This window comes from Triticum urartu, chromosome 2A (genome assembly GCF_056163025.1).
Source record: "Triticum urartu cultivar PI428250 chromosome 2A, HENAU_Tu73, whole genome shotgun sequence".
Classification (NCBI taxonomy): domain Eukaryota; kingdom Viridiplantae; phylum Streptophyta; class Magnoliopsida; order Poales; family Poaceae; genus Triticum; species Triticum urartu.
Window position 1 is genome coordinate 755,449,708 of NC_141874.1, and position 72,089 is coordinate 755,521,796.

General features: G+C 44.0%; 2 protein-coding genes and 2 long non-coding RNA genes across 4 annotated transcripts; 3 read left to right on the top strand and 1 right to left on the bottom strand.

Annotated features, from left to right (window-relative positions):
* Positions 1 to 17,921: 17,921 nt before the first annotated feature.
* On the bottom strand, positions 17,922 to 32,856 carry LOC147987841 (uncharacterized). Its single transcript, XM_087542520.1, has 8 exons — positions 32,799 to 32,856; positions 23,303 to 23,452; positions 19,012 to 19,678; positions 18,742 to 18,915; positions 18,535 to 18,649; positions 18,377 to 18,442; positions 18,152 to 18,259; positions 17,922 to 18,056 (listed from the first exon to the last, which is right to left on the bottom strand). Exons 1-8 carry the CDS (start codon positions 32,854 to 32,856, stop codon positions 17,922 to 17,924), a joined length of 1,473 nt encoding a protein of 490 aa, XP_087398646.1.
* A 19,055-nt stretch (positions 32,857 to 51,911) lies between these two features.
* Positions 51,912 to 53,635, top strand: LOC147987842 (uncharacterized). Its single transcript, XR_015615325.1, has 3 exons — positions 51,912 to 52,078; positions 52,225 to 52,352; positions 52,523 to 53,635. It is a non-coding gene; the product is annotated as an uncharacterized LOC147987842 (long non-coding RNA).
* Positions 53,636 to 54,459: 824 nt separating this feature from the next.
* LOC147987843 (uncharacterized) lies at positions 54,460 to 56,663 on the top strand. Its single transcript, XR_015615326.1, has 3 exons — positions 54,460 to 54,535; positions 55,434 to 55,524; positions 56,191 to 56,663. It is a non-coding gene; the product is annotated as an uncharacterized LOC147987843 (long non-coding RNA).
* Positions 56,664 to 62,809: 6,146 nt separating this feature from the next.
* On the top strand, positions 62,810 to 68,459 carry LOC125538442 (disease resistance protein Pik-2-like). Its single transcript, XM_087545488.1, has 5 exons — positions 62,810 to 63,069; positions 63,654 to 64,562; positions 64,767 to 66,393; positions 67,151 to 67,205; positions 67,927 to 68,459. The coding sequence occupies exons 2-5, from the start codon at positions 63,703 to 63,705 to the stop codon at positions 68,058 to 68,060; spliced, it is 2,676 nt and encodes an 891-aa protein (XP_087401614.1). The 5' UTR covers positions 62,810 to 63,069; positions 63,654 to 63,702; the 3' UTR covers positions 68,061 to 68,459.
* The last annotated feature ends 3,630 nt before the right edge of the window (positions 68,460 to 72,089 follow it).

Consider the following 72,089-nt stretch of genomic DNA (forward strand, 5'->3'; position numbering starts at 1 on the left):
AGAAAAAGCAGCAACAACTTAGAGCTGACCAAGACTTGCTAGCTGACAGATGGACTGAAGTCCTTGCGGCCGAAGAGTATGAACTCGAGCGCTCCTCCAAGAGCTACCCAAAATGCAGGCTGCTACCCCGATTAGAGGAGGAAGCACCCAAACCTACATCACCAGTGCATGATACGGCTGACCGGCCACCTCGTGGCCGCGACAGAGAGGCCTGTCGGCCCTCAACTCAAGCCGCGCCCCGGCACCGCTCAAAAAATACCAAGGCGCGGGGAAATGCGCCAGACCTGCGAGATATATTGGAGGATAACGCAAGGCAAACAAGATCGATCTACGTATCGCGTGGGCGCCCCACGACACGTGACGATAACCGTCACGCCGGATATGGAAACTCCGGCCGGGCCGAACACAGTAGACAAAGCTCATTTGAGCTACGTCATGATATAGCCCAATACAGAGGCGCCGCACACCCACTATGCTTCACAGATGAAGTGATGGATCATCAAATCCCTGAGGGTTTCAAACCCGTAAACATTGAATCATACGATGGCACAACAGATCCTGCGGTTTGGATCGAGGACTATCTCCTTCACATCCACATGGCCCGCGGTGATGATCTCCACGCCATCAAATACCTCCCACTCAAGCTTAAAGGACCAGCCCGGCACTGGCTTAACAGCTTGCCAGCAGAGTCAATTGGTTGTTGGGAAGACCTGGAAGCCGCATTCCTCGACAATTTCCAAGGCACATATGTGCGACCACCAGACGCCGATGACCTAAGCCACATAATTCAGCAGCCAGAGGAATCGGCCAAACAATTCTGGACACGGTTCCTAACCAAGAAAAATGAAATCGTCGACTGTCCGGATGCAGAGGCCCTTGCAGCCTTCAAACACAACATCCGCGATGAGTGGCTTTCCCGGCACCTAGGACAGGAAAAGTCGAAATCCATGGCAGCCCTCACAACACTCATGACCCGCTTTTGCGCGAGAGAGGATAGCTGGCTAGCTCGTAGTAACAACATGACCAAGAGCCCTGGTAATTCGGATACCAAGGACAGCAATGGCAAGTCGCGTCGCAACAAGCACAAGCGCCGCATTAACGGCGATAATGCTGAGGATACGGCAGTCAATGCCGGATTCAGAGGCTCTAAACCCGGTCAGCGGAAAAAGAAGTTCATATCTGATCTAGGTGTAATACCTAGTGCATCGGGTCCAATGAAAATCTTTTGTGACAATACTGGTGCAATTGCCTTGGCAAAGGAATCCAGATTTCACAAGAAAACCAAGCACATCAAGAGATGCTTCAATTCCATGCGCGACCAAGTGAAGGAGGGAGACATAGAGATTTGCAAGATACATACGGATCTGAATGTTGCAGACCCGTTGACTAAGCCTCTCTCACGAACAAAACATGATCAGCACCAAGACTCCATGGGTGTTAGAATCATTACTGTGTAATCTAGATTATTGACTCTAGTGCAAGTGGGAGACTGAAGGAAATATGCCCTAGAGGCAATAATAAAGTTGTTATTTATATTTCCTTATATCATGATAAATGTTTATTATTCATGCTAGAATTGTATTAACCGGAAACTTAGTACATGTGTGAATACATAGACAACCAGAATGTCACTAGTATGACTCTACTTTACTAGCTCGTTGAATCAAAGATGGTTAAGTTTCCTAACCATAGACATGAGTTGTCATTTGCTTAACGGGATCACATCATTAGAGAATGATGTGATTGACTTGAACCATTCCGTTAGCTTAGCATTTGATCGTTTAGTATATTGCTATTGCTTTCTTCATGACTTATACATGTTCCTATGACTATGAGATTATGTAACTCCCGAATACAGGAGGAACACTTTGTGTGCTACCAAATGTCACAACGTAACAGGGTGATTATAAAGGTGCTCTACAGGTGTCTCTGATGGTACTTGTTGAGTTGGCATAGATCAAGATTAGGATTTGTCACTCCGATTGTCGGAGAGGTATCTCTGGGCCCTCTCTGTACTGCACATCACTATAAGCCTTGCAGGCAATGCAACTAATGAGTTAGTTGCGGGATGATGTATTATGGAACGAGTAAAGAGACTTGTGGGTAACGAGATTGAACTAGGTATTGAGATACCGACGATCGAATCTCGGGCAAGTAACATACCGATGACAAAAGGAACAATGTATGTTGTTATGCGGTTTGACCAATAAAGAACTTCGTAGAATATGTATGAACCAATATGAGCATCCAGGTTCCGCTATTGGTTATTGACCGGAGATGAGTCTCAGTCATGTCTACATAGTTCTCGAACCCATAGGGTCCGCACGCTTAACGTTCGATGACGATCGGTATTATGAGTTTATGTGTTTTGATGTACCGAAGGTAGTTCGGACTCCCGGATATGATCACGGACAAGACGAGGAGTCACGAAATGGTCGAGACATAGAGATTGATATATTGGAAGCCAATATTTGGACATCGGAATAGTTCCGGGTGAATTCGGGAAATTACCGGAGTATCGGGAGGTTACCGGACCCCCCTGGTAAGTGTATGGGCCTTAATGGGCCATAGTGGAGAGAGGGAGAGAGGAGGCCAGGGCAGGCCGCGCGCCCCCTCCCACTCTGGTCCGAATTGGACAAGGGGGGGGCGGCACCCCCCTTTCCTTCCGCCCTCTCTCCCCCTTCCTTCTCTCCTAGTCCAACTAGGGAGGGGGGAATCCTACTCCCAGTAGGAGTAGGACTCCTCCAGGGCACGCCATAGGAGGCCGGCTGCTACCTCTTGAGCACTGCGTTGGATTTCCCCGAAGAGGAGAGGATGATGTAGTAAAGTAGCATAAGTATTTCCCTCATTTTTTGAGAACCAAGGTATCAATCCAGTAGGAGATCACGCACTAGTCCCTCGTACCTACACAAAATGATAGCTACTCTCAACCAACGCGGTTAGGGGTTGTCAATCCCTTCACGGTCACTTACGAGGGTGAGATCTTGATAGAGATGATAAATAATATTTTTGGTATTTTTGATATAGAGATGCAAAGTAAAAAGTAAAAGGCAAAGTAAAAAAAGCAAGTAATAAAGTAATGAAGATTGATATGATGAGAATAGACCCGGGGGCCACAGGTTTCACTAGTGGCTTCTCTCAAGAGCATAAGTATTCTACAGTGGGTGAACAAATTACTGTTGAGCAATTGATAGAAAAGTGAATAATTATGAGATTATCTAGGTATGATCATCTATATAGGCATCACGTCCAAAACAAGTAGATCGAAACGATTCTGCATCTACTACTATTACTCCACTCATCGACCGCTATCCAGCATGCATCTAGAGTATTAAGTAAAAATAGAGTAACGCCTTAAGCAAGATGACATGATGTAGAGGGATAAATTCATGCAATATGACAAAAACCCCATCTTGTTATCCTTGATGGCAACAATACAATACTTGCCTTGCAACCCTTTCTGTCACTGGGTAAGGACACCGCAAGATTGAACCCAAAGCTAAAAACTTCTCCCATTGCAAGAACTACCAATCAAGTTGGCCAAACCAAACGGATAATTCGAAGAGACTTGCAAAGATAACTCAATCATACATAAAAGAATTCAGAGAAGAATCAAATATTATTCATAGATAAGCTGGATCATAAACCCACAATTCATCGGTCTCAACAAACACACCGCAAAAAGAAGATTACATCAAATAGATCTCCACAAGAGAGGGGAGGACATTGTATTGAGATCCAAAAAGAGAGAAGAAGCCATCTAGCTACTAGCTATGGACTCGAAGGTCTGAAGTAAACTACTCACAATTCATCGGAGAGGCTATGGTGTTGATGTAGAAGCCCTCCATGGTAGATGCCCTCTCCGGCGGAGCTCCGGAACAGGCCCCAAGATGGGATCTCGCAGATACAGAAAGTTGCGGCGGTGGAATTAAGTTTTTGGCTCCGTATTTGATCTAACGGGGGTACGTAGATATATATAGTATGAAGGAGTACGTCGGTGGAGCAACAGGGGGCCCATGAGGCAGGGGGCGCGCCCAGGGGGGCGCGCCCTCCACCCTCGTGACCGCCTCTGGCACTTCTTGGAGTAGGGTCCAAGTCTCCTGGATCACGTTCGGTGAGAAAATCACGTTCCCGAAGGTTTCATTCTGTTTGGACTCCGTTTGATATTCTGTTTCTTCGAAATACTGAAATAGGCAAAAAACAGCAATTCTGGGATGGGCCTCCGATTAATAGGTTAGTCCCAAAAGTAATATGAAAGTGGAAAATAAAGCCCAATATAGTCCAAAACAGTAGATAAAGTAGCATGGAGCAATCAAAAACTATAGATACGTTGGAGACGTATCAAGCATCCCCAAGCTTAATTCCTGCTCGTCCTCGAGTAGGTAAATGATAAAAAAGAATTTTTGATGCGGAGTGGTACTTTGGCATAATTTCAATGTAAATCTTCTTAATTGTGACATGAATATTCAGATCCGAAAGATTCAAGACAAAAGTTCATATTGACATAAAAGTAATAATACTTCAAGCATACAAATTAAAGCAATCATGTCTTCTCAAAATAGCATGGTTAAAGAAAGTTATCCCTACAAAATCATATAGTCTGGCTATGCTCTATCTTCATCACACAAAGTATTTAATCATGCACAACCCCGATGACGAGCCAAGCAATTGTTTCATACTTTAGAAATCTCAAACTTTTTCAACTTTCACGCAATACATGAGCGTGAGCCATGGACATAGCACTATAGGTGGAATAGAATATTGGTTGTGGAGAAGACAAAAAGGAGAAGATAGTCTCACATCAACTAGGCGTATCAATGGGCTATGGAGATGCCCATCAATAGATATCAATGTGAGTGAGTAGGGATTGCAATGCAACGGATGCACTAGAGCTATAAGTATATGAAAGCTCAAAAAGAAACTAAGTGGGTGTGCATCCAACTTGCTTGGTCACGAAGACCTAGGGCACTTTTGAGGAAGCCCATCATTGGAATATACAAGCCAAGTTCTATAATGAAAAATTCCCACTAGTATATGAAAGTGACAACATATGAGACTCTCTATCATGAAGATCATGGTGCTACTTTGAAGCACAAGTGTGGAAAAAGGATAGTAGCATTGTCCCTTCTCTCTTTTTCTCTCATTTTTTTGGCCTTTCTCTTTTTTTCTTTTTCTTTTTTTATGGCCATTCCTTTTTTTATTTGGGCTTCTTTGGCCTCTTTTATTTTTCATAAAGTCCGGAGTCTCATCCCGACTTGTGGGGGAATCATAGTCTCCATCATCCTTTCCTCACTGGGACAATGCTCTAATAATGATGATCATCACACTTTTTTATTTTTCTTACAACTCAACAATTACAACTCGATACTTAGAACAAAATATGACTCTATATGAATGCCTCCGGTGGTGTACCGGGATATGCAATGAATCATGAGTGACATGTATGAAAATTATGAAGGTGGCCTTGCCACAAATACAATGTCAACTATATGTTCATGCAAAAAGCAATATGAAAAAAGTAATGCATGTCATATGAACGGAACGATGGAGAGTTACATGGAAATATATCTTGGAATGGCTATGGAAATGTCATGATAGGTAGGTATGGTGGCTGTTTTGAGGAATGTATATGGTAGGTGTATGATACCGGCGAAAAGTGTGCGGTATTAGAGGGGCTAGCAATGGTGGAAGGGTGAGAGTGCGTATAATCCATGGACTCAACATTAATCAAAAGAACTCATGCACTTGTTGCAAAAATTTAGAAGTCATCAAAAACCAAAGCACTAAACGCATACTCCTAGGGGGATAGATTGGTAGGAAAAGACCATCGCTCGTCCCCGACTGCCACTCATAAGGAAGACAATCAATAAATAAAATTGTGCTCCGACTTCATCACAAAGCGGTTCACCATACGTGCATGCTACGGGAATCACAAACTTCAACACAAGCATTCTTTAAATTCATAATCACCCCAACTAGCATTGCTTTGATATTATCACCTCCATATCTCAAAACAATTATCAAGCATCAAACTTATCTTAGTATTCAACGCGCTCAAAAGAAATTTTCACAAATCTTCAATACCAAGTATATAACATTAAGCAAATTACCATGCTATTAACAACTCTCAAAATAATCTAAGTGAAGCACGAGAGATCAATAGTTTCTTTAAAACAAATCCACATCCGTGCTCTAAAAGATCTAAGTGAAGCACTAGAGCAAACATTATTACGCTCAAAAGATATAAGTGAAGCACAATGAGCAAAACTATCAAGCTCAAAAGATATAAGTGAAGCACAATGAGCAAAACTATCAAGCTCAAAAGATATAAGTGAAGCACATAGAGTATTCTAGAACATTCCAAATCATGTATGGCTGTCTCAAAAGGTGTGTACAACAAGGATGATTGTGGAAAACTAACAAGTAAAGACACAAATAATACAAGACGCTCCAAGCAAAACACATGACATGTGGTGAATAAAAATATAGCTCCAAGTAAATTACCGATGGAAGTAGACGAAAGAGGGGATGCCTTCCGGGGCATCCCCAAGCTTTGACTTTTTGGTGTCCTTAGATTATCTTGGGGGTTCCATGGGCATCCCCAAGCTTAGGCTCTTGCCACTCTTTGTTCCATAATCCATCAAAAGAATTTACCCAAAACTTGAAAACTTCACAACACAAAACTCAATAGAAATCTCGTGAGCTCCGTTAGTGAAAGAAAACAAAAGACTACTTTAAGGTACTGTAATGAACTCATTATTTATTTATATTGGTGTTAAACCTACTATATTTCAACTTCCTTATGGTTTATAAACTAATTTATTAGCCATAGATGCATTGAAATAAGCAAACAACACACGAAAAATAGAATGTGTCAAAAACAGAACAGTCTGTAGCAATCTGTAACTAACGCAAACTTCTGGAACTCTAAAAATTCTACCAAAATAGGACGTACTGGAAAATTTGTTTATTGATCAGCAGCAAAAAGAATCAATGCAAAATCTCGTTCCTCTGATTTATCGAATTTTTTCTCGTGAGCGCAAAGTTTCTGTTTTTCAGCAGAATCAAATCAACTATCATCATAGCTTATCCTATAGGTTCTACTTGGCACACACACTAATTAAAACATAAAACCACATCTAAACAGAAAGTAGATGGATTATTTATTCCTAAACAGAAGCAAAAACAAAAAACACAAAATAAAATTGGGTTGCCTCCCAAAAAGCGCTATCGTTTAATGCCCCTAGCTAGGCATAAAAGCGAAGATAGATCTAAGTTTTGCCATCTTTGGTAGGCAATCCATAAGTGGCTCCCATGATAGATTCATATGGTAATTTTATTTTCTTTCTAGGGAAGTGTTCCATACCCTTTCTCAAGGGAAATTGGAATCTAATATTCCCTTCCTTCATATCAATAATCGCACCAATCGTTCTAAGGAAAGGTCTACCAAGAATAATAGGACATGAAGGATTGCAATCTATATCAAGAACGATAAAATCTACGGGCACATAATTCCTATTGGCAACAATAATAACATCATTAATTCTTCCCATAGGCTTTTTAATAGTGGAATCCGCAAGATGCAAGTTTAGAGAGCAATCTTCAAAGTCACAGGAATCTAGCAAATCACACAAAGTTTTGGGAATAGTGGAGACACTAGCACCCAAATCACACAAGGCATGAAACTCATAATCTTTAATTTTGATTTTGATAGTAGGTTCCCACTCATCATAGAGTTTTCTAGGGATAGAAACATTCAACTCAAGTTTTTCTTCATAAGATTGCATTAAGGCATCAACAATGTGTTCGGTAAAGGCTTTATTTTGACTGTAAGCATGAGGAGAATCTAGCACGGATTGCAACAAGGAAATACAACCAATAAAAGAGCAATTTTCATAATTAAATTCCTCGAGATCCAAAATAGTGGGTTTAGCAACATCAAGATTTTTATTTCTTTCAATCCCACTTTCATCAATTTCATAGTCAAGATCTAGAAACTCCGAATTCTTAGAACGCCTTATAGGTAAAGGAAGATCATATTCAGTTTCATTAAGATTCATATTGCAAAACAAAGATTTAATAGGGGACACATCAATAACTTTTAGATCTTCATCTTGATTTTCATAGGAATTGGAAGAACATGCTTTAATAAAGGCATCTTTGGAAGCACGCATCCTAGCGGTTCTTTCCTTGCACTCATCAATGGAAATTCTCATAGCTTTGAGAGACTCATTGATATCATGCTTAGGAGGAATAGATCTAAGCTTTAAAGAATCAACTTCAAGAGAAATCTATCAATGTTCCTAGCCAAATCATCAACTTTAAGCAATTTCTCTTCAAGCAAAGTATTAAAATTCTTTTGTGAATTCATAAACTCTTTAACACTACTCTCAAATTCAGAGGGCATCTTATTAAAATTTCCATAAGAGTTGTAGGAATTTCCATAATTATTAGAAGGATTACTAGGATAAGGCCTAGGATTAAAATTTCCTCTATACGCGTTATTTCCAAAACTATTCCTACCAAAAAAATTGACATCCAGAGATTCATTATTATTCTCAATCAAAGTAGATAAAGGCATATCATTGGGATCAAGAGAAGTATTTTTAGTAGCAAACATCTTCATAAGTTCATCCATCTTTTCACTCAAAACATTGATTTCTTCTATAGCATGCACTTTTTTACTAGAAGATCTTTCGGTATGCCATTGAGAATAATTAGCCATAATATTGTCAAGCAATTTTGTAGCATCCCTTAATGTAATTTCCATAAACGTGCCTCTCGCGGCCGAATCTAAAAGATTTCTAGAAGAAAAATTTAATCCTGCATAAAAATTTTGTATGATCATCCATAAATTTAAACCATGAGTAGGGCAATGGCGAAGCATCAATTTCATTCTTTCCGAAGATTGGGCAACATGCTCATGATCAAGTTGTTTAAAATTCATAATATCGTTCCTAAGAGTGATCATTTAGCGGGAGGAAAATACTTAGAGATAAAAGCATCTTTGCACTTGTTCCAAGAATCAATACTATTTTTAGGCAAAGACGAAAACCAAATTTTAGCACGATCTCTAAGTGAAAACATAAATAACTTCAATTTGACAATATTGTTATCCGTATCTTTCTTCTTTTGCATATCACACAAATCAACAAAATTGTTTAGATGAGTAGCGGCATCTTCACTAGGAAGGCCGGCGAATTGATCTTTCATAACAAGATTCAGCAAAGCGGTATTGATTTCATAAGACTCATCATTATTAAGAGGAGCAATCGAAGTACTAAGGAAATCATTATTACTGGTATTCGAGAAATCACACAACTTGGTATTATCTTGTGCCATGGCAACAAGTAATCCAACACACAAGCAACAAAAAGACAAACGAGAAAAAGGCAAAAGAGAAAGAGAGGAGGAGATTGCGAAAGAGAGGGCGAATAAAACGGCAAGGGTGAAGTGGGGGAGAGGAAAACGAGAGGCAAATAATGTAATGCGAGAGATAGGGATTGTGATGGGTACTTGGAATAGTTGACTTTTACGCAAACTCCCCGGCAACGGCACCAGAAATTCTTCTTGCTACCTCTTGAGCACTGCGTTGGATTTCCCCGAAGAGGAGAGGATGATGCAATAAAGTAGCATAAGTATTTCCCTCAGTTTTTGAGAACCAAGGTATCAATACAGTAGGAGATCATGCACGAGTCCCTCGTACCTACACAAAACGATAGCTACTCGCAACCAACGCGATTAGGGGTTGTCAATCCCTTCACGGTCACTTACGAGGGTGAGATCTTGATAGAGATGACAAATAATATTTTTGGTATTTTTGATATAGAGATGCAAAGTAAAAAGTAAAAGGCAAAGTAAAAACAAAGCAAGTAATAAAGTAATGAAGATTGATATGATGAGAATAGACCCGGGGGCCATAGGTTTCACTAGTGGCTTCTCTCAAGAGCATAAGTATTCTATGGTGGGTGAACAAATTACTGTTGAGCAATTGATAGAAAAGCGAATAATTATGAGATTATCTAGGTATGATCATCTATATAGGCATCACGTCCAAAACAAGTAGATCGAAACGATTCTGCATCTACTACTATTACTCCACTCATCGACCGCTATCCAGCATGCATCTAGAGTATTAAGTAAAAACAGAGTAATGCCTTAAGCAAGATGACATGATGTAGAGGGATAAATTCATGCAATATGACAAAAACCCCATCTTGTTATCCTTGATGGCAACAATACAATACGTGCCTTGCAACCCTTTCTGTCACTGGGTAAGGACACCGCAAGATTGAACCCAAAGCTAAACACTTCTGCCATTGCAAGAACTACCAATCTAGTTGGCCAAACCAAACGGATAATTCGAAGAGACTTGCAAAGATAACTCAATCATACATAAAAGAATTCAGAGAAGAATCAAATATTATTCATAGATAAGTTGGATCATAAACCCACAATTCATCGGTCTCAACAAACACACCACAAAAAGAAAATTACATCGAATAGATCTCCAAGAGAGGGGGAGAACATTGTATTGAGATCCAAAAAGAGAGAAGAAGCCATCTAGCTACTAGCTGTGGACCCGAAGGTCTGAAGTAAACTACTCACACTTCATCGAAGAGGCTATGGTGTTGATGTAGAAGCCCTCCGTGGTAGATGCCCTCTCCGGCGGAGCTCCGGAACACACCCCAAGATGGGATCTCGTGGATACAGAAAGTTGCGGCGGTGGAATTAGGTTTTTGTCTCCGTATTTGATCTGACGGGGGTACGTAGGTATATATAGGAGGAAGGAGTACGTTGGTGGAGCAAAAGGGGGCCCACGAGGCAGGGGGCGCGCCCGGGGGGGGCGCCCTCCACCCTCGTGACTGCCTCTGGCACTTCTTCGAGTAGGGTCGAAGTCTCCTGGATCACGTTCGGTGAGAAAATCACGTTCCCGAAGGTTTCATTCCGTTTGGACTCCGTTTGATATTCTGTTTCTTCGAAATACTGAAATAGGCAAAAAACAGCAATTCTGGGCTTGGCCTCCGGTTAATAGGTTAGTCCCAAAAGTAATATGAAAGTGGAAAATAAAGCCCAATATAGTCCAAAACAGTAGATAAAGTAGCATGGAGCAATCAAAAATTATAGATACGTTGGAGACGTATCACCGGCCCTCCCCCTCCTCCACTCCTTTATATACGGGGAGGGGGGCACCCCATAGACACAGAAGTTGATCATTGATCTATTAGCCGTGTGCGGTGCCCCCCTCCACCATAATCCACCTCGGTCATATCGCAGCGGTGCTTAGGCGAAGCCCTGCGTCGGTAGCTTCATCATCACTGTCATCACGCCGTCGTGTTGATGGAACTCTCCCTCGAAGCTCTACTAGATCGTGAGTCGTGGGACGTCACCGAGATGAACGTGTGCAGATCGCGGAGGTGGCGTACGTTCGGTACTAGGATCGGTCGATCATGAAGACGTATGACTACATCAACCACATTGTCATAATGCTTCCGCTTACGGTCTACGAGGGTTTGTGGACGACACTCTCCCCTCTCGTTGCTATGCATCACCATGATCTTGCGTGTGCGTAGGAATTTTTTTGAAATTACTACGTTCCTGAACAGATACAAGGCACACGATCAATCAAAAAGAGGGCAACAACTATAGTTTGTTCAGTAATTGCAGGTTTGTCTGCACTAGGAATCTTGTTCTCCATCGTCAAATGGAAAATGTGCAAGAAAGAGGAAGAACAACTCTTTGATAGCATACCTGGGACAGCAAAGTGTTTGTCCTTTCACGAGTTGAAGATAGCTACCAGCAACTTCTCTGTGAAGCTTGGAAGTGGTGGCTTTGGGTCAATCTTCGAACGAGAGATAGGCAGGGAAACAATCGCGGTCAAACGTTTCGAAAGTGTTGAGCAAGGAACCGAGGAGTTCTTAGCAGAGGTCATGACAATTAGGAGAATGCATCACCATAATCTTGTCAGGTTGATAAGATTTTGTACAGAGAAGTCGCACAGGCTTCTCGTCTACGAGTACCTGTGCAACAGTTCATTGGATAAATGGATCTTTCATGCATGTTCACTTTTCACTTTGTCTTCGAAAACCAGACGTAACATCATAATTGCCATCGCCAAGGGTTTGTCTTACCTCCATGAAGAATGCAAGGAAAAAATCGCCCACTTAGACATCAAGCCACAGAACATTCTCCTTGATGATAGGTTCAACGCAAAGCTCTCTGATTTTGGACTGTCCAAAATGATAAACAGAGATCAGAGCAAAATTATGACTCGGATGCGAGGCACCCGTGGATACCTACCTCATGAATGGCTTGGCTCAAAAATCACTGAGAAGCTTGATATCTACAGATTTGGCATTGTGGTGGTGGAAATCATTTGTGGCCGAGAGAATTTGGACGAATCATTTCCCGAGGAAAGCATCCTTTTGATAAGTCTGTGTTGACACCAGATTTTGGCACGACCAAGAACTTAATTAAGACGGCTTAAAATGGAGAAGTGCTCAAAGTAAGAAAGTTGCGCATCGTCAAAAGGAGAAATTTTGATGTTTGGGCCATCGCCTTCCGATCTCATCCCGAAGGCCGAAGTTGTGTTCGAAATACCGAGATTTTGTATTCAGAACACTATTCGGCTGATTACGCCCCCAAGACTGCCTCATATGGAAAAGTGATCTACATGGATTGTCTTCGTCTCGTGAAACGATTGATTTTGATATACAAATTGTTCTAATCCGAGTTCGTATGCAAAAGTTAGAACCATTCAAATGCAGCCCTGCCAGAAGGCTACATATGGCGCGCCCCACCAGACATGTGTCTGATAGGTGGCGCGAGTGACAGTCCGTTTTGTGGGAACGATTCGGCCCTGAAGATGGCCTCGAATCGAAAAACGTTCAACATGAAAGTTATTCGTCTCGTCGAAACGGTCAAGATTCCTTTTAGGCTCATTCCCATCCGAGATCGTTTACCACCTTACAAATTAACCGCAAGGTACAGCCAGTTTAAACCGGACAGTTTTGGAAAGTTCGGACAAAACAAATCCAAGTTTGACTAGGGTTTTGGACTTGATTCCAAGCCTTTTCCTTGCATGGGAAGTCCAGCCGCCTCTTATATACCTAAGGGGTGACGGCCGATTGAATAACAACACACAATCGCAAAACCCATCTACTTTTTACCCTAATTTTACATCTCTCCCTCGTTCTTTCTCTCTCGTTCTTCGTTCGTTCTTCGTGTTGAAGGGCAGCGATCCTCGAGGCTCTAGGGGCGGGCAAACTGACCTAGGGAAGCCCATAGCCGCCGTGCGTCCATACGGGGTCCCTCCCGGGCGCGTGGGGTTTCGGGTCCTGAAAAGCACCCGTCGGATTGCTTGTGTACCGCGCTTCCGGACGGGTCTCCTTCGACGTGAGCTGCTGCGGTGCATCACCCTCGGCGTTGGAGGTACACGGTGACGTGTTCATGTGCGAACACACTTTTTGGCGACTCCTCTGGGGACGAAAGGTCTAGAATCATCATCAACCATGTCTAATCTCCCCAAGCCCTCAGAAGTTGACGCCGATAACATCATTAAGCCTGATCTTGATGAACTATCAGATGAACATTGCCAAGCCTATGAAGCGCGCAAGAAGCAACGTGAAGAGGCTTTTAAGGTGCTCAAGAAGAAATGTGAGGAGGAGGATTTGGAAGCATTTCTTTCAAGTTTCAAGAAGGACCTTCAAGGCAACATCACTCCGGCTGGAAACGTCAATTTTCCTCCCCTCATCGATGAACAAGATGTAATCACTGTGAGTAAAGTTTTTTCTCCAGAGAAAGTGGCTGTGATTGAAAGTCTTGTTAGTAAGAGTAATGTGATGGCATACAATTCTTTTGTGGCTAGTGCTAATGCTCATAAAAATATTCCTCCATCATCTAGTGGTACTGTAGGTATATACGAAAACCCTAGTCCAATTTTACCTATTTCGTCGGTACCACCTATGCAACAACAATATAATATGCCGTTGAATTTTTAACCTACTCAAACCAACCAGATTGTGGCTGCACCTACATACCCTAATCCCATTATGAGTGTGCCCAATTCGGCGTCAACGCCGAATCACTTTGTCACACCACCCATAGGTGCAAGCATGTTTGATCTTCCACCGAATTTTGGTTCGGCGCCCATCCCACAAGTTGCACCAATAGCTAGTACTCAGGTTGTGCCTATGTCATTGCTACAAACATCTTCATCTACCTCGGATCCAATTTTAGCTAAATTAAGGTGGGATTTCCATCAGATGTTTCTAAAAACTTTCGAAACGAGCCGAAAGTAAAGAGTCGTGTGTACCAAAAGCCGTATCCTGAACACTTCGATGCAATTTCTTACCCTCATGGTTATAAGGTTCCTGATTTTGTTAAATTTAGTGGTGAGGGTACGAAAACAACTTGGGGGCATGTTAGTGAGTATCTAGCGCAGTTGGGTGAAGCAGGTTCCATAGAAGAATTGAAACTACGCTTGTTTCCATTATCTTTAACTGGTACCACATTTTCATGGTTTGCTGCTTTACCACATGGCTCAATTCTCTTATGGTCGCAATTAGAGCAAAAGTTTCATGATCACTTTTATAGCGGCGATAATGAGCTAAAGTTGTCACATCTTACATCGGTTAGGCAGAAACATGATGAATCGGTCACCGATTACATCAAGAGATTGAGAGATATAAAGAACATATGTTATAGCTTAGTGATAACTGAGAGAGACTTGGCGGATCTTGTTCTTAATGGTTTGAAAACTCACATTAAAGAGAGGTTAGAAAGTTATGAGTTTTTGAGCATTAATCAAGTCTTACAAAAAGCTTTGGCCCAAGAGAGTGGAAGTAAAGAGGTTCATAGGTCTACAACCTATCGTCCTAGAATGCATATGGTTGAACACAATGATGATAATTCGGACGATGAGGTTGATGTCTATACTATTGAATTTGTTTGGTCCTCAAAGGCCAAACCCTATATGTGCAATTCTCTTAAGGCGATTCGCAAGAATCGTGATGAGGAGGTGAGGTTTACTTTTGATATATCAAAGTGTGATAAAATATTCGATGCTCTCTTCCATGATAAGATGATTAGAATATCACACACCACACCGACGTTTGAGGACCTGAAACGGCGTGCTTATTACAAGTACCATAATTCATTTTCTCATGCTACTAACGATTGCAATGTTTTCAGACGACAGATACAATCGGCCATTAATGATGGATTATTGAATTTTGCTGAGATGCAAGTTGATAAACAGCCCTTCCCGATAAACACCATGGACTTGGAGCGAAAGAAAATGTTGATTCGGCCTAGCATAGCCGAATGTGCTAATAAAGATAATGTTGTTATTGGTGAACCCAGGAAAGGCAAGGAGGGCGAAAAAGTCTTGGGAAGAGAGGTTGTGCTTGATCACCATAAAAAATCCCGCACTCGGGGGGCAACCACAAGTACAAGAAGATACTCATGTTAAATTTATCAAGCCCAAGAATTCAGAAATTGGCAAGTGGAGAAAGAGTGAAGCTAAGCGCAAGTGAATCAAGCCAACTTTTGATATGTTGCTATCCAAATATGCAAGTCAAGCGGCCGGTTCTAGCTCTAATCGGCCATCACATTTGAAGCATTGAAGATCGCTTCCGGAGCAAGAGTTTCGATGCTATACAAGGCCATATGGGTCATGGGCGCCGACACCATGGATGTCACAACCCTCCTATGCGCCATATTACATGAGAGACTTCAATGGAGAATGGGGGCAGCCCCCGATGGCTCCTTATGCTTTCCATATGGGGTGGACAACACCTAGAAGGCCTGCTCGTGAGAGGCTTTATTATCCCACCCAAGGCCGTTTGAGTTATGGTGCTAATTGGCCAACAAAAAATTCTCCAAGTAAGGCCAATAAAAAAGTGTCGCGTGTTAAGTCACCTAATGCGGAAATTTCAGAATGCGACAAGCAAAAGGAGATAAAAAAGGCGGTTGTTGGTAATCTAGCTACTTCTAATGGTGATATTGTTATTGTTCAGCATGGTTCCATGGTTGATGATCATGAGGTAAGAACAAGCAAGGCCAAACCAAACGATCCCAAATATACTCAATCTATGTGGTGTCCTCCCAGTTTAACTAAGACCATGAAAAGGAGATTACAACGCATGAGGAACCACGAGAAGGTAGAACACCAAGAGGAGAGAGAAAGGGATGAATTGTTTAGTGAAATTCGGCGCATAGCACTCACAAAACAAGTGTGGAGGCCTAAACAAAAACAAAACACAGATGCTTCTACATTAGCTCCAGCAACACCTTCACCATCAAAAGAGGATGATGTGACCCCTATTGCATCGTCCACATCACCTGAAACATTCCCTTCAATTGAGGAATATTTAAGCCCAATATACACGTTGGGAGATGAAGATGAGATGGTGGATTACACTAGTAGAAAACAGGGCATTTGTCCCGGTTGGTGAGGCCCTTTTGTCCCGATTCATGAACCAGGACTAAAGGGTCGTTACTAATGCCTCCCCCCTTTAGTCCCGGTTCTAACACGAACCAGGACAGATGGGCCTCCACGTGGCCACTGCGAGCAGCCCAGGCAAGGAGGCCTTTGGTCCCGGTTGTTGACATGAACCGGGACCAAAAGGCTTCCACGTGTCAGCAGCTGGCTGGAGCTGAGGTTTTTCTTTTTTCTTTTTAAAAAAAGTGGCTGGTTTAGGGGTTTTGGGGGTTAATTTTAGTTTGTTATTAGCTAGCTAATAGAGAGAAGTGTCCTCTCTTATATCTTCGTCCTTGGTTTACCAACGCTACTGCTATGTTCATTTCACCCGCTGATATATAATAACTCATGCATGCTCGCATCATACATCATCATATATAATAACAAGTCTTACTAATCATGCATCATCATACAACTTCTACTCGTTATTAATAACAAGTCATACGATCATCATCCTCATAGTCATCGAACCCAACCCTACATAATTGTTCTTAGCACATGATCATCAATATCAGGTAGGACCTAAACACCCTTAAGGTAAAATAGCATAAAACAATATAGACCATGACTCTCCATTATGAAGAATGGAGATCATCCTGTCTCCAATTCTTGCGCTTCGCCTCCTTTTGCTTGCAAGAAGCTCCTTACGACTGTCCATACATTTTTTCCATTCTTTGATTGTCATGTCTCCACTTCTTTTAGAAATCCGGTATGGACAGTTGAGATTTGTAGGACGACCTGGTTGTATGTTCAAAACATCAAGGCGACCGTGCGTATACATTAGATGAGGCACACAATCATTCGGGATTATCTGTTTAAAAACATAGTGATAACTTCGTAGTTAGCAATGATGTACACTAGTAGAAAAGGGGGCATCAGTCCCGGTTGGTGAGGGCCTTTAGTCCCGGTTTTTGAACCAGGACTAAAGGGTCGTGACTAATGCCTCCCCCCTTCAGTCCCGGTTCTAACACGAACCGGGACAGATGTGCCTCCACGTGGCCGGTGCGCCGAGCCCAGGCAGGAGGGCCTTTGGTCCCGGTTGGTGGCACCAACCGGGACCAAAAGGCATCCACGCGTCAGCATTTCAGTGGCCGTGGTTTTTTGTTTTTTTTCAAGGGGGAGGGGGGTTTGGGGGTTTTGGGGGGGTTAATTTAGGTGTTTAATATATTGTGTTAGCTAGCTAATTAATAGAGAGAAGTGTCCTCTCTTATGTCCATGCTTGGTCGACGCTACGTACTGTACATAGAGAGGCCCTCGACACGCTAGCTAGTAAGAAAATGAAGGGAACCATTAAGTACAGAAGTTCTCATGCATACCGAGAGAAGTGATCGATCGACCTCTCCTTCTCCGAGAGATTGGTCGAACGACAAGTCTTTGTATTATCTATCCGACGCTACTGGCTACATACATATACAATATGTAAAATCTCTTACATACCCTAGCAATTGAAATCAATTTCCACATGATATTCTCTGGCTTTATTGATGACGTGGTCAAGAAAGAATCCCGCCAATTCCTCTTGAATTGCTTTCATGCGATCTTGTTCTAGGAGTTCATCCCACATCTGCCACTTCTATTTTGAAGAAGGGGGTTAATACATATATGAATGAAACTCAACAGAAATGATGGTGTAATAAATTGAAATTGTGAATATTATTGCTTACGCACTTCATATTGTCTTTTAGAGTAGCCCCGCTTATGTTTTAAAGTCGCGTTGTAGATGAACTCGCACACATAGTATCCACAGAAATCATTCCCTTGTTCCTGCCACAAGCACTTTACGAGAAATAGAGGTAAATCAAACTGATAATGAAGCATTATAAATGGCATTGATAAAGTACAGCTATAGAATCAACGGGAGATGCGCGCAACTAGCTAGCTAGTAGTACTTACTTTCGGGTATGTATATCGCAGCTCCTTCGGCAGTCTCGGAACTTCTGTGGTGTACTGTTTCCAAACCTTGCAAGACAAAGAAAATAAATATTATTACTTGAGATATCAAGAAATGAACAAAAAGTTGCCGATATGGTGCGATAAATGATCGATTGAACATACTTGTTGAGTATTTTAGTCATGTCCGCATAGGTTTGGGGATCTTTTCTTCTCGAGTCTAAGACGTTTACTACTCCCCGCTCAAGCTTAATCTCCAGAAGAACATAGTGGAATCTGCGCACGCATGCATAACTCATCAATTACATTACTATAACCTCGCTCGAGTAATAAGGGAAACCGAATATGCACACGACAGTAACACTCACTTGGAGTTGTAAGGAAAGAGTATTAAATCTTTGTTTTGATTTTTGATCAATGATTGTAGCAAGTTCTCCTCGGCCTCTGCGGGGTGCTTTTTAACCAGAAATTCATCTATGGTATTTGTGTTAATGAACCCAATATCATACATTTCTTGTTTTTTGCACTCGACGATCTTCAATCTGCATAATATAGTGAGGATAATTAATTATAAATACATGCAATGAAAGAGCCGAGCTATATATATGGAGAGACTTAATGACAGAAATAGTACTTACAGACAGTAGCAAAAGACCATTAGTTTATCGAGGGCCTTTTGATTGAAGAACACAAAGAACTCATCAAATGGAACAGTCAACAGATCATTTGCAACGAGGTCGTGCTCCTCTTTAATATTCAGATACAAAGCATTCGTTCCCCCAGACTCTCTGCAGGTTTTCATGTACCAATTATGGAATCTTCGCATCATAGTTGTCAGAGATTTTTCATCTTTGACGAGAGGCTTCCCGTACTCGTATTTGTGTTCGTCCACCTCCAAGAAATCAGGAAGTTGATCGTCAGGCAGGTAATCTGCAAGATTGCCATAACTGGCCACCATCCCCGGAGCATTAGACACATTGAGCGGGGGGCACGATTGATGTGCTTGTTCGCCGAGCTGGGCAATTTTTTTCCCCTCTGCTCGTTCTTTTAACGTTTTATCACTGACAGTACTTCCCGACCGCTGGGCTTCGAGATATGTCTGTTCAGTAATGCGCTGATAGTTGGTTCTCAGCGGAGACTTTGGTGGTTTCCTCAGGGCATCGATAGTGCGCTTTTCTTTCACCGGATCTACCTTCTCCTCCGTAGGTGGATGTCTCTTTGCTTTCACCCCTTCAAAGAAGTCCTTCACGTGGGCCCGCACGATCGTCTGGTTTTCCTCCTCGGTCCTCTCGTACGGTAACTTATCTAGAGGGTTGAGAGGTGCACCGTATCTGTATTGCCTCCCGCCTCTGCTGGCTGCTGTACTGCTAGACGCCGGAGCAGTCGGAGCGGCTGTGGCGCCTATCTTATTTCGTGCTTGCTTAGGCGGAGGAGAAGGACTACGACGCGCCGGAGCAGCCGGGGCGGCGGTGGGTCTCTTCCGCCCTTGCTGGCGAGGCGGAGGAGGAAGGTGCTGGCTGCTCGGGTGCGCCGGCGCAGGCGGAGAAGGAGGCGGAGTGCCATCACGCGCCGGAGAAGGAGGAGGCTGCTGGTTGCTCGGGCATGCCGGCGCAGGCGGAGAAGGAGGCGAGTGCCACCACGCGCCGGAGAAGGAGGAGGCTGCTGGCTGCACGGGCACGCGGGCGCAGGCGGAGAAGGAGGTGGAGTGCCGCCACACGTCGGAGAAGGAGGCCCAGTGCCCTGATCGACACTCGCGGGAGGAGGAGGCGGTGGAGGAGGCGGAGTGCCCTGACTCGCCGAAGGAGGAGGAGGAGGCGGAGGCGTCTAGTTCGGAAGGTTGATGAGCTCCTTCCGCCATAGGCATGGAGTCTTCAGAGCAGAACCCAGCCTAGTCTCCCCTTCACCGGTAGGGTAGTCAAGCTGGAGGTCCTCAAATCCCTCCGTTATTTCATCCACCATCACCCTGGCATATCCTTCTGGAATCGGCCGGCAGTGAAAAGTTGCGCCTTTTTCAGTAGGATAAACAGAGCCAACAGCCGCCTTGACCTTCAAATTCATCCATCGCGTCATAATGTGGCAATTTTGAGTCCCCGTGATAGCATCCATGGGATAGCTGGCAGGAGACGTCAAGACATGCTCCAGTTGAAGCAGCTCCGTGGAAGCCACATTGCTTCTCCGCTGAGATGGCGGGGTAGCTTCGGGGGAAGCTTCGGCAGGTCGTTTTTCGCGATCTGCTTCTCGTTCCTCTAGCCCCATTACCCTTTCGTGCAGCGCCTGCAGTTGGCTCTGCTCCAGTTTCTTCCTCCTCTCGTGGGTTTTGTAACCCCCTGCGTCCGGGAAACCAACCTTCCACGGAATGGAGCCTGGCATGCCTCGTGTCCGTCCAGGGTGCTCAGGATTCCCGAGGGCCATTGTGAGCTCGTCCTTCTCCCTGTTTGGAACAAACGTCCCTTGCTGATCTGCACGGATATACTGCCGAAGCCTTGTGACTGGTGTTTTTAGTTGCTCGTCCGTCCAACGGCACTCCCCTGTTACAGGGTCCAAGGTTCCACCAGCCCCGAAGAACCAAGTCCGGCAACGGTCTGGCCATCTCGTTGTCTCTGGTTCGATCCCTTTATCAAGCAGATCATTCTCAGCCTTGGACCACTTAGGCCGAGCTTGCAGGTAGCCACCTGACCCCGTGCAATGGTGAAACTTCTTCTTCGCAGCATTTTGCTTGTTTGTCGCCGACATCTTCTTACTCTTTTCCGATGTCGTGTAGGCCACAAATGCGGGCCAGTGATCTCTGATCTTCTCATATTTGCCGATGAATTCTGGTGTCTCTTATTTGGCGACAAACTTTTTCAGCTCTTTCCTCCACCTCCTGAATAGGCCTGCCATCTTCTTAAGAGCACAAGACTTGATTAATTGCTCTTTAACTGGCTTCTCCAGATCCTCCTCTGGCGGTAGGGTGAAATTTGCCTTCAGCTCAGTCCAAAGATCATCTTTCTGCATATCATTGACATAAGACACCTGAGGGTCTTCCTCCTTAGGCTTATACCATTGGTGGATGCTGATCGGGATCTTGTCCCTAACAAGAACCCCGCACTGAGCAACAAATGCATTCTTTGTCCGGATGGGTTCAATCGGTTCACCGTCGCGCGCGATTGCTGTGATCTCAAACTTTTCATCTGAGCTCGACTTTTTCTTCGGGCCTCATCTCCTTACCGAAGTTGTGCTCGATCCGGAGGGCTAGAAAAAGGGAGAAAGACGAGAGTTAATTAATATGTGTACATATACCAAAACAATGAATGCATCAATTAACTAGTCAGCACGTGCTTAACTAATATATATATACCTGGCCGGACTCGGTTCGGTCATCGGAGCAGTCAGCACGGCCTCCTTCTTGTACCTCCATTGGGTCATCACCGGAGTCATCATGAACATAGCCCTCTTCTTGTACCAGCATTAATGGGCCGGAGCCATCATGAACATAGCCCTCTTCTTCACCCAGTCCTTCCGGACGAACGACGTCGATGAAAAATGACGCAACGACATCAGTTCCTTCTGCGATTATCTCCCCCAACATCTCTCCTGTTGCTTCATCTCAGTAGTGCTCCATAGTTTCTGCAAATATTTACAACATGTCAATTATTATTCAAACATTCATGGTACAGATGGATATATATTAGTGGCAAACGTAGAACTAGCTAGCTAATGACAATAAGGAATCATGTTAATTAGTGGCCTCGACGCTGCTTCTCTAGGGTTTGGGGTGGCCTCGACACAACGCTTCAAGGGTTTGGGGTGGCCTCGATGACAACGCTCTTTTAACTTGGTAAATTTGGGTGGCCTCAAAAGAGTTTGTCGGGTAGGGGCGCAGCGGGAGGGGGTAGGAGACCAACATCGTTTTTTCTCTAGGGTTTGGGTGTCCTCGAGAGTTTTGATCGAGCGAGAGGGCCAAGGGGGGGTATATCGACAGAGGAGAAGATCGAAGAAAAAAGAAGAAGAAAAAAAAGAGCAGAAGAAGAAAGGAATAGAGGAGAAGAAGAAAAAATAGAAAAAATTCTATTTTTTCTTCTTCTCCTCTATTCCTTTCTTCTTCTCCTCTTCTTTTTCTTCTTTTTTCCTCTTCTTATTTTACTTTTTCCTCTACACTAAACTAAAATGCACTAACCTAAAACCTAATACTAACAACCTAAATAAAAATTAATACATATATTAAAAAACATATATATAAACAAAAAAATGCTTCAAGGGTTTGGGGTGGCCTCGACACAACGCTTCAAGGGTTTGGGGTGGCCTCGACGACAATGCTCTTTTAACTTGGTAAATTTGAGTGGCCTCAAGAGAGTTTGTCGGGTAGGGGCGCAACGGGAGGGGGTAGGAGACCAACATCGTTTTTTCTCTAGGGTTTGGGTGTCCTCGAGAGTTTTGGTCGAGCGAGAGGGCCGAGGGGGGGTATATTGACGACGACAGAGGAGAAGATCGAAGAAAAAAAGAAGAAAAAAAAGGAGAAGAAGAAAGGAATAGAGGAAAAGAAGAAAAAATAGAATATTTTCTATTTTTTCTTCTTCTCCTCTATTCCTTTCTTCTTCTCCTCTTCTTTTTCTTCTTTTTTCCTCTTCTTATTTTACTTTTTCCTCTACACTAAACTAAAATGCACTTACCTAAAACCTAATACTAACAACCTAAATAAAAAATTAATACATATATTAAAAAACATACATAAACAAAAAAATGCTATGAACATTATATTTAGGTTGTTAGTATATACACATACATAAACATACATATATACACATATACACAAAAAAATACACATACAAACGCATATATACACATATATACACATATACACACAAAAAATGCATATATACACATATATACAAAAAAATGCATGGCAGGGGCGGCGGCGCGGCGGCCACGCAGGTGCGCGGGACTGCTCACAGGGGGCGGCGGTGACGGCGAAGGCGACCAGCCTGACGGCGTCGGTGGCGGCGGCGACGGCAGGTGGAGCAGGGGCGTCGGGCGGCGACAGCGACGGCGACGAGGAGGAGCAGGGGGCATCGGGGGAGAAGTGGGGGATTTGGTCGAAAACTGCTAAGTGTTGTATATATATATATATATCAAGAGCATTGGTCCCGGTTCGTGGCACCAACCGGGACTAATACACCCTTTCGTCCCGGTTCGTGCCACCAACCGGGACCAAAGGCCTCTTTTTAGCAGCCCAAAGGGCGGGAAGCGGCGGCATTTGGTCCCGGTTGGTGCCACCAACCGGGACTAAAGGGTGGGCATTGGTCCCGGTTCGTGGCGAACCGGGACCAATGCCCCCCTTTAGTCCCGGTTGGTGTCACCAACCGGGACCAATGGTCGTGTGCTGGCACGGTGCGGCACGACAGTTTAGTCCCACCTCGCTAGCTGAGAGGGGCGCGCAGTGGTTTATAAGCCCCACTGCCGCACCCCTCTCGAGCTCCTCTCCACTTCAGGCTTATGGGCCTACTTACTACTGCTTTGCCTGATGGGCCTACTGGGCCTCCTGTGGGCCTGAATCCTGGCCCATGGTGGGTTTCTAGTCGTATTCAGGCCATGGGGGCCCAGTAGGAGGCACTTTTTTTTCTTTACTTATTGTTGCTATTTTTTTCCCAGTTTTTTTGTTTTGTTTTCTGCATTATTTATTTTCTTTTGTTTTTTTGCTTTATTTTTTAATTCTTTTTGCTTTTAGTTTTAGAAAAATTATAAACTTTCTGTTAGTGCCATTAGTTCTCAAATTTGAAAACATTTTTTTTGTTTTTTTGTTTTGTTTCTTGCTTTATTTATTATTATTTTGTTTCTACTTACAAAAAAATACTTATTGTTGCTATTTTTATTTTTTTTCCAGTTTTTTTGTTTTGCTTTCTGCATTATTTATTTTCTTTTGTTTTTTGCTTTATTTTTTTAAAAAAAATTGCTTTTAGTTTTAGAAAAATTATAAACTTTCTGTTAGTGCCATTAGTTTTCAAATTTGAATACACTTTTTTGTTTTCTTTTTTGCTTTATTTATTTTATTTTGTTTCTACTTACAACAAAATACTTATTGTTGCTATTTTTATTTTTTCCAGTTTTTTGTTTTGTTTTCTGCATTATTTATTTTCTTACGAGGGCCGAACCATAAGACATTAAAGCATTTCAAATGAACTCTGAAAAAGTTGAAAGTTGAAAGTTGGCATGGTATCATAATATCGTCTGTTACAAAGTTGGCATGGTATCATCATAATAGTTGCGGGAGAAAGTCTTCACTTTTTCTTCACTTGTGTCATTTGCTTATTGCACCGTAACCATGGATAATCTTCATCGTTTATCAGGATGCTGGGGTCAGCCTTGACTTTGAAGGGAGGAATTTCATGAAACTTTTCATAATCTTCAGACATGTCTGTCTTGCCCTCCACTCCCACGATGTCCCTTTTTCCTGAAAGAACTATGTGGCGCTTTGGCTCATCGTATGATGTATTCGCTTCCTTATCTTTTCTTTTCCTCGGTCTGGTAGACATGTCCTTCACATAGATAACTTGTGCCACATCATTGGCTAGAACGAACGATTCGTCAGTGTACCCAAGATTTTTCAGATCCACTATTGTCATTCCGTACTGTGGGTCTACCTGTACCCCGCCTCCTGACAGATTGACCCATTTGCACTTAAACAAAGGAACCTTAAAATCATGTCCGTAGTCAAGTTCCCATATGTCCACTATGTAACCATAATACGTGTCCTTTCCCCTCTCGGTTGTTGTATCAAAGCGGACACCGCTGTTTTGGTTGGTGCTCTTTTTATCTTGGTTAATCGTGTAAAATGTATTCCCATTTATCTTGTATCCTTTCCAAATTGTAACAGTCGAAGATGGTCCCCTGGACAACAAGTACAGCTCATCACAAACAGTGTTGTCACCTCTGAGACGTGTTTCCAACCAACTGCTGAAAGGCCTGATGTGTTCACATGTAATCCAGTCGTCGCACTGCTCCGGGTGTTTGGAGCGCAGACTGTTCTTGTGTTCATCGACATACGGGGTCACCAAGGTAGAGTTCTGTAGAACTGTGTAGCGTGCTTGAGACCAAGAATATCTGTCCCTGCATATTATTGAGTCCCTTCCAAGCGTGCCTTTTCCAGTCAGTCTCCCCTCATACCGCGATTTAGGGAGACCTATCTTCTTAAGGCCAGGAATGAAGTCAACACAAAACCCGATGACATCCTCTGTTTGATGGCCCATGGAGATGCTTCCTTCTGGCCTAGCATGGTTACGGACATATTTCTTTAGGACTCCCATGAACCTCTCAAAGGGGTACATATTGTGTAGAAATACGGGGCCCAGAATGACAATCTCGTCGACTAGATGAACTAGGACGTGCGTCATGATATTGAAGAAGGATGGTGGGAACACCAGCTCGAAACTGACAAGACATTGCACCACATCACTCCTTAGCCTTGGTATGATTTCTGGATCGATCACCTTCTGAGAGATTGCATTGAGGAATGCACATAGCTTCACAATGGCTAATCAGACGTTTTCGGTAGAAGCCCCCTCAATGCAACCGGAAGCAGTTGCGTCATAATCACGTGGCAGTCATGAGACTTTAGGTTCTAAAAGTTTTTCTCTGCCATATTTATTATTCTCTTTATATTCGACGAGAAGCCAGTCGGGACCTTCATACTAAGCAGGCATTCAAAGAAGATTTCCTTCTCTTCTTTGGTAAGGGCATAGCTGGCAGGACCTTCATACTGCTTTGGAGGCATGCCGTCTTTTTTGTGCAAACGTTGCAGGTCCTCCCGTGCCTCAGCTGTATCTTTTGTCTTTCCATACACGCCCAAGAAGCCTAGCAGGTTCACGCAAAGGTTCTTCGTCATGTGCATCACGTCAATTGAAGAGCGGACCTCTAGGTCTTTCCAGTAAGGTAGGTCCCAAAATATAGATTTCTTCTTCCACATGGGTGCGTGTCCCCCGGCGTCATTCAGAACAGCTAGTGCGCCGGGACCCTTTCCAAAGATTAGTGTAAATCATTGACCATAGCAAGTACGTGATCACCGATACACATGGCAGGCTTCTTCCGGTGATCTGCCTCGCCTTTGAAATGCTTGCCTTTCTTTCGACATTGATGGTTGGTCGGAAGAAATCGACGATGGCCCAGGTACACATTCTTCCTGCAGCTTCCCAGGTATATACTTTGGATGTCAAGTAAACAGTGCGTGCATGCATGGTATCCCTTGTTTGTCTGTCCTGAAAGGTTACTGAGAGCGGGCCAATCGTTGATGGTCACGAATAGCAACGCCTTTAGGTCAAATTCCTCCTGTTTGTGCTCATCCCACGTACGTACACTGTTTCCATTCCACAGCTGTAAAAGTTCTTCAACTAATGGCCTTAGGTACACATCAATGTCGTTGCCGGGTTGCTTAGGGCCTTGGATGAGAACTGGCATCATAATGAACTTCTGCTTCATGCACATCCAAGGAGGAAGGTTATACATACATAGAGTCACGGGCCAGGTGATGTGATTGCTGCTCTGCTCCTCGAAAGGATTAATGCCATCCGCGCTTAAAGCAAACCATACGTTCCTTGGGTCACGTGCAAACTCAGCGTAGTACTTTCTCTCGATTTTTCTCCACTGCGACCCATCAGCGGGTGCTCTCAACTTCCTGTCTTTCTTACGGTCCTCACTGTGCCATCGCATCAACTTGGAATGCTCTCCTTTTCTGAACAGACGTTTCAACCGTGGTATTATAGGAGCATACCACATCACCTTCGCAGGAACCATCTTCCTGGGGGGGTCACCATCAACATCACCAGGGTCATCTCGTCTGATCTTATACCGTAATGCACCGCATACCGGGCATGCGTTCAGATCCTTGTACGCACCACGGTAGAGGATGCAGTCATTAGGGCATGCATGTATCTTCTGCACCTCTAATCCTAGAGGGCATACGACCTTATTTGCTGCGTATGTACTGTCGGGCAATTCGTTATCCTTTGGAAGCTTCTTCTTCAATATTTTCAGTAGCTTCTCAAATCCTTTGTCTGGCACAGCATTCTCTGCCTTCCACTGCAGCAATTCCAGTATGGTACCAAGCTTTGTGTTGCCATCTTCGCAATTGGGGTACAACCCTTTTTTGTGATCCTCTAACATGCGATCGAACTTCAGCTTCTCCTTTTGACTTTCGCATTGCGTCCTTGCATCGACAATGACCCGGCGGAGATCATCATCATCGATCACATCGTCTGGTTCCTCTTGATCTTCAGCAGCTTTGCCCGTTGCAGCATCATCGTGCACATCGTCTGGTTCCTCTTGATGTTCAACATCACCGTATTCAGGGGGCACATAGTTGCCATCGTACTCTTCTTCTTCGCCGTCTTCCATCATAACCCCTATTTCTCCGTGCCTCGTCCAAACATTATAGTGTGGCATGAAACCCTTGCAAAGCAGGTGGGTGTGAAGGATTTTCCGGTCAGAGTAAGACTTCGTATTCCCACATATAGGGCATGGACAACACATAAAACCATTCTGCTTGTTTGCCTCGGCCACTTCGAGAAAATCATGCACGCCCTTAATGTACTCGGAGGTGCGTCTGTCACCGTACACCCATTGCCGGTTAATCTGCGTGCATTATATATAATTAAGTGTGTCAAAAATCATTACAGAACATCATGAATAGATAACTAAGTGACCAAATTAATAGAAGTTCATCATCACATTAAAACAAAAGTACATACATAGTTCTCATCTTCAAGCGAAAATCATTACAGAACAACATAAAGCTCTGCAGAGCATCTAAATTAATTAAACCATACATTGAAACTATGTAAAACATTTCAATTCTAAAACAAATGTGATCATAATCGCAACCAAGGTAACAACTGATCCAACGGCATAATGATACCAACCCTCGGTATGAATGGCATATTTTCTAATCTTTCTAATCTTCAAGCGCATTGCATCCATCTTGATCTTGTGATCATCGACGACATCCGCAACATGCAACTCCAATATCATCTTCTCCTCCTCAAGTTTTTTTATTTTTTTCTTCAAAAAATTGTTTTGTTCTTCAACTAAATTTAACCTCTCGACAATAGGGTCGGTTGGAATTTCCGGTTCAACAACCTCCTAGATAAATAAAATCTATGTCACGTTGGTCGGCATAATTTTCATAAACAATAAATGAACCAATAGTTATGAAAAGATAATATATACCACATCCGAATCATAGACAGGACAAGGGCCGACGGGGGCGGATACCAAAACCATCGCACTATATAAGATGCAATAATAAAAGTAAGAAAATAATACAAGTATCTATCTAAACATACAAGTAAGAATATTTTTCCTTTCAGAAAGAAGATAAGAACAAGAGGCTCACCACGGTGGTGCCGGCGATGAGATCGGCGCGGGTGATCGACGGCGGTGAAGACGGGTACGGGGCGTGATGGACCGCTAAACCTAGACAAATATTGAGGAAAATGGAGCTTGGAGGTCGAGCTTGGAGAGGAGAAAGCTTAAGTAGTGTGGCTCGGGCATTCCATCGAACACCTTGTGTGCATAGGAGGTGAGCTAGAGCACCACCAAGCCCTCTCCCCCTCGGCTGCCAGAAAAAACAGAGCAGTGTGCTCTGCTCTTACGCGAGGGGGTATATATAGGCACCTCATTGGTCCCGGTTGGTGGCGCGAACCGGGACTAAAGGGCAGCCTTTGGTCCCAGTTCGTGGCACCAACCGAGACCAATGGTGGTGGACCAGGAGCAAGGCCCATTGGTCCCGGTTTGTCCCACCAACCGGGACCAAAAGATCCAGACGAACCGGGACCAATGGCCCACGTGGCCCGACCGGCCCCCGGGGCTCACGAACCGGGTCCAATGCCACCATTGGTCCCGGTTCTGGATTGAACTGGGACTAATGGGCTGACCCGGCCTGGACCAATGCCCCCTTTTCTACTAGTGGTACTAGTTTTAGAAGTATTTAAAAAGATGCAGGGATGTCGTCATAGTAAAAAATCTTACCAGGGTATCTCCATGTTAGTTACCGTAGTTCAACACGTGCACTAGTGGCACGTATTGACCATAATGTTGAGGAGTTCGATTGTAGACATTGTAATTTTCAAGATCAGTACAAAATGCGATTAGATGATTTTTCTCCTTATAAGTTAATTCAGAGCCATCGGTGTAGTGGGTTTTGTCTACCATTTTCTGCACATTCTTTGAAGAATGAAAATAAGCTGTCAATGGAAACAAGCTGTCAACTATTTTGAAATAAACAATATAAATTACTTAATAACTATGTTAAGCTCACATGGGGGAAGAATTGGAGGTGTATCCACAAGGACCCAAATGCGCATATTGTCTTGCTAGATTGTAGGATCACCAAGATCCATGGTGACAAGCATACCCTCATCAAAACCATACATCTTGCAAAGTGCTTCTCGATTTTTGCAACCAAAATGGGTTACACTCTCAGCATTGTACAGCTTTAATTTAAAATCCACACCATGATGGGTCCTTAGGAGAAAAATTTTGGTTTCCATACTTTCATGGTCTTCAAAACCCATCCTCTCCAAGACATAGCGTCTTGAATAGCATGGGATAAGCTAGTCGAATTGGAAAAGATGAAAAATACACGTTAAAATAGTTGAAGTCGTGCTTAATTACAAAAAAACAATTGTCGTCGTTGTGTACTGTATGAACATCGAAGGTCTCCTCGAGCTTAATGCTGAAGCGCCGATCTTCGTCCAGCTCAATGAACCTGTCGCACATACCTCGGTCGTCGTGGCACCAGTCGCACTCCCCCGGGCAGTTTTCGTCGTCCGAGTATGACATTTCCGGCCTAAGTTCATAATTCAAATATTAAACTTGTACAATTAAATATATGTACTAAAAAACCTAAATTAGATCATTATTATTAATCACGGGTTGACTATCGGTGATGGTACGTAGCTCCTCCTTTCATTCCTGAGTGCATTATTACAACAAATTGTCTAGCACACGGGAATGAAGGAGAAGCCACCCCCACGACGGTGTGGATGATGGAGGGGGCTCCAAGATTTCTGCATAGAGTGCTCTTCAATTTTAGCATTCAAACTAGGAGTACTTTTCCAATATGAGCATTCAATAAGCAAAACCAAATCGTAAAATAAAGTAGTATTCAAATTAGCATGCATTCAATTATAACCAAAAGTACATCATCTCTTGTGTCCGTACATCGTCGAATACTCCTCGAATTCTATCATACATATAGCATCGCTAATTAATACAGCTGGAACCGTAGCACCCGACGGGTATCGTCACGGGCTGTGGACACCCAAAGATAAGGAACGATCACAGGATCATAGCTCTAGTGAGATCCCTGAAGAACCTGCCAGGTATTGACGAACCTGCCCTCCAACGCAACCATGTAGCGACGGACGTGCTAGTCCTCCTCGCTGACACGGTGACGTACCACCTTCGCGGTGTTCGAAAGCCTCGGCACCGTCACTGGCCCACGTTACCGCCACCAAACAAGGATCGGGTCAACAACGGGCTGCCTCCTCACCAACCTACGTCCCCCAGAAGGTAGCACCTCCCAATACCAGCCCGGCGGAGCCCAGTCCCGAACATGGCCCTGATCAAGCAGGCCTCCACCGCCGAGTCGAAGACGACGAGAATGCGGGATAGGCATCGTCGACGTCGATGCGGGAACTACTTCTATATATAGTTAAATAAAGTAGTTTTATTAATTAAATCAACTAGTTCAACTACTAAGCACTTATACTATAAATAAATAAAGTAGTACTTACTAAAAATAAACTACTTCTATATATAGTAAAATAAATTGGTTTATTAAATCAACTAGCTAGTTCAACTATATATGAAGCACTTACTATAAATAAAATAAAGTAGTACTTACTAAAAATAAACTAGTTTAACTATAGTTCTATTATTTTTCTAACTAATTATATTGAACACTTTCTCTTCTTATTTTTTTCCTTTTTCCTCTATTCTAAATATGAACATATTCATAAATGACTTTGATCATGCACAATTTTCCTATACATACACAATATGAACATATACATAAATTGAGAAAGAAAATTATATGAACAAAAAAATCAACTAAATTCTATGAACAAAATTACAACAGAAAAAAATCATAAAAATTCTATGAACAGAAAAAAAATCATAAAAAATTGACCTATTTGATCTTTGCATATATACGAACATACAAACATGCATATTCAACAATAATATCACCAAAAAAATCTATTAACAGAAAAAAAAATCTAACAATATATGAACAAATTACACAATATGAAAAAAAAAATCTATAAACTACACATCTAACAAAAAAAATCTATGAACTACAAAAAAATCTAACAAAAAATTTGCTCACGGGATGGCCACGGCGTGAGGGGCGCAGCGAGGGCGACGGGCAGGGGACGGCGACGACAACGGCGACGGCGACGGGGAGGCGCGGGACGGCGCGGGGCGGCGACGGGGTCGGGGCGGCGCGGGACTGCGCGGGGCGACGACGGCGACGGCGAGGTGGAGACGGGCAGCTTGGCGGCGTCAGGCGCGGGGAACAAGGAACTGAACCAAATTTTCATGAGTGCTGCTTATATAGGCAAAGCATTGGTCCCGGTTCGTCAGACCAACCGGGACCAATGCCCCCTTTAGTCCCGGTTGGTGGCACCAACCGGGACCAAAGGCCTCTTTTCAGCAGCTGAAAGGGAGGGAAGCGGCGGCCTTTGGTCCCGGTTAGCGGCATGAACCGGGACTAAAGGGGGTCATTGGTCCCGGTTGGTGCCACTAACCGGTACCAAAGGGTGGCATTGGTCCCGGTTCGTGCCACCAACCAGGACCAATGGCCTTGCACAGCGGCGTGGTGGTGCGAGTTTAGTCCCACCTCGCTAGTTGATAGCGTCGACCACCTACTTATAAGCACTGTTGCCTCCTCTCTCGAACTCCCCTGAACTGCAGGCCTATGGGCCTAATCTGACACTGCTTTGCCTGTGGGCCTGCTGGGCCTTCTGCGGGCCTGAATCCTAGCCCTTGGTAGGGTTTCTAGTCGTATTCAGGCCGTGGGGGCCCAGTAGGAATCACTTTTTTGTTTTTTTGTTTTCTTTAGTTATTGTTGCTATTTTTATTTTTTTCCAGTTTTTTTGTTTTGTTTTCTGCACACTTTATTTTCTTTTGTTTTTTGCTTTATTTTTTAATTCTTTTTGCTTTTAGTTTTAGAAAAATTATAACTTTTTGTTAGTGCCATTAGTTTTCAAATTTGAAAACACTTTTTTCGTTTTTACTTACAACAAAAAGTGAAGACTTTCTCCACAACTATTATGATGATACCATGCCAACTTTCAACCTTTTTGTAGTTCATTTGAAATGCATGTTGTAACAGACAAGTTTCCGTATGAAATGATGATACCATGCCAAAATAAAAGAGAGGCGCAATGCTCACCTGCACGTTGCTTAGCTTCAGGCCAACGTGCAGGTGAGCACTGCGCTTCTCCCTTCATCGTCTCTACACTCAGGGCTTATAAACCGCTGCGAGTGCCTCTCGCTTGGCGAGGTGGGACTAAAAAACAGCTGCAGAAAGAATCAACTAAAATACTCTTTTACCGGTTCATGCCACGAACCGGTACTAAAAGGTGCTCGTGGGGCCCCAGCCTTAAAACCTGTACCAAATAAAATGCCTTTGTAACAGCTTAGAAGTGGTACTAAAGGAATCAACTAAAAAGCTTTTATAAACCTCTAGTATTATTGAAACTAAAATTATATAGAATTTTGTTACAAACTTTAATAGCAAAAAGAATTATCATAAAAGAAAATAAATAAGTAATTAGAATTTAGTTCAAAACATTAAAAGCAAAAAGAACTATCATAAAAGAAAATAAATAAGTAATTAGAATTTCGTTCCAAACTTTAATAGCAAAAAGAATTATCATAAAAGAAAATAAATAAGTAATTAGAATTTAGTTCAAAACATTAAAAGCAAAAAGAATTATCATAAAAGAAAATAAATTAGTAATTAGAATTTTGTTACAAACTTTAATAGCAAAAAGAATTATCATAAAAGAAAATAAATAAGTAATTAGAATTTTGTTCAAAATATTTAAAGCAAAAAGAATTATCATAAAAGAAAATAAATTAGTAATTAGAATTTTGTTACAAACTTTAATAGCAAAAAGAATTATCATAAAAGAAAATAAATAAGTAATTAGAATTTTGTTCAAAACATTAAAAGCAAAAAGAATTATCATAAAAGAAAATAAATAAGTAATTAGAATTTTGTTACAAACTTTCATAGCAAAAAGAATTATCATAAAAGAAAATAAATAAGTAATTAGAATTTGTTCAAAAAATTAAAAGCAAAAACAATTATCATAAAAGAAAATAAATAAGTAATTAGAATTTTGTTACAAACTTTAATAGCAAAAAGAATTATCATAAAAGAAAATAAATAAGTACTTATTGTTGCTTTTTTTATTTTTTTTCCAGTTTTTTTGTTTTGTTTTCTTCATTATTTAGCCGTTGGTCCTGGTTCAAGCCACCAACCTGGACCAATGGTGGTGGGCCAGGAGCGAGGCCCATTGGTCCCGGTTCGTCCCACCAACCGGGACCAAAAGGTACAGACGTACCGGGACCAATGGCCCACGTGGCCCGGCCGGCCCCCGGGGCTCACGAACCGGGTCCAATGCCACCATGGGTCCCGGTTCTGGACTGAACCGGGACTAATGGGCTGACCCGGCCTGGACCTTTGCCCCCTTTTCTACTAGTGTTATGAATCTACGCCGGTTCGGGAAGGCATGGATATTAATATGGTATATTACTTACCTGCCAAGTTTCGTGCTATAGGTGAAGCAGGGGAGGTAGCCCAGCTGGATTTTGGTCCTAAGAATGCTATCTTCGAGAAGCCACAAGAACCGTTGAAACACTTGAAGCCGTTGTACCTCAAAGGTCATATTAATGGATCGCCGGTTGCTAGGATGCTCGTTGATGGTGGTGCCGTGGTAAATCTTATGCCCTACTCAGTCTTCAAGAAGTTGGGGTTATATGATGATGCATTGATGAAGACCAATATGGTACTTAATGGATTTGAGGGAAAAGAAAAAAGAGAGGCCAAAGGTGTGATGTGCATGGAACTCACCGTGGGAAGTAAAACTTTGGCCACCAGATTCTTCATCACCGAGGTGCAAGGTAACTATAGTGTTATATTAGGCCGCGATTGGGTTCATGCTAACTGTCGGTGTCAAAACCGGCGGATCTCGGGTAGGGGATCCCGAACTGTGCGTCTAGGCGGATGGTAACAGGAGACAAGGGACACGATGTTTTTACCCAGGTTCGGGCCCTCTCGATGGAGGTAAAACCCTACTCCTGCTTGATTAATATTGATGATATGGGTAGTACAAGAATAGATCTACCACGAGATCAAGGAGGCTAAACCCTAGAAGCTAGCCTATGGTATGATTGTTGATGTTGAAGTTGTTGTGTCCTACGGACTAAAACCCTCCGGTTTATATAGACACCGGATAGGTTAGGGTTACACAGAGTCGGTTACAATGGTAGGAGATCTACATATCCGTATCGCCAAGCTTGCCTTCCACGCCAAGGAAAGTCCCATCCGGACACGGGACGAAGTCTTCAATCTTGTATCTTCAAAGTCTTGGAGTCCGGCCGTGACGATAGTCCGGCTATCCGGACACCCCCTAGTCCGGGACTCCCTCAGTAGCCCCCGAACCAGGCTTCAATGACGATGAGTCCGGTGCGTTGATTGTCTTCGGCATTGCGAGGCGGGTTCTTCTCCAAATTCCATATATTTGTCAAATAGTGTCTGGCTTCTGATAAATGTTGCGCTCTTCAGCTTCTACGCCCAATAATGGCAATCTTCCACGTGTTTGAATGAATGCGAACAGCCAGGGTATTTTTACAATTACCCCCCTAGCCACGCAAATGAGCCACCCATAAAAGGGGCAAGGATCTAGATCTGAGTCATACCATCTCCCCCTTTGCAAGCTTTCATCGGAGCGCCTCTGACCCAAGTCCATTCCATCATGGACAGTCGACGCGGCTCCTCTTCTCGCGCTCCCAGCCCTCAGCCAGGAAATTGGGAGAGATGCTCAGTCCCGCATAACAAGCTAGTTATACTCCAAACTAAGGGATTTCTCCCCCCAGCCTTCTTGGTTCCGGTTCTAGCCAGACTTGCCACCTACAAGGGCGGAAAGCAAGCGGAGAGCGTCCCCAATCCCTCTAAAGGAGAGCGGGTGTGCTTCATCTCTTATCTAGTAAGAGGCCTCGGATTTCCCATCCATCCGTTTCTCCGGGGGCTCTTGGAGTTCTACGGCCTCCAATTGCACCTTCTTACTCCTGCCTCCATCCTGCACATCGCGGGCTTTGTGGCCCTCTGCGAACTATTCTTGGGCGTTGAGGCTCACTTCGGATTGTGGAAGAGAATATTCTACCTAGTGCCCCGTTCTTATGAGGGGTCAATATATCAAGTGGGCGGAGCCGAGCTATGGCGCATCGCCGGGACCGGATACCTGTCCAGAACCCCAAAGAAGGCATCCGAAGACTGGCCTTCGGAACGGTTTTACATGGAGGACGTCCCGCTGCCGGATCCTGTTCGGATCGGCCTTCCGGAGTTCAACAACGCTCCTCTGAAGAAGCGCCTAAGCTGGCGCCCTTGGAGCCCCCGGAGAGAAGATGACCAGGACGTCCGTTATTTGATGAGCCGAATAAGGTTACTGGCTCATGCCAGATTGACCATGCCAGGAGTCATGGCAATCTGCATTATGAGGGGAGTGCAGCCGCTTCAATAAAGAGGCCACCCCATGTGGGACTTCAACGGGGAGGACGACGCCACCCGTCATGGCCGCAAAGGGCCGGAATCAGTCACCGAACTGGTGAAGACCTTGTCTGCCATGTACAAAGGAGAGGATGAGGACTTCCTCCGTCTCAACCCACTGAAGGAGTTTTCTTCGAGTAATCCTCGAAGCTGGTTAAGCAAACCATCTTTGCGATCTGTCCGATCCATGTTCCCGTAGTTAAATATCTCGTTTCATGGTTTTTTTTGTGCGCAGGACCTGCGCCAGACTGTGGAGAAGATACATAGCCCGCCTCCACAACCCGAGGATCCAGAACGGTCCCTCGATCTGACCTCCGTAGCGGATCCGGATATAAAGGTGGAGTTGATCGATGGGGTATTCTACCAACTTAGCGTCGACAACGCGTTGGTCGCCATTACGGCGGATTACCCCGGAATATTTCTAGCCTCACAGGTAAAGGAGACCGAGACCCCAAAATTCAGATAACGACCCATCCGTGCTTTATTATTGATCACCGTATACCAATGGTGTTTCGCAGGGGGTATCTTCGAGGCAGGAATCCGAGCCTGCGGCGGCTGACCAACAAAGGGCAGTGCGGCCCCGCAGGTTAAAAAGAAGTGCAGTCCGGATCGAAACTCCGCCGCAACGGTATGGCATGTCACCATACACCTAGGATTGATTCCTGGAAGGCGAACTAATCGCCGATATCATTTTCAGGAAAAAGAGCGCTCGCCGGACTGAATCCAGAGAGGTTGCCGATCGAACCTTCCCCGGATAGGCTTCAAAGCCGGGTCCGGAGGCTGAGGTGAGCACGAAACGTGCGTCGGATGTTCCTCTGACAGAGGATGCCGACAGGTTGTCCGCCACCAACTCTGAGGTGGAGAGCGCCTTGAACCACAGGCGCCGCTGGACAGTTCTTCGTGACGCGTGTTTCTCCCTGGAGGCCTTGAATGCCTTTGAGTCGGGAGACGCGCACCTCCGTGCCGCTGAAGATGGACTAGCCAGAGCCACGGAGCAGTATGTGAAGGACATACTGGTAAGTAATTTTGACAGTTATATATGCCAGTAGCCCCCGAGACTTAAAATAGTTAGAATAACTGATTTAAGGATCATTTGTTAAGCAGGATCTTACAAAAAGGAATACCCGACTGTCCCGGGAGCTCGAAGAGTGCAAAGCCCAACTTGAGGCCGCACTAGCCGCTGCAGGGGGAGCTACCGAGACCCCCGCTGGTAATATATGCTTCAAAAGATAAATAATTTAGGAAGTGTGGCGTGTGTGTAAAGCTGACAAAAACATTGCAGATGGCGCCGGACTGGATCCGGACAAGCAACAGCTCTTGCGCCAGTTAAAGGCTGGCGAGAGCGTGCTTACAAGGGTGCGGCAGGAGAAGAATAACCTCCAAGACGCCAACACCAAGCTGGGTGAGGAACTGAAGGACGTTCGTGCCCAGTTATCTGACTCCGTGAAGGAGAATCGACGGCTTCGTCGCAGCATTTTCAGTAAGTGCTTGAGCGAACTTTGAAAGAGTTCGGCGAGGAAGGCGACTAACATAAGTATGTATGTAGGTTTGCTCACAGGTCGTCCTGAGGAGGAGATGCCCAATTCTTTGGGTGATCTCCTTCCCGAATTGCGTCAGCTACACGAACGAGTCCGGCAAGTGATGAAAGGCATCGGTCAAGCCTTGTGGCCATCAATCTCCCTACCCGAAGGTATTGGGGAGCTGGCGGAGCGGCTTCAAGGGGCACGGCGGCGCTTCCGGCTATGGAAGATATCGGCCTGCCGTCAAGGCGCCAGGGAGGCCTGGGCCATGGTGAAGACACGGTACACGAAGGCTGACCCAAACCACATGGCCGAGGTCGGACCTGTGGGGCCGGATGGGATGGAGATCCCTGTAAGCTTAGTGTACGGACAAGTAGAATTGGCCGCCAAGTATTCCCAGCAAGATTGTAAATTATATAGCCTATTAGATGGCATTGAGGAGGAATATAATGAGTCGAATTGACTATGTAAAAATATGACATGAAAGAAATGTCTTCTAGCCGGATTGTAGATCGTTTGTCGTAGCGGACCTTTTCGCTTCAACCTCCGGACCCAATAGTCCGGAGTGTGTCCGAATACCCTCGTGGTTATATAAGAACCGTGGTATGCATGGAGACAAGGCGTAGGGGTCATTGTTGTTGTATCAGACAAGTGCCCAACTAGTTATGCGATATTACATGGGTAGTAAGAAGCATCTTCCAGGGAGAATAGTTCCGTTAAGGGTTCCTTTCGCTGGGGTGCATGCCCTAAAGTGCATGTCAAAGCTGATATGAAAGCAGAAAATCATCTGGGGGCAGATGGGTAAAAAGTTAAAAAATCATCTTTCAATTCACCGACCGAATATTCCCTTAAGAACGCTAGCTTTCGGCTTCACCCAGTCTGAGGTACACATCCGGCTGACCCGGCAGTAACAATCGCAGAGGTGCTCCCTTTACCACCTAGCCAAACAATCGGGAACGTAGGGGTAAGCACAGGAGCCAGGCAACCCAGCTTGGCCAAAACTTAAGTCATATCGATGCATATAATGGCGAATAAAAGGTACATGCGGAAGTTTAACACATGTGTTGGGCATGAAGCCCGTATAAATAAGCTTCTGTTAAAGAAGCCCCCAGGTATAATGAGTGCGGAAAAAGCGCAGACGAGCCTCTAAAGGCTACAAGAAGAAGAAGGAGGAAGGAGAGAAATAAAAGACAGCAAAAAACAAAAATAAAGAATGCGGACGGAGGGAGGAGACGAACTTGAAGTCCGGCACTTAGGCGTAGAATCTTCGTAGACGGGCTGCGTTCCATGGGTTCGGCTCAAGTCGGTTATCCGATGCGTTTCGTAGACGGTATGCTCCGCCGGTCAGGACCTGGTCGATGATGAAGGGACCTTCCCATTTGGGCTTGAGTTTGTCCTTTTTCTTGTCCGGCAGGCGTAGAACTAGTTCGCCAACGTTATATGCTTTGGCACATACTTTCCCTGTTTTGATATCTTCGAGCCTGCTGTTGATAGAATGCGGAACGAGCTTTTGCCATGTCGCGCTCCTCCTCCAATGTGTCCAAACTGTCCTGCCGATCGATTTCGGCTTTTCTTTCTTCATACATGCGCACTCGAGGTGAGTCATGAATTATGTCGCAGGGCAAGACCGCCTCTGCGCCGTACACCATAAGAAATGGTGTGAATCCGGTAGTGCGATTTGGCGTGGTCTGCAGCCCCCAGAGTACGGAGTCGAGCTCCTCCACCCAGTGCGTGTTAGATTCCTTGAGGGACCGCACTAGTCTGGGTTTAATGCCGCTCATGATTAGACCGTTTGCCCGTTCGACTTGACCATTAGTTTGAGGGTGATAGACTGAGGCGTAATCGAGCTTGATGCCCATGTTTTTGCACCATAGTTTGACCTCATCGGCTGTGAAGTTGGTGCCGTTATCAGTGATGATACTATGGGGAACACCGTAACGGTGTACAACCCCTGATATGAAGTCTATCACTGGTCCGGATTCGGCCGTTTTAACGGGCTTGGCCTCTATCCATTTGGTGAATTTATCTACCATGACCAATAGGTATTTCTGCTTGTGGGTTCCTCCCTTAAGGGGTCCAACCATGTCAAGCCCCCAGACCACGAACGGCCAGGTGATGGGTATAGTCTTAAGGGCGGTGGGTGGCATGTGGCTTTGGTTAGCAAAAAGCTGGCAACTGACGCATCGTTGGACTAAGTCCTGCGCATCTGCCCGGGCCGTCTGCCAATAAAATCCTGTGCAGAAGGCCTTGCCTACAAGGGCCCGGGCTGCAGCGTGGTGCCCACCCAGTCCGGCATGAATTTCAGCCAGGAGGGTTCGCCCTTCCTCTTCGGAGATACACCTTTGAAGGACTCCGGTAGTGCTTTCTTATAAAGCTCTCCCTCATGGACTTTATAGGCTTTAGAACGCCGTACTATGCAGCAAGCCTCATTTTGGTCTTCGGGGAGTTCCTGCCTAGTTAGGTAGGCTAGGAATGGTTCCGTCCACGGGGCGATAACCGCCATTATTTCATGAGCAGAGGGTGTTATCTCGGGGGCAGAGCCTCCGGTTGTGTCAGAGTGTTTGGCATCGGGTTGTGCGGTTGGGTCCAGATTGTTATTGCCGGACTCCCCTTCCCATAGTACGGATGGCTTGAACAGCCGTTCCAAAAAGATATTGGGTGGGACGGCATCGCGTTTTGCGCCGATGCGTGCAAATATATCCGCCGCCTGGTTGTTATCCCGGGCTATATGATGAAATTCGAGCCCTTCGAACCGTGCTGACATTTTTAGGACCGCATTGCGGTATGCTGCCATTTTCGGATCTTTCGCGTCAAAGTCTCCGTTTATTTGAGATATTGCGAGGTTTGAATCCCCGCGCACCTCTAGGCGTTGAATGCCCATGGAGACTGCCATCCGGAGGCCGTGCAGAAGGGCCTCATATTCGGCTGCGTTGTTGGAGTCCGTATACATTATCTGAAGGACGTATTGGACTGTGTCCCCGGTTGGGGACGTCGGGACGACGCCAGCCCCCAGGCCAGCCAACATTTTAGAGCCGTCAAAGTGCATGATCCAATTGGAGTATGCGCCGTACTCTTTAGGGAGTTCGGCTTCAGTCCATTCGGCCACGAAGTCGGCCAAAACCTGCGACTTAATAGCTCATCGTGGCTTATAAGTTATGTCGAATGGAAGGAGCTCTATGGCCCATTTAGCAATCCGGCCCGTCGCGTCACGGTTGTTTATAATGTCGTTAAGAGGCACTTCGGAGGCTACCGTTATCGAACACTCTTGAAAGTAGTGTCGCAGCTTCCGAGATGCCATGAACACCGCATATGCTTCTTTTGATAGTGTGGGTACCGGGACTTGCATGGAGTTAGGACAGTGGACACATAATAAACCGGTTTTTGAACAGGGAACCGGTGTCCGTCCGTTTCTCGTTCGACGATGAGCACCGCGCTGACAACTTGATGTGTTGCGGCGATATATAATAGCATTGGTTCTCCCGCGTTGGGCGCAGCCAGGACCGGATTTGTTGCCAGAATGGCCATTATTTCTTCGAGTCCGGCCGTGGCGGCATCCGTCCACTCAAAGTCTTCGGTACGGCGGAGGAGGCGGTAAAGAGGTAGTGCCTTTTCTCCTAAACGGGAGATAAAGCGGCTTAGAGCCGCTACACATCCCGTCAATTTTTGTATTTGTTTGAGGTCTTTTGGAATATCCAATTGTGACAGAGCTCGAATCTTGGCTGGGTTTGCTTCAATTCCTCTACCAGACACAATGAAGCCCAGGAGCTTTCCGGCTGGAACGCCGAAGACGCATTTTTCCGGATTGAGCTTGATGTCATATTTTCGAAGATTGTCGAATGTGAGCCTCAAGTCGTCTACTAGAGTTTCGACGTGTTTTGTTTTGACGACCACGTCATCTACATATGCTTCCACCGTTTTGCCGATCTAGTTGGCTAGACATGTCTGAATCATGCGCTGATATGTTGCACCGGCGTTTTTGAGCCCAAAGGGCATTGTTTTGAAGCGGAACGGGCCGTATGGGGTGATGAATGCTGTTGCAGCTTGGTCTGGCTCTGCCATCTTGATTTGGTGGTAGCCAGAGTACGCGTCGAGGAAGCACAATGAGTCGTGTCCTGCTGTGGCGTCAATGATTTGATCAATTCGCGGGAGGGGGAAGGGATCCTTTGGGCAAGCCTTATTGAGGTCTTTGAAATCAACACATAGGCGCCAGGATTTATCCTTCTTTGGTACCATCACCAGGTTCGCTAGCCAGTCCGGATGTTTTATATCTCTGATGAATCCGGCCTCCAAAAGTTTGGCTAGCTCCTCTCCCATGGCCTGTCTCTTGGGTTCGGAAAAGCGCCGAAGAGCCTGTTTGACTGGCTTGAATCCTTTTAGGATATTTAGGCTGTGCTCGGCCAGCTGACGTGGGATTCCTGGCATATCTGAAGGGTGCCAGGCAAAGATGTCCTAGTTTTCTTGTAGAAATTTTCGTAGTGCGGCGTCTACATCAGGGTTTAATTGTGCCCCGATGGAGGCCGTCTTTGCAGGGTCCGTTGGGTGGACTTGGAATTTGACTATTTCATCCGCTGGTTTAAAAGAAGTGGACTTGGATCTTTTATCAAGTATCACATCGTCCCTGTTCACCGTGGAGCGCATCGCGGTGAGTTCCTCAGCCGCTAGGGCTTCGGATAGTGCCTCGAGGGCTAGTGCGGCTGTCTTATTATCGGCGCGGAGCGCTATGCTCGGATCACTAGCGAGAGTGATGATTCCGTTCGGACCGGGCATTTTAAGCTTCATGTACCCGTAATGGGGTATAGCTTGGAAAATTGTGAATGCCTCTCGTCCTAGTATCGCATGATATCCGCTGTTGAATGGGGCCACTTGGAATGTGACCTCCTCGGACCTGTAATTGTCCGGTGAGCCGAACACTACATCCAGCGTGATTTTTCCTATGCAGCATACTTCCCGGCTGGGGATTATTCCTCTAAAGGTTGTGCTGCTTCGCTCAATGCGGTTCCAGTCTATTTCCATCTTTCGGAGAGTTTCCTCATAGATGAGGTTTAGTCTGCTGCCGCCATCCATGAGTACCTTAGTAAGGCGAAAGTCGTCTACTATCGGGTTGAGAACCAATGCGGCTGGTGCCCGGGCAGTTCGGAATTTAGGTTCGTCACTGGCATTGAAGGTAATAGCCGTGTCACTCCATGGATTCATTGTTGCTACTTGGTAGACTTCGTCAAGATTGCGGAGTTGTCATTTTCGCATGTTATTTGATGCGAAAGTCTCGAAGACTGTTAAGACCGTAGTGGTGTTGCTGGGCTGGGATTCTGAAGCTAGAAGCTCTTCGCCACTTTTGGCCACCTGCCGTAGTATCCAACATGCTCGAAGGCTATGAGTTGGAGCGGCGCCCTCTGTGCTATGAATTTTGCAGGGTCCGTTTAGCCAACCCTCCAGTACGGTTCCGTACCCTCTAGGGGGTTTTAGTTTTTTGGTATTCAACCCCAGTGTTTGATAATGATGCACCCTTTTGTTCCGGACTAGGGATGTATTCAGGGCCAGATTATCCCAAAATTTACTTTCGGTTTTCCAGGCGCTCTCCATTGCACAATATTTTTGTACTATGGTCACCAAGTCAGCAAAGCGTGTGATTTCGCGACGGCTTATGGCGTTTAGAATTCCCTTGTCCGCGCAATTATTGCAAAAAATTGGGATTGCGTCCTCCTCTCGGCAGTCCTTTATCCAGTTCATAACCAGGAAGAATCTGGCCCAGTAATGATGTACTGTTTCAACTGGCTCTTGCCTAATTCGAGAGAGATCGCCAATGTTTGGGTGGGCGGGTGGCACTAAATCCGGAACCCCGTCCAATTCAGGACTCAAGGGCCAAGAAGTTTCCGAACTCAGAATTTTGGATTTTTGAGTGCAATCCAATGAGTCCGGCCCGCCGCCTGATTTTAGGGTCAGGTCTTGATCAACATCCGTCCCTCCGCAGGAATCCGGCGTGGAGGGATCGGGAATCCGGACGTAACTAGTCCTTAAGGTAGGGGAAGAATCGCCGCATTGCTCCTCTATCACAGTAACATGATGGGTAGCGTGGGGAGAGTTGATCTCTCTTAGGTCGGTTTTAGGCCCGATCCGGTCGTAATCTGTGGCGACTCCCAGGGCGGCGATGCAATCCAAGAGCTCGTTTATGGAGGAGAGCTCGATCGGATCTAACTGTTCGGCCAGTTTCGAACTAACATGAAGATTGGATTTGATGACTCGAGAGGTCATCGTCGGCGCGGAGGCCGAACTGGCGGTCATGAGAAAACCGCCAAGCCGAAGAGTCTGACGAGTGGCCAAGGCTTCTTTGGCGGAGGTGTCGTCTTTAAAGACGAGGCGAGGCATCCCACCTGATGGCGACGGCACAGAGGAACTCTCAATGAAAGCACCAATGTCGGTGTCAAAACCGGCGGATCTCGGGTAGGGGGTCCCGAACTGTGCGTCTAGGCAGATGGTAACAGGAGACAATGGACACAATGTTTTTACCCAGGTTCGGGCCCTCTCGATGGAGGTAAAACCCTACTCCTGCTTGATTAATATTGATGATATGGGTAGTACAAGAGTAGATCTACCACGAGATCAAGGAGGCTAAACCCTAGAAGCTAGCCTATGGTATGATTGTTGATGTTGAAGTTGTTGTGTCCTACAGACTAAAACCCTCCGGTTTATATAGACACCGGATAGGTTAGGGTTACACAGAGTCGGTTACAATGGTAGGAGATCTACATATCCGTATCGCCAAGCTTGCCTTCCACGCCAAGGAAAGTCCCATCCGGACACGGGACGAAGTCTTCAATCTTGTATCTTCATAGTCTTGGAGTCCGGCCGTGACGATAGTCCGGCTATCCGGACACCCCCTAGTCCGGGACTCCCTCACTAACCAATGTGTTCCATCTACCATGCATCAATTCTTAATACAATGGGTCGATGATGAGGTAGATGTCATTCACGCAGATAATTCGGCTTGTGTTGCTTTGGCCGATGCATCGGTGGATTGGAATCATCCCGATGTTACTTGCTTAACAGGGCGTGACCTCTCGGAGTTTGATTTTCTTAGTGCTACGAGGAACGGGTTCATGCCCATCTCTTTAAAGCCGATTGGTGGTAATCGGTTCCAAGGTATGATGTAAACAAGAAGTTAAATTCAATGGCCGATATAGAATTATCGCCCTAAGCATAAACATAGCCGATATAGAAATTATCGCCTGAAGCACATAAAATGGCCGATGGAGTGTTGACATCGTCCTTAGAAAAAGCATAGTGCAAATTATTTTTCAGCACACAAGTTTGCCGAAAACACAGGGGGGCATGTGTTGACACAAGATTTTGGCACGACCAAGAACTTAATTAAGACGGCTTCAAATGGAGAAGTGTTCAAAGTAAGAAAGTTTTGTATCGTCAAAAGGAGAAACTTTGATGTTTGGGCCATCACCATCCGATCTCATCTCGAAGGCCGAAGTTGTGTTCAAAATACCGAGATTTTGTATTCAGAACACTATTCGGCTGATTACGCCCCCAAGACTGCCTCGTATGGAAAAATGATCTGCACGGATTGTCTTCATCTCGTCGAAAGGATCGATTTTGATATAAAAATCGTTTCAACCCGAGTTCGTATGCAAAAGTTAGAACCATTGAAATGCAGCCCTGCCAGAAGGCTACGTATGGCACGCCCCACCAGACAAGTGTCTGATGGGTGGCGCGAGTGACGGTCCGTTTTGTGCGAACGATTCGGCCCTGAAGATGGCCTCGAATCGAAAAACGTTCAATAGGAAAGTCGTTCTCTCGCCGAAACGATCAAGATTGCTTTTGGGCTCGTTTCCATCCGAGATTGTTTACCACCTTAAAAATTAACCGCAATGTACAGCCAGTTTAAACTGAACAGTTTTGAAAAGTTCGGACAAAACCAATCCGCCTCTTATATACCTAAGGGGTGACGGCCGATTGAATAAAAACACACAATCGCAAAACCCATCTACTTTTTACCCTAGTTTTACATCTCTCCCTAGTTCTTTCTCTCTCGTTCTTCGTTCGTTCTTCGTGTTGAAGGGCAGTGATCCTTGAGGCTCTAGGGGCGGGCGAACCGACCTAGGGCAGCCCATAGCCGCCACGCGTCCAGACGGGATCCCTCCCGGGCGCGTAGGGTTTCGGGTCCTGAAAAGCACCCGCCGGATTGCTTGCGTAACGCGCATCCGGACGGGTCTCCTTCGGCGTGAGCTGCGGTGCATCACCCTCGGCGTTGGAGGTACACGGTGACATGTTCGTGTGTGAACAGTCTGCTTGAAGAAAAAGCAAGATCTGGCCAGCTGCTCGATTTAGTGGACAGTGGCAGTGATGATATGCAATGTCATCTGGAGGAGGTCATGGAAGTGATGAGGCTTGCAATGTGGTGCTTACAGGTTGATAGCAGCAGAAAGCCCTTGATGTCAACAGTCGCGAAGGTGTTGGAAGGAGTGACGAGCTTGGAGGCTGCACCCGACTACAGCTTTGTCCCTAGTTTTGCATCAAATGGTGCTAGTAGTGCAGGGCCAACTTCTTCCTATGTGCCATCAGAATCGCATTTATCAGGGCCTAGATGAAAGCTTACTTCAGCTTTCCATATCTGACTACGAGGATGGCTTTTGCTGTTTTGCATCCTTCCATTCTGCCAGAAATCTTTTGTAAACAATTTGGTGCATCACTATTGACAAGTCATTTTTTTACTATGTATCTCAAACAAACATCTTGAGAAATTAAGGCAAAAGACAGATGGCAAGATAACCTATTCATTGCACATTTTTAAAATAATAAACGATACTCATATATCGTATTTGTGCCTTGCAAAATTGAATAATGAATATTTACATGTATCATTTCTACTGCTATAATTGCACTGACTTTGACATCAACGAGACATTTAGTGTACTATAGTCCTTGTTTGGAACTAATTATCTAACAAGTTTCATATGTTTCTTATTGTTTGTTTGTTTTAATTTTCTCTGTATCAGTTTAGCAACTGGATATTGGAGTTTTGGATCATGTGCATTCAGAAGGAAAAAACATCAAACAACTCACATACTAAAATAAGAGACGAAAGAATATACTTGTGTGGGTGACTTCTTGTAATTTGAACTGCATAGTTCACAAAAAATTCCACACATGCTATCCATGCATCTTCTTTTTCTTCTTCACAAAAGCGATGCTTCTTGAATTGAGACTTGAGAATACACACATCTACGATACAGTGCAATTGTTGTAGCCCACATGATCAGTATGCTATACTAGAAGGGTCGGGCGCACTTTGCCGCGGGTTGGTGTTGTTGGGTTTCCATAATTTCTCTACTCTCTTTTAAAATATAAGGCGTACTAATTTTTCAAAAGTCAAAGCTCTTTAAGTTAGACAAAATTGGTAGACAAATATATCAAATCGTATCATTAGATTCATCATGAAATGAATTTTCATGTTTTATTTATTTAGTATTGTGGATGTCGATGTTTTTGGCTCTGAACTTGGTCAAAGTTAAAGAAATTTGACTTTTCAAAAAAACTAATACACCTTCTATTTTGAAATATTTGGTTTTGCCAAGGGGGGCAGTGGAGTGTGTTTTCATTTTCTTTATAATGCAGTGTTTTGGTGGGCCTTTTGCGGTGTGATTCTGTGTTGTCTGCTAAACAACCCATATTTAAGCTGGGGGTGGGGGGGGAGGGGGGATGGATTTTCTGCGTCGATGACTGCATATACTATATTGGTCGTATAGTATATCACATATGTGTTTTTATTCTAGGTGGTGAGAGGTTACGCGGGATTGACCTCGTTGAACCAGTCAAAATTGTGAACCAAGTCTAATATCTCAATCAAATGGAAGAGCTCCAAAATTAGGGAGCATTGTCAATTAAAAGAATGGAATGACGGAGCTTGTTGAAAGAATATCATAATCGAATGGGAGAGCTCCAAAATTAGGGAGCATAGTGAATTAAGAGAATTGAATGAGAGAGCTCCTTGAGAAAATAAATTTTTGGCTCTATCAAAATTGGGTGACCAAGTTCTAAATTGGAGACCTTGATTGACCACGAGGACTTAAAACTTCGGGAGCATAACGAATTGAATGATAGAGCTCCTTGAGGAAAAAAAATATCATTCACCCGGTCAAAATTGGCTGACCCAATTTTAAATTGAAGACCTCAATTGACTGTGAGAGCTCCAAAATTAGGGAGCATAGTGTATTTACTTGAAGAGTTGTGCACGCTTTGTTGTGCTATTTGTGTCGTGAGGATTTCATAATTTTTTTGTTTGATTTGGCACATGAAAATGGTGTGGGTTTTCCTTTTATCTGATGTGGCTCTTTGCTTATGTGGACATGGTGCATGTTAAGATAAATAGATAGTGGGGGTGAACTCCTATTTAGTATTGATGATGTGGCATGATGATGACGTGGACAGTGTGCATGTTGAAAGAATAGGTAGAAGTGGGGAGCAACTTCTTAAGAATGTTAGATACGGTGTTTTGGTGATTTGGCACGTGAAAATGGTGTGGGTTTTCCTTTTTATATAACTAGATGATTCTCCGCGCGTTGCTGCGGAATATATTTTGCTAAAAGTTCTAATGAGGAGAAATAAACCGTATAAAGAAAATAGTAACTTGCCAGTGAATTAAAACATCTCGCTTTTTCTTGGGAAAACATATCTTTTAAAGGATGTACATACTAAAGTGTTGCTTTCATCTAATGGTAACAGTAGTGTTTATACAAAGAAATTGAAATGAAGAAGCCACGCACAAAGAAAGAGTTGTAGAGAAAGGTCACCAATTCAGTACTTCAGCAGTGTTTAACTGAACTAAAATCTACCAATTCAGCAAAGCCAACAATCACTAACCTGCTTGTCTGAACAACAAAACACCATTATTTGAAGCAAACTAATAATGGATAGCTGAATAGCACAAATGAAAAGTCAGACGAAAATTTTATTACATCAGGAACTATGTATTATACGTGTCCAATGTAACTTTGAATATGCAACGATGAAGACCTTCAACATGAAATAGAGGATGATCATTTAGTCAGCATCAGAATTACTAAAAAAAAAAGTAAAAACAGCCATCCTCAAATCAGACTGCATCCATGGCGCTGGGCTCAACACCCGCACATCTCAGGAGATGGGACACCAGCGACCAGATGAGCTGTCAAGGTAGATAAGGGAGAAGTGGCATAAGCAGGTCCACCAGATCATGACTTGTCCCCGCTCATAAGCTTATCACCTAGAACTGAGCAGCCTAGGCGACTTTGCAGAGTTAGCTGAATCACCACAAAAAAATGCTACAGTTACCATGCTAGAACTCGACGAAGACGTTGTTGAATGCACAACTCAGATATGTCAAGTGAGAGCCGATATACAAACAGCTTGATGAAGACAGGGCTGGACCCAGGACTCGTCCAAAAGCAGCCAGAATGCAGTTTCACATTTCCAGCTTCTTGATATCATTCTTTGGTCCGAGAAAGATGGAGCATAAATAAATTTACCTTAAACACATTGTCAGGTAAAAAGCAACCTCACTGATGCACTAATGTAAATTACGGATATTATCCAGGATGCACCTATTGCATAAAAGATACAGTAGTATACAGGAATTCCAATAGGAAGGTTTGTTTCAAATTGTCAAAGAACAAAATAACTTAATGGGATCTGATTATGTGTTAGTAGTCAATTAATACACTGTAAGATGAGATGTAATCACTCGCAGCTAGTAAAGTAAGTAAATAACCCACCCTCACGGTCCACCTGAACCCCCAAAAGCACACAAATATAAACCCATCTGTGCAAGCACCGACACACAAAAAAGAGGATAATCTGAACACACAACACTCATGTACGTATCAGCAAGAGTAGCAAATCCGCTCACTGCGGCTCGGATGTACTCGTCAAAGGACTCGTGGTACTCATCATATAGCTGCCGTGATTATATCGTTCTGCGCAACAAAAGAGACAAACAGTTGGGGGGGAGGGGGTAGAAACTCTAGAACAGCACGGGATCAGATGAAATTGGGCCAAGCCTTAGGCATGGCCGGAGGAAGGTGGGGAGGAAGGCGACTTACATGCAGAGCATCATCCATTCCCCTAGATCGATCTCCTTTCTTCGGATCAGAACCGTGGTACTTGGCCTCGAAGATGTTGATACTCTTCTGCATGATGAAGCTCCATCCATTCCCTCCAGATCAATCATCTTGAGATCGCCCTTGCCCTGTCATCGCCGTCGTAGCCACCATTCCTCCACACCATGGTCACAAACCCTAGAAGCGGTTGTGTTCTGTTGCGTCCGTCGCGTCGTGGTTCGTATGGTCTGGGGAGAGATTTATGGTGGACGGGAGACGGGGCGGCCTCACACTCGCATCAAAGATGTTTCGACTGGTTCCCTCAGTAAAGAAAGGACGCTTCGACGGGGAGGAGCATTCGATTCCACTTCTGCGGGCCAAGAAGATGGAACCAACGTGTGAGTTCTGGTGCACGAGCGGGATCAATTATTGGCTGCAGATCTGAGTCACACCTGCGGAAGAGAAAAAGGATGATTATATGTAAAAGAAAAAATAGAAAAACTATAATGACATGGAAGCCTACATGTCAAGATAATTGGTGGTAGTGGGATGATGATGTGGATAGGCTGCATGTCAAGAGAAATAGGTTAGTGGGGATTAACTATTTAGGTATTATAGATACGGTGATTTTGTGTTATCTATTAATCAATCCACATGTATGTGAAAAAGTTTCTTGCGCTAGCAACCGCATACTATATTGGTGCTTTGTGTTATCTATTAATCAATCCACATGTATGTGAAAAAGTTTCTTGCGCTAGCAACCGCATACTATATTGGTGCTACAATGTCACATGTTGACGATTCTAGTTTGCCAGGTGATGAGAGGGTACGCAGGACTTATGTGTTTTTATAGGCTAGTTGTTACTGATTAATTTGAGAAATCATTGACTTGGTAAAAATCTTGAAGCAAGTTCAAAATTGGACACCTCAATTAAAATCATTGACTCAGTCAAAATTGTGAAATAGATCCAAAATTGAACACCACAATAGAACCAATTAACCAAATTCAAAATAACTTCAATCAAAATTGTTGACCAATCAAAATCATGATCCAAATCTGAAATTAATCACCTCAACTGAACAAGAGAGCTCCAAAATTAGGGAGGATAGTGTTTACTAGAAGCGGTTAAATAAAAGTGAGTAGAAGAGATGATCTTATATTACTAGAAGCTCCAAAATTAGGGAGCATAGTGTTTACTAGAAGAGATGATCTTTAGCAATTAGGCACATTATTTTCAACTACTCCATTACTCAACGGATAGAGATGAAATAAAAGTGAGTAAGATCATCTCTGTGTATGAAATGATCCAAACTGAGATTAAAAGTGGAGAACTAAAATCGCCTTGGTGTACGAAATAGTCCACACATTGAACCTATAAACCTCGCTATGCAACCCGCATAGCTGAGGCACCTGCGAGCGCTAGCGATTTTCAGGCGTCCGATGGTTTTACCACCGTACTTTGTTTTGCTGCTGGCACTCGGTCAACCGTTACTTTGTTTTGCACGTTCGGAATTCCTTTCCAGATGTATGACGGGTGGGACTTGATAGGTGTGGGGTCGAGAGAATAAGGCAAATTTGTTTGTGTTTTGGGTGAACGAGGCTGTGCGGGATGACCATGAGAACGTGGGGCAGTGAAAACCTAGATCCCACTACGATGAAAATATCCCCGCCGCCTCCTCCTCTTTCCAACCCGGCGCCGCCTCCTCGCTCCCGCTTCCGCGCCCTAGCCGCCAGCTCCTGACGCAGACCCTCGAGCCATGGGGGCGTTCGTTGCAGGGTCCTCGCAGCTGGCCTCCCGTGCGCGCGCGCCCGGCCCTGGCAGCGCTGACCTCGCCGATGGCCTCCTGTGCGCCACCTCTTCTTCCCCGACGACTCCTGCCTGCACATCTCGCCCGCCGCCTCCGCCTATCATGGACTCCGCCGCGGGGTAGCTACCGTCGGCGCCCGGCCCTGGCAGCGCTGCTAAAGGATCGTGGGACGCCGTTCGAGAGGAAGGGGGAGGATTACTGCTGCCTCCTCCAGCTACACGGCGGCTTCGCCCCTATCCTCGTCGACTGCAGCGTCGCTCTCCTCGTCTGCCACTTCTTCTCCACCGCACCCTTGCTCCAGCATCAACAGCTTGTTGCCATGGTAAGCCACCTCCTCCCGCTTACCTCCTTATACACATGCTTCAGTGCGTAGGTCTGTGAATAATGGTTGACTGGCCTTTTTTTCCGGTGTGAATCACACATGTTCAGTTGAATGGATATCTAAGAGGACCAAGGTGATGTTGTTGTGAGATCTTCGCAAAGGGAGGTCAGTTCTTCTCTTATTTAACCAAATCATTGCTCTTTCTCGTACTTCAGGTGCTTGGAATATGTTGCTTGCTAGCATTCTAGCCTTAAGTTACTCATACTTTAAGTTCTTAGCACGCCATTCCCTCTCCTGGGTGTTTTTAACAGTGGTTGTTGCTCTGAGATGAGGAGGAGGGCATACGTGAGGGTGCCGAGGACACCAATTAGCAGTCAGTCATGACATGTCCCATCACCACTGAGGGTTGGTTGTGAATGTCGGCGGCTGGGCACAAGAGGTTTTTTCCATTATCTTGGTTGTTCCTCTTTTTTCTTATCATTTGTTTTCTCATGTACATACCTTATGTTCAATATTGCTACTTTCTATCCAAACACCTCATGTTCTGCTAATTTGGGGCTCTCGTTATGTTTGATTGTTCACATCTGATGCCCCATTTCCTCCATGCAGGTTTGTTGTAGAATTACCAGCTACAGCAGCAACTCACTCAGCTGTCACAACATGCTATCGGCTTATACCAAGGATTTTTTGTTTGATTAATAGCTATTCTTAGAGGATGGGTCCAGCTATTTCTTAATTTGATATGGAAGATAGGCTTTGTTGTTACCTCAATCTGGAGGACTAGAGTATTCTGCTTGTACTTGTTTCAGTATCGAAACTATTTGTGTTTGTGATCAGGGTATGGAAGTTTTGCTGGGAAGTTATCTGTATGGCTCCATTGAGCAATGACTAATATTGATATCCCCAACATGAATCCCTAGAAACAGTATATATATGCTTCTTGCTGGAACAAAAATGAATCAAAGGACTGCTCTAAATTTAGGAAGCAAACAAATCTGAATAGTACTCCCTCCATCCGAAAATACTTGTCAGAAAAATGGATGTATCTAGACGTACCTTAGTTTTAGATACATCCATTTTTATCCATTTCTGCGACAAGTAATTCCGGATGGATGGAGTATCTATGAACTGAGCCCAAACATACACAAACGAATCAAAGGACTGCTATGTATTTAGGAAGCAAACAAATATAAAAAGTATCCTAGAAATTTACACCTCTCTCATTTCAGTTGTTTTTTGGAGACCTCCTTGCATATTATGCTTTTTTATTTAACTTTGTTTCAGATGGAAAAACATTATGTATTATATTGTAGAAGATGAGGATAACCATCTCATTTTTGTTTCGTTAGAATACGGCACTAGCTCTTTACCTACACTACTTCTATGTATTTTTTGGCTAAAATTTGCCTCTTCAGGACAGAAATTATCATTTATCACCATTAACAGCTTGCTCAACCAGGCTGTGGCTATTCCTATTGGGAAGAAATTAGAAAATTATGATCACTCAATTTTCTATAGCATGTATATATTGATGGTAGTTTCTTCCATTGAATATGTGAACCAGGACTATAAGGGTCTCCTGACAACTAAAGTTTTACCTGCTACTAAAACGGCTGAAGCAGAGTATCCAGATCTTCACTAGCTTTGCCAGGTTTTTGTTCTGGTACTAGCGCTAATGGCCTATTTTCATTTTGTTGAACTATGATTGTTTTTGTATGCTTCTTCTCTAAAAGCAAATTGTGTTCTGTTATAGTTACAATCAGTGTGGGGCTGAAAATTCACATCGCCAAAAGAATTATAGAATTTGATAAGAGAACAGTTTCTTAATAAGTAAATAAGACACAAATACAGTGTCTAACATTCTGATGGAATGAACCTGCTGCAAGAGGCAATAAAAGTGACGATGCTTGATTTTATTAATTGACATGATGAAATACAAAGTAGTAAGATAAATGTGGGCGTTCACCTAATTTGATTTTTAACTATTGAATGGGCAGTTGGTGACGTACTGTCAACTTGGTACATTCAGCGTGCGTGTTCAGGTTTTAGGGTGAAATTTAATGCAAGTTCATTACTTCATATTTTCCTACATATATGTTGGCATCTTTGACTTTGATATGTTCATTACACTCTATTGGGCCTGCTTTTGACCCAAGTATATTGCCATGCAGTCATGTGAAAAAGCATTGGGCTTGCAGTGGAAGAAGTCCGCGAGAAATGCTGGCCTTTTGAAGCGACAATTGACATGGCTGTAAATACAAGTTTCTTTCTTCGATGTCTATCATCTGTTTTTATGCTAGCTTTGATTTATCTTATCCGTCAGTTGAAACGGTTAGTCCTGATAGGTCGACCACTTATATTGTTTTAAAGGTTCAGTGAGCAAATGGGAAAGAAAGGTATCAGTAGATTCACACCAACGTAGATTACAAGAGTACAGGTTTATCTATTGAGGTGTGTATCCTTCATAACATTGCCATTTTGATATGTACATAGCGGTCGGAGGATTTAACTATGTTACTATGTTGTTTCTTTTGTGAAGTAGGAAGTGATGAATCGAACAAGGAGTAAGGGTAACACAACGACGTGTTTGATCTTTGTCCATTTCTGTACTATGAAACCCAGGTCAGGATTCCCTGTTAAGTATGTGGTTGTACCTACTGCTAAATTAGTCATGCACAGTGACACAACGACGTGTTCAGTTTTTGACTGTTTCTTGACTGTGAAACCGAGGTTAGGGTTGCCCCCTCTTAAGTGTGTGGTTGCACCTGCTGCTAAATTAATAATACAAACATGCCGCTAACAGATGATGTCACAGCTTAGACAATCTCTGAGGTCAAATTTGTGTATTCTAACACTGGTTTTTTCATTTCTATCCTACTACTTATAGCTGGATTAATGCATTTATCTATCTCTCTGTTTCTGTTGTTACTTACTGCCCTTTTAAGTTTTCTATTCCGAGTTGGTTTCATTTATTATTTGCTAACATCCACAAAAATGGATACCCACTCTTTATTTATGACAAGAGCAAGTACAAATTAACTTGCCTAAGGTTTAGGGGCACAACAAGGTTCATGTCAAAAAATTATACGAGCAGCATGTTAATATGTTCGTACATAAAACTTTCAGGTTACTAATTTATCTTTGTTCAGAGATTTTGCTGCCCTTCATTAATACATGTCAGAGCTATGGATGCTGAACTCACAATAGTTAAGGGGGTGTGAAATAACATGTTTTGTCATGAAACAATGACATATTGAGAAACTATACATTCCGTAATGAACTTGGTATTTGAATTATCGCAAGTTATAATGTTGTACAGTTTGAGTAATTACGGATGATTAGTAAACTCTAACCACAGAGATGATGTATAAATAAGTTAATGTATTTTTTGCGGGGGAAATAGGTTAATGTATATGTCCTCTTCTTCTTTGTAGGAGTGTACAGTTAATGAAGTCAGTTTTCCGTACTCGATTAATTCAGTTTTCAGTTAATGAATTTAATGTCCACTTCTTCTTTGTAGGTCCCAAGTTGGTTATTGTTGATTTTTTCTCATGCACAACCCATCATAGGAATCAGTAGGATCATCTTGATGGATGTAAGGACTGCAACAGGTAAATGTCTTGTTTTCACATTTGAAATTATAGCTTTGAACCCTCCATAGAGAAATTATGCCCTAGGTGTGGCGTGAGCAAGAATAAATGGGGGTCAACGATTGTAGAGGATGGATACAGACATGACTAAGACTTACTGTTTGTTGTGATAAACCTACTTTGTATCTTAGATTATAGATTATAAAAATTCTCTCAGCCATCTTTGTCATCTGTAATTAGAAAATAGGAATAGTACTCCAACTAATTTGTATCTGAACTAAAAACAGGCGAACCTGACCTAAACAGGCCACATCAGAACAACTTTATGTTTCTTATCTTTGCACCCGCCGTTTCCTATTGCACACTTATGTGATTATATGCTTTTGGTTTGGGCTGACTTTATACGGTATATATATCGGGCATATTAGTTCTGGTTGCACTTGCATCAAGGCATGCATAAGTTTATCTCTTCAACTATCCGTTTGAATCTGGTTTACAGACATGGTGTCTCATCCTGGAAAATCAACAAATCCATTGACACCGTGTGTAATATTTTTACATTCTTTTGTTCTTGGCCTGCTATCTCGAATGCAGTTTGTTTCGTACTGTCAAAACCCTGTCATAATAGGAAATCTCTGTTTTTCTTTGTGTTCTCATTTGTGAGTTATTTCTTATTTCTCTTTTCAGTTAATGGATTTGACCTTCCTACAAGTAACGTTGCCAGATCCTCATGTTACTGCACAATACTTCGGCAACTTAATAATGTCATGGATTTCTCAGACCATACATCCCTTCTACATCTCAGGGTAAATTCAGGGGCAGGTACAAGACTCCCGTATGCTGTGAGCTCCTCCCAAAAACTGTAGACTTTGTTTTTTTATTTTATGATACACCCTCCACTAGAGGCTCAGCACAACAAGGACATTTTCCTGTAAGACATTAATTTAAATGAGGGTTGCTGGTAAAGGATGGTGCAGGTGATGAATAGATGAGGAAGCCGATTTGCACTGCTCAGAATGCAAAAGGACCACCGTAGGTAGGACATCTTTGATTTCATTGTCTCAACCCGAGTGCTCCTGTATATAATGTACACCCTCTGTTACTAAATATGACACTTTTATAGTTTAAATTGTACTTTAAAAATATCTTATATTTAAAAACATAGGTGGTATGAACTGGTGCCTTGAGTTACCATAAGCTAGGTGACCAAAGCTATGCATATGATGCCTATGCTTCTTTGCGGAACTGATCTCATGCCTTTCTGTGCTTCGACGATTTTATGATTGTTGTCTAAATATTCCAACTTGCATGGTTTGAAAGCTTGGTTTGCTCTCGCCCTTTGCGCCATTGGCGCAACGGGTCATCTAGTAGATTAAAAACAGAGAGCCTTAGTAATTGAAGTATTTCACGGTACAAAGGAAGCATGTTTGCTGACTGAAGCACGCGAAGGATGGACATGCGCTTCACCTAAGAAAGTGGGGGCGAGAAGCACGGCGCTCACAAGAACATGGATGCTGTTGGGGTTAGTGTCGTCTAGTCCATGAAGGCCTCAGCGTCAGCCAGGTCAAGCTGCGACCACTCTGTGTTTGGGTCTCCGTCGCCTCCTTACCTATGGGCGGCATCCTTGCCACGCGCGTGGAGGATGACGCGGAGGCCGTGGAGGGCGAGCTAACGCGAGATCTCATAACCGATTCCATTACTGACTCCCGTCACCACCACAGCGCTCGCCGTCGCGAGGCCATCCGGGAGGCAAGGGCAGAACCCCATCAACATCCAACACCCAACAGGCGACAGGAAACCCCCTCCAAAGCCGCCACCGGCAGGGACGCCGGAGATGCTAACAGCGCCCAAGCTACACCAACAGGAGCGCACGCACTGACCTGCCCCATCGAACGGCAGCCTCACCAGCAGGGCGTGGTAGAAGCCGGCCCCCAACGACGGCGAACCTGTAAACAGCTTTTTTTTTTTTTGAGAAACACCTGTAAACAGCTGAGCGCACACATCCTGCGACCGCCTCCGGCCCAGCTGGCACGCCGATAGAGCCTCCCAGGCCGTTACGCATTGACGGCCCAGGCCCATACCTCTTCACCGCTGACAAAAAGACCCACAAATCACCGAGCTCGCCAATGCAGTTTACCGACGAAAGACCCGGTCAAAATCCCACACATCCTTTTTTTTTTGTGGGGGAAAATCGCACACATCCAGTGAAATCAATAGCCTCGTTAGCTCCTGGGCGATTTTGCCCAGGGAGCTTAGTGATATATAGGAGATAGAATGATATATATATATGACACTGTAAAAAGTAAAAAAGATTGGTTTCCACCGTTATTGGCATTAGCTCCTACCAGATCAACTATAATAACAGAGAGATAAGGCCATCCCATGGACTGAACTGGTTCTACTGGGGTCATTTGAAGATGGATCACTAGAGGTTCCATGCTGCTAGACCTAAACACAAGAACAATTTTTAGCTATAACCAATAGAATATGAAGCTGAAAAGATCTGCGCAACATCTAGTTCTTTACCTCCTCCTAATTATTATCTCTTTTATGTAATGGCAGAACTTACTTGGTGCAAATCTAGAGACCTGAGGTGCAATGTCTAAAATTAGCTATATATATATATATATATATATATATATATATATATATATATATATATATATATATATGTTTCAGCAACTCATGAATAACTTGCGTGTGATAAAAAGAACTTATGGATCAGGTAACAGCTTCCAAGAAAACATGACTTTTTATTGATTCCGCTTTTTCTAGGAGGACAACGAACAAATTTCGTACATCTTGTCATCCCCTAGTAGATTAGTACCTCAAATTACTTACATCTTCTCCGTTGTTTCCCTGTGCATTCCCCTGGCTTTCATTTGATATACTCTGCTTCTGCATTTCCTCACTTATCTCAGCAACAACATTGGACTCCTTTGCAGGCGCGGCTTGCAGAACTTCAACATTGTCAAGTTGCTCCGTAGTTGGGCCACCTTCTGCATGATTCAATGGCTCCTCGCATGAGTGCAGAATAGATGGATGGATCAAGCTCACATTCCTGCAAAACATTATCCATAGTTAGGTGCAGTAAATCAATGCATGATTAATATGGTTCAAAGATATGCATTTTGGCTTCAAAATCGATCACATCAACACCACAAAAAAGAAGACCGCCAATTCAGCCTAAGTATACTTGGAAATAATACATTACTAGATCACTGATGGCGTGCGTTGCTGCGCCCGTCTATTTTGGTAATAAAATTATTATTATAGTAACAACATCTAGTTAAGAAAGCTCATGTAGCTGTGGAATTCATTTCTCCACATTTACTGACAGAATTCATTTGTATGCCTTACCGATATACAAATCATAATCCATTGTAGCATTGAAGACACAATTCAGCAATCGATGACCTTTTAACTCAAGAAATCAAAAGAGATGCACCATGGTCAAGGTAACTAATAGCTCTTGATTGAGAAACACCCTTGGTCCTTCAGCATCACTCTACTCAAGAGCAACAAGCAGTTCAGGAGTTACCTGAACAATGGTTAAGGTCACTTGTCAGGAAGCCTTGAACCCTGCAATATAGCAGAAGAGTAAGGAAATGTGATTTAATACACAACATCACAAGACAAAATATTCTACATGCCAATGTACTAACAGTATAACGCCAATGCAAAACTTACTCTGAGCAACCATTGTAGCCTTTCCAAACTTACTAAAATTTGAAAATCATGTTCATAAACGTAGATGATAATTACACTCGAGTAAGCCTACACACAAAACAACCTTGGACTTGAATACTTTTGGTATTCAAATCATAACATTGCTTACCTAAACAAACAAGATCTACTATATTTTCATTTTCCACATCTACATTTTATTATTTGGGATAAACCTCCCATTGACTATTAAGGCTAACCTTGAAGCTAATATAGAGATCACTTAGAGCATGTTCGGACTCCCTCCGTCTCCGCAACTCCGTTCCGGAGCGGAGCGGCATGCAGTTGTAATTTATGGAGCAGCTAAGACGATGCTCCGTCCGCTCCGCTCCGTGACAGAGGAGTGGAGGGTTGCCGAACATAGCCTTAGATGACAATAATCTGAATTTCCTTGGCCAGAACTAAGATAACAATGTTTGGATATTTGAGTCACACAGAATAGAAGCACGTGGGTGGAGAAAATAAAGATGTGTAGAAATATTAGGGGCAAAGTGACACGGCTGCATCTCAATAATATTATCCAAAAAATAATAGAACCAGGCAACAAATCCTGAAATTAAGAACCACGAAAGCAAGTAGTCAACATGGCATGCAACTAATTTAGATACAACACACTGCATGTTTAGCAGTACTCACTAATTAACATCTTAGTGCACCAGCTTTGGTAGGAGAGTATCAACATGTGTAGAGCTGCTGAAAAGAAGCTGCAGCTTAGTTGCACTTTGGGTAAAAAAATGATTTCAATTGGGCTTTAGATTCCTGTAGCACTTTTTGATGACATGAACAACCTCCTATGTGATGCTAGCATCATTAGTGTAAAGAAATCTGTAAGATGAGTTGGGTAAAGAAATCACAGGAAGTCTGTATGACTTACACAATTCTCATTTGGACAAACGAAATTCAGTTACTCAAGTTTGAAAACTTAATGTAAGATTTCTTGAGATATAGAAAACTGATGGGTCCAGATGAAAGGACCTGGCCAGCAGCATTGATGTTATTACATAGAAGTGCACTGCTAAGGTAAGTTGTTAGTGTGGACAGCTAACGTATTGACAACCAGTGCATGTTTGCAGAGCGTAATCAGAGAATTACATATAAAAACCTTCATCGTAAAACATGAGAAATTCAAAATGAACATAAAGAGTCAAACATATACCTTGATATAATCCTTGAAATTTTCCATTGGGGTTTCAATTAGCTGTGCAAGCAATCAAAAAGGAAAATGCCCATCAGACATAGAATCAAATATACTATAAGAATAAAAAATAATAAGTTAAGTTTAGATGCGTAAGTTAAATTACATGGTCATAGGCAGCACATAAGTAATCACATTTGGTGGTGCTTGCCCATTAGGCCACAAGAGCTTCTATGGGATGAAAACAATATCAAGCAATTGCATATCCAAGCCATGTGAGTCTGGTTTACATACAAGAAAAGAAATGCATTGGAAAGCTCCGCTTACATCGAGAGGGAGAGAATAAATCATAAATCATAAATCTGCAGATTGATTTGATGTTTGTTTGGCGAATTGGATTAGGGAGATGACAGACATTGCGGCACAGATTATGTGTGCCCTCACCTTTGGCAAGCTGCCTCGGGCTCGTTGCTCACCTGTTTTGCATGCGCCTCAGTGCCTACACATCAAACACGTACAATAGATCAGGGAATATCAAGCATGCTTGTGTGCTAGCTATTAGTTGACCACCGAGTCACTTCCTCCATCCTCTACAGGTTTGTGTATCTCTCCGCATTCTGCAAAGAGAAGATTGAGACATTACAAATGTCCTTAGTTGCTAGTAATATAGAAGCATCATCAAGAAACATAATCATTTGCCTGGTGTGCTGGCATGAGGTTCATCAATATCCAACTCTAGAACGAATAAACTCATAATACAAAGAAATATATCAAAAATTTAACAAAGCTTATTTGTGATTAGAAGGATTGGGCATTACATTCAAGATTGTGACCACAACATCCCTTTTGTTCTATAGCAGATGGCGTGGATCAGTCACATATGAACATCCCTTTTGTTCTATAGAAAATAGGAAAGGGGAGAAGGGATAGGACGGGAGGAAGGGGGGCACGTTGGAGGGGGCTGGGCTATGGTGGCCGCGCCACCATGAATCCCGCTGGGCGCCACCATGGATCCCGCAGCAGTGGAGGTGCGTGGGACGCGGCGGACGAGGGTCGTACGCGCGCGGAGGAGAAAGGATAGGAGAAGGAGGACGGGGAGGATACCTGTGCCACCGTGGATACTGCTGGGCGCGGCCGCCATAGGTATACCTGCTGCCGACCTCCATCTAGGGTGCCGCCGGGGATGGGGATGAGGACCGACAATGGGATGCAGTATGGGATGCAGTATGGGAGGAGCGTTACAGAAACGGCGGCGGAGCGACCTGGAGCGGCAGCGGTGGCGTGGAGAGAGGGAAGCAGCCTAGAGGCGGCGATGGCAGTGTGGACTTGATCAACATCCGTGAAGAACACCGGTGGCGGAGACACGGATCTGCAATAACCGGGAAGAGAACCGAGCAGAGAGAGGGAAAGGGGAAGGCGTACGTTGATACTGCAGTCTCAAATCCAGTGAGACGATGGACCAGATTAGTATTAGTAGGAGGCGAACGGGAGGGAGATGTCTATGGGTGAATCCTCGGGCACGGGATACCATCACGGCGGCGAGCGGACGCCGTCGTAGAGATCGTGAGAGAAGGGAGAAGTGGGGGGCTGAAGCGGCGCCGCTTGTTTCACTCCGACACCTGGCAAAGCGTTCAAAGGCCCATGTTGGCCAAATTCACCAGAGAAGCCCAATTTTGTTACGGGAGCAGCAGCCCATGCCCACTCGCAAAAACTATAGCGATCGTAGATTGATCTAGTGACCAAAACGATCGCAAATCTAGATCCAACGGCAGAAATCAATGATGGCCTGAGAGGGCTAGAAGAGTGCTCGGTTATAATATATCTAAATGGACACAATTGTGAAAGGGTGGCCTTTGGCTTTAGAGTGAATGTGTGCCTCCAAGCTACCTTTGGGCATGTATTGAGTCAGCAGTGCTATGAAATTCAAGTTGGAACAGGTATTCAATATCCATATCAAGTTGTGATGCCGAGCCATACACAACACTTGAGATTCAGGATCAAAGCTCCTCACGGCATGCTCAAATTAAATGTTGAGCACTTTTATCGCGACAAGCAAACCATCTTCCAGTTGGCCCTTGAAAGCTTTGTCGAAACTTCACCGCAAGTAGGGTGTCCTCGTTGAAATTTCCGGTTGCAGGAATCTCATGGTAGGATGCTAGTCTATGGCTGATCGGACCATCTTATCTTTTTCATGATTAGTGAAGCATCGCAAGGCTGGAGCATTTTTTTTCATGGTCCACCACTCTTATCTTGAGGAATAGATACGTGAAGCATCGCTAGCTGTGAGACTATTAATTAAAGAGTGAGCTGGATGCCTTAAAAAGGAAAGAAAAGGACAGGCACCATCTACTGCCGCAATAGGAAACGCATCTTCGGTCCGAACCGTCCCTCTCTGCATCTCTATTCATGTCTCTTTTCTCTTCCCCACCGAAAATTCCTCCCGATCAGTGCAAACTGCTCACTCGCTTCACTCTCCACCTCCCTCTTGTCAGCACGATATCCCAGCAGAGGCATCAAGCCCCCGCCACCGCAACGCCGTCCGTCTTCTCCTTCTCATCCATCGAGGTCTGTACCACCGCACAGATTGATAAAACGGCGGCATAGGAGCGCTGTTCGGTCTGAAGTTTTTACGGACGTCGCCGCCCTTACGAGTCTTCAGTCCTCGCCACATCTAGAAGAACTCGCACGCAACAGGCCTTCTGAAGGTAATCAACTTCTTCTTCCTCGAGCATAATTATCTCCGGATCTACTTCTGTCGGTTAATTAATCGTGTTTAGGATGCTGTTAAGTTCCATCATGCTACATATGAATGCTCCTATTTTTAGTTGGTCATGTTATGGAGATATTCTTAGATATATCTGCTCTCAAATGATTCATTTACCAAAATAAGTAAATAAATCAGTTTGATGTATATGTCTGCTCTCTGCTCTGAAACTAAGGCTGCAGGGCTCCTGCTGCTGTTCCCCAGAATTTTCTCTTATAAAAACTACGTGCTAGCTTGTTAACTTGAGAAACTCCCGCTCCTCTCTAATCATGTCTAGAATGCTGTCAAGTTCCGTCATGCTACACAGAGAAACTGCTACACCTCTCCCTTTTATTGATCGGTGTAAATTCAGATTCATTTCACCAACTAAAAATCAAATTCAGACTAAGTCTGAGCTGCAGGTTCCCCAAACTGCTACACCTCTCCCTTTTTTTCAGTCCCGAGGACGTTTCTTCTGAATTTCTTACATAGGTTTCCACTTATTAGCAACCATCCTCACTAATTAAACTTTCTGCGATGTTGCAGGTCCAACACCAGCTACCGGCAGAGAGGCTGCTACCGTGCGGCACCGAGTATGGCCGAGGTTGTGACCGGAGCAATGAGCACCCTCCTTCCTAAGCTATCCGACTTAATCACGGAGGAGTACAAACTTCACAAGGGTATCAGGGGCGAGGTCATGTTCCTCAAAGCTGAGATGGAAAGCATGGAGACAGCTCTCCTGAAAGTTTCCGAGGCACCAATCGACCAGCCACCGGACATCCAAATCAAGCTTTGGGCCAAGGCTGTGAGGGACCTGTCATATGACCTTGAAGACAGTATCGACAGATTCATGGTGCGCATCGAAACCCATGGACAAGACAAGTCCCATAGCTTCAGGAACTTCATTGATAAGAGCATCAGCTTGCTGACCAAAGGCAAGATTCGTCATAAGATCGCCATCGATATCAAAGACATCAAGAGCCGCATCAAGGAGGTCAGCAAGCGGCGTGATAGGTACAAGGTTGACAATGTGGCCGCTGCCAAGTCAACTGGTCCAAGTGTTGATACCCTTCGTTTGTCAGCCTTGTATACAAAGGCCAGTGAGCTTGTCGGCACTGACGAGAAGAGCCTTGAGGTAGTCAAAATGTTGACGGAGGGAGATGAGGCTTCCAAGAAACAGCTGAAGGTGGTATCCATTGTTGGATTAGGTGGATTAGGCAAGACAACACTTGCCAATGCAGTGTATGAGAAGCTTAAAGCGCAATTTGATATTCAAAAACAAAAAGCGCAATTCGATTGTACGGCTTTTGTTTCCGTGTCTCTTAATCCTAGCATGGATAAGATTTTCAAGAGCTTGCTCCATCAACTTACCAACCTGAAGTACGAGAATATTGAGGCAACATGGGGTGAAGCGCAACTCATCAGCGAGATAAGAACATTCCTTGGAAACAAGAGGTATGTGTATGTGTCTGTGTTCCTACCGTATCATTTCGTATATGGATAACAAAAGCAAATTGTATTGTTGTGAGCCGTGTGAGACTCTCAAAATGTTCTCCACTTTGCATTTAAGATGGTAAACTTTATTACGTAGCTCATCTCTTCTCAAAATATGTGAACTTATATAAACTTGTAATATATATGTTTTGGTAATAATTGAAGGTACTTGATTGTTATTGATGACATATGGGATAAATATGTCTGGGATGGCATCAAATGTGCTTTTAGAGAGAATGGGCATGGAAGCAGAGTAATAATAACAACCCGTATTCTTGATGTTGCGCATCAAGCTGGTGGCGTTTATCGGCTAAAGCCACTTTCTGTTGTTGACTCGAGGAAGTTGTTCCACCGAAGAATATATGAGACCGACAACAAATCACCACCTAATCATTTGGTTGAAGTATCTGAGAATGTTTTAGAAAGATGTGGTGGAGTGCCTTTAGCTATCATTACAATTGGTAGCCTGCTGTCCAGTAAAAAGGGAAGAGCACATACACATGAGTATTGGTCCAAGGTGTACAAATCTATGGGTTCTGGACTAGATAATAGTCATGATGATGTTAAGAACATGAGAAGGATATTATCCGTCAGTTACTCTGACCTACCTCCACACCTAAAAACTTGTTTACTGCATCTCAGTCTGTATCCAGAGGATTATGAGATTGAAACTGAGCCATTGATATGGAAATGGGTGGGTGAAGGTTTTCTAAAAGAAGAACAGGGGATGAGCTTATATGAAGTAGGAGAGGATTATTTCAACCAGCTCATTAATAAAAGCTTGATCCAACCAGTAAAAATTGACAATGTGAATAAAGTGCGTTCTTGTCGCATACACGATATGGTGCGTGACATGATCACTTCCTTGTCAAATGAAGAGAATTTCCTAACAACAATTGGTGGTCCGCAGCCAGTGAGTCTACCAAGTAAGATCCGCCGACTGTCTGTCCAGACATGCATTGAAGACGTTGCTAATCAGCTACCACCCATGGGATTGACCCATGTGAGGTCACTTACTGTGTCTAATCCAGCTTTCAGTTTGTTGCCAGCATTGTCGGGTTTTCCAGTCCTACGTGTGTTGGATTTAACTGGCTGCTGGGAGGTGGATAATAATCATTGGAAGGATATATGCGGTTTGTTTCACTTGAGATATTTGAGTTTAAAGGGTACCTCTATCACTAAGATCCCAAAAGGGATTGGGAATCTACAATTCCTACAAGTGCTGGACATCAGATTCACTGGAATAGTGGAAGAGCTTCCATCAACCTTTATTCACCTAACACAACTGCTGCTAGTCGACATGCTTGATAGCATCCGTTGTGATGTGCCAAGGTGGATGTGCTCCATGTCTTCCCTCTTCTCCCTAAGCATCAGAATGAAAACACTAGGAGAGGAGGACTTTCAAGTCCTCGGGAGCATACCGTCTCTCAGGGAACTGCACATACAAGTGAGGAATTCTACACGAGGCAGACACAAATGGTTCGTTGTTGGCAGTGGTTATCCATTTCGGTGTTTAACAAGGTTCAGTGTCGAGACTAACACCATGCAGTTGAGGTTTGCACAAGGAGCCATGCAAAGTCTGCACACCGTTGAGTTATTTTTTCATGATGTGCATGACACATTACTTCAATTTGGCGATTTCATTTTGGGCTTAGAAAACCTCTCTTCACTTGAGAATGTCACTGTCATGTTCTACAACAACGATGAAAACAAGACGAGAAATGTGAGAAATGCAATAGAGAAAGAGATTGATATGCATCAAAACATGCCCAAATTGACGTGGGAAATCTGGGTATGTTCTAAATATTCGGTAACTATTTCATATATATATATATATATATATATATATATATATATATATATATATATATATATATATATATATATATACCTTAAATACAGTTACCGACTTCTCTTCTTTTTAACCTCATGTTTTTCTACAATGTTACTTATCTATCATTTTTAAATATTAGCCATTTTTAGTGATTTTTTTCATAACTACACTTATTAATTTACTTTATATGTTCGTTGATTGTAGTTTTATTTTACATTATGCTTATTTATCTCATTGTACTTCTGGCTTGTGACTGTTCTAATAGTGTAATGCTGAATCGTTTCTCTGGGTCAACTAGCTTGCACCATGGGTGGTAGGTTGGCCTTTAGATCACCCTTCTCAAGCTTGTGTGTTGGGAAATTACCACCACAATGGTTTTTTAAGAAGTCAATGTGACTATGCATGTTTCCCAGATGAGGAAGTAGATTAGGCTGAGGGAAATGATTTGGAATAGTATCCTGATCATACTTATCTTGGACTCGTTTCTGTTGCAAAAAGAATGTTTCCATCAGATAAAAAAATTCATTCTTTCGCACAAGATTTATTACATAGTAAAAACTCAGAAAATGTTTCCATAATCCAATCAAGGAGGTGCGAGGCATCATATAGTTTGTTAACTTCATAGTTGCCTGTTCATATGCTTTTTTTTGCTGATCACGCTAAAACAGAGACGGTCTACAGAACAGTTATAATGTTTCTTGTTATTCACTGACAGGAAAGACGTCATCATCTTGAGCTTCGTCACCAGGCCCGGCGGACGTACTTGCAATGTATAACTTAACATCCTCTAAAAGTATCTCATACAAGTTTGGCCAATCAGTATATTCAAATGAAGAAAGATATTTTTTCTGTTCAAATAGATTCTTCCTGAAAACAAAGATTGTGGCCGTACTCAACTTTTTTAGAGGCTTTGCTATTTCGCTAGTAGTTGTCAGTAATATAAAATAGGAGATTGACTGAATTATTAGGAGTATAAACATGATTAGGATAGAGTTAACGAGATACTTTGAATTCAGTCGAAATCGTACGTTTTACTCTCGCGAGGGGGGATGTTAGAAGTATAAGCATGATTAGGATAGAGATAATGGGATAGATATAGAATTAGTTTAAACCTAACATGTCTTGTCTTGTATTCCAAGCCTTTACCCCTCATGTACTTCTATATATACCTCATATGAAGGTCAGATCTATAACAACATACAACAACAATTCCAGTCTGCCTACAGTTTTTACATGAATATCAGAGATTAGCGATTGATACACATTTTTTAGGGCACTAACCCATGCAGAAAAATTGAACAACATATATATGTTACTTGTTCGCATTTTGTATACTTGTTCGCATATTGTTGTAAACATGGAATCTCACATCACTTGGTGAAGGAAAGAATAGCATCCATGATAAAACGAACCCTAAACGCTTTTCAGCCTAGAAAGAAATATTTCCTGTTTTCAACCTGTTCACGTGTTCTTCACTTGAATATTGGGCAGGTGTTAGCGACAAGGCTCGCCAGACTCTGGAGAACCTGCCGGCTGAGCTGCTAGATAATGGTTTTGCTCGAGAGCTGAGAGAGGATGTAATAAAGGTTCAGAACCAAGTGCAGGATCTCAGCGACGATGAGTAGGATGCAAACTTGGACACCTGAGCGTTGGCCTAGATCGTGGATTGAATTGCTTGCAGTGATTTGTATTACTTTGAGAAACATCGATGGACCAGTTACAACATACATTGGCTGATGGTCTAGATGGTGACATTGCAGCCTTGCAGGCGCAGATGGCCACCATCAGGTTAATTACAACTCTACCACCTGGGTGGATATAATAACTGAAGATGTACTTAGAATAGCACCACACCAGCACCATGCATGCTCCATTTGCGATGGATGTAAAAAAAATGACTTGTTTTCCAAACCCTATATTTCTCTCAGATTGATAGTTTTACAGTGTGCATTAATTAGTTGATGAATAATATCATGGCACATACTCTTCGACAATGATGGTTACTACATTTATAGGCACACTTGATGTTTCTGGTCCTACTGAACTAGTTAGGAAATGCGCCTTGGCGCATGGTGCCTGGCTAAACACATTGCCCCATCATGTAAACAAAATACCTAATGTTGCGAGTAGTTGAAAATGGATCAGTTCGATGCATCAAACTAACATCAGAAGCATGGCATTGCCTTTGTATATAACATAATTATGCCCAACACATAGTACCTGTCCAAGCAAATGCCAAAGGGCTGTGCAATCGGCCATTACCAAGTGCAAAGCAACATTTTTGCTCCGTGTTAGAAGGGAATAGAGAGATTGGTGGAATTGATGATGTATTGCTGAGCCTCGTGGACATACATAGAGGAGTACATGATCTTCTTAGAGTACGAGGCAAGGTAGAATAAATCGTACGCTATCCTAAGTTTCCTAAATAACCATAATACTCAACATCCCTCATAGTGACAACGGTAGCGACACAGACGGTGAGACTGGAGAAGAATCCGAAGGTAAGCCGACAGACATCCCCCCACAATTGTTAATGCATTGCGGAATTTCTTGCTGGAGTGAAAACCGATGAGGTTGCTCAAGCAAGGCGGTAGCCCTTTGTGCCGATGTCGATGGTAGCCGAGAGCATAGGTTGGTGCAACCGTGGTTGAGGTCATGGTCGATGTCGAGTCGGGGTGGGCGGTGTCGAGGTAGTCGCCGTGGACCAGGAAGAACAGCGGCGATGACCTGAGGAGATGGCGGCGGCGATGGCTAGGTTAGGAGCGCGGCGGCGGTGCTCAAAGTAGGCGAGGAAGAACTCGACATCGTGACGAAGACCATCATGGATGGTGGCGTTCCCATGGCTAGAAAGGCGGCGCGACGCATAGCACACAGAAGTCGACGCGCATGGACGACGAAGTGGGCCGCGTGCCGCAATGCTACGACCAAAGGGGCGACGCAGCAACAGCGCGCGGGTTGAGGCGACGGCGGGGAAGACCTCAGGGCGGCAGCCGAGACCGCGTGCCACGCTCTCTACGGCCCAATGGGGCGAGCGGACGACCTCGGGGCGGCGGTGGACCACGGGCCGCGGCACTACGGCCCGAAGGGGCGACCCAGCGGCAGCGCGCGGGTCGGTGCAACCGTGGGAAAGACCTCAAGGCGGCGGCAGGGACTACGTGAAATGCTTGCTATGACTCGATGGGGCGACGGAGCGGCAGCGCGAGGGTCGGTGCGCCCATGGGAATGGCTTGGAGCGGACGGCCATAGGGCGGCGGCGGACCGCGGCACTACCGCCCGAAAGGGCGACGCAACAGAAGCGCGGGTCGGTGTCGTCGTGGGGAAAACCACAAGACGGAGACACAAGGTTCGATGGGGCGATGCAGCGGTAACCCGGTGCTCAGTCGGTGAAGAGACGCGCATATGTTGAAACACGATGTTGTACCAAACAACAGAAGTTAAACACTTTCTATAGTAAAAAGTGAGAAGGATTGGCGGAATATGATGAATGTATTATTGAGCTTCAAGGGCGAGTATATATTGAGTACAAGATTTGTAGGGCAAGATGTCTCTCCTGGAGATAAGGTAGGAGATAGATTACAAATCCTAGACTACCAAATAAATGTATCCGAAATATATCTCTAACATCCCCCCGTAGTCGTAGCGGTAGCGTTTACGACTGCGGGGGGATGTTAGAGATATATTTGGGATACATGTATTTGGTAGTCTAGGATTTGTAATATGTCTCCTACCTTATCTCCAGGAGAGGCGTCTTGCCCTCCAAGTCTTGTACTCAATATATACTCGCCCTCGAGGCTCAATGATACATTCATCATATTCCGCCATTCCTTCTCTCTCCCTTCTAACATGGTATCAGCCTTACCTCAATCCTAAACCCTAGCCACCACCGCTTCCGCACCCGCGCGCCGCCCCCGGGGCAGTCAGCCTCCATGACCGCCGCCGGGGGCCGCGTCGCCCGTACCTAGGGTTCATCCACCGTTCGTGTTGACCGGCTGCCCTAGAGAGTCTTTTTCCCGAGCCTGTCATGCAAACGATTCCGGCAATAATAAGGGATAGGGTAAAGGAGCATGATCTATCAAGATGCATATGGTTGACACGGTGTTTTTAGCGGGTTCGGGCCTCTCACGGTGGAGATAACAGCCCTACGTCTCGTGCTCCGGAGAGGCTTTGTTTTATCTGAGTATGTATCCAGAGATTACAGTGTATGTGTGAGAGAGAAGAACGGATCCGCATGCCTGCGCTAAGTCCTGAGACTAGTGACGAGAGAAAGAGAGAGGAGGAGAAGAATGAGGGCCTGCCCCTGAGTCTAGTGGTGGGGTGGCTTATATAGAGTGGGCCATCCCATCACCCCTTATGTTACAAGGTGGAGCATGAATGGCATAATGTTAACCTACTATTAGTATGATGCTTCGACTGCCTTGCTGACTGTTGGTCTTTGCATATCCGAGTGAATCATATTGCCGAGTGGTTGCCTGCCATCCGAGTGGATGGCACGTCGATATGTTTTCTCAGATACCTAACCTTGGATAATGAGTTCCTTTATCCCGAGTGTTCTGGCCGGTGCATTGGCTTGACCTCCGCCATCACTTTGATGTTGTGGATTTTTTTTAAAACTATGATGATTTTTATAGCAAATTCGGAAACTATACACTCTAATGGAGAAAAATCAAAAGTATCACCCCGTCGGCATCCTGTTGGCCGAAGAGGGACTTTTCGGCCAACCGTTGGCCAAAAAGGACTTTTCGGCCAACCGTTGGCCAAAAAGTACTTTTCAGCAAACAGTTGGCCAAAGAGTCCCTCTTCAGCCTACAAAATTCATATCAAATACTCCCAACATTCCCTTATACAAGGCCACTATCAAAAATACATTTTGCATCAATACAACGCCACCAACAGTAATCGAGGTAAAAATTAATGATGTTTCCTCGTACTAGCAACTTTTTAATACTTACATGCATGTACTCATAATGACACTCGGCCACTTCCTTCCCATTCATTCGTTGCATGCTTGTGGTGTATTAATGATCCCGATTAACGAAAAGAATGGTTGACTTGCAAAGAAGTCATTAAATTTTATCTTGGTACCTGTAATATGAGTTTGTGGCCTTGTATAAGGGAATGGAGGGAGTAGGATTTTTAGTATTTTAATTTGATTCTTTTTGCATTAGATTAGAAATTTTATTAAGTTTCTGTAGATATCAAGTTTGACTAGATTTGAAGGTTTGAATTTGAATTTTCATGAATTTTCTCAAATCACTAAATTGCCTATATTTTGAGCTAGGAGTATTCTTTTTAGATGATTCTTTTTGCTACTGGTTCTTTGTGACTTTGTTTATCAGTAGTAATTAATTGGTGAATTTTAGGATTATTTAAAATTAGGTTTTTACGCCATTTTCTCCCTCCATTTTCTCCCGCCATTTTATTTCCCGCCATTCTCTCCCTCCATTTTCTTTCCCGCCATTCTCTCCCGCCATCTTCTTTCCCGCCATCTTCTTTCTCGCCATCTTCACTTCTCAACTTATAAAACGAGCCTCATGGTGTCCACGATAGTAGATAACATTGTCTGACACGGTCTGTGTCTCCTGCGTCGGTGCTGGTGGTGGAGTGTGAAACATTGTCTGAGAGAAGTCATGAGTGTTTGCAGCTTCGTCATCGTC

What these genes read in the sequence shown, in the direction of transcription:
- LOC147987841 (XM_087542520.1), bottom strand. Translation starts at nt 32,856, where the DNA reads ATGAAGGGAGAAGCGCAGTGCTCACCTGCACGTTGGCCTGAAGCTAAG. An exon ending in TGCGATATACATACCCGAAA is followed by an intron (nt 18,260 to 18,376) that starts GTAAGTACTACT and finishes TTTCTCGTAAAG; the next exon opens with TGCTTGTGGCAGGAACAAGG. An exon ending in ACTCTAAAAGACAATATGAA is followed by an intron (nt 18,057 to 18,151) that starts GTGCGTAAGCAA and finishes TCTTCAAAATAG; the next exon opens with AAGTGGCAGATGTGGGATGA.
- LOC125538442 (XM_087545488.1), top strand. Translation starts at nt 63,703, where the DNA reads ATGGCCGAGGTTGTGACCGGAGCAATGAGCACCCTCCTTCCTAAGCTA. An exon ending in ACATTCCTTGGAAACAAGAG is followed by an intron (nt 64,563 to 64,766) that starts GTATGTGTATGT and finishes TAATAATTGAAG; the next exon opens with GTACTTGATTGTTATTGATG. An exon ending in CCGGCGGACGTACTTGCAAT is followed by an intron (nt 67,206 to 67,926) that starts GTATAACTTAAC and finishes AATATTGGGCAG; the next exon opens with GTGTTAGCGACAAGGCTCGC.